The sequence below is a fragment of the Astatotilapia calliptera genome, chromosome 4, assembly GCF_964374335.1.
Source record: "Astatotilapia calliptera chromosome 4, fAstCal68.1, whole genome shotgun sequence".
Classification (NCBI taxonomy): Eukaryota; Metazoa; Chordata; class Actinopteri; order Cichliformes; family Cichlidae; genus Astatotilapia; species Astatotilapia calliptera.
In genome coordinates this window covers 24,970,962-25,029,734 of record NC_137425.1, presented here as the reverse complement: position 1 = coordinate 25,029,734, position 58,773 = coordinate 24,970,962, and the positions used below count along the sequence as shown (strand labels likewise).

At 40.4% G+C, this 58,773-nt stretch overlaps 4 protein-coding genes across 6 annotated transcripts; 2 read left to right on the top strand and 2 right to left on the bottom strand.

Moving 5' to 3' along the window:
* The first annotated feature begins 7,762 nt into the window (after positions 1 to 7,762).
* rpusd1 (RNA pseudouridine synthase domain containing 1) lies at positions 7,763 to 14,127 on the top strand. 2 transcript variants are annotated; one of them, XM_026165637.2, is made up of 6 exons: positions 7,763 to 7,891; positions 9,307 to 9,530; positions 9,615 to 9,738; positions 12,158 to 12,260; positions 12,414 to 12,515; positions 12,716 to 14,127. In XM_026165637.2, exons 2-6 carry the CDS (start codon positions 9,343 to 9,345, stop codon positions 13,132 to 13,134), a joined length of 936 nt encoding a protein of 311 aa, XP_026021422.1. In that variant the 5' UTR covers positions 7,763 to 7,891; positions 9,307 to 9,342; the 3' UTR covers positions 13,135 to 14,127. The 2 variants fall into 2 exon arrangements, with proteins under 2 accessions (XP_026021422.1, XP_080157107.1); XM_080300981.1 differs by having other exon boundaries at positions 7,820 to 7,891; positions 9,290 to 9,530.
* A 3,000-nt stretch (positions 14,128 to 17,127) lies between these two features.
* clcn7 (chloride channel 7) lies at positions 17,128 to 41,729 on the bottom strand. Of its 2 annotated transcripts, XM_026165609.2 has the most exons (25): positions 41,466 to 41,729; positions 33,118 to 33,195; positions 28,969 to 29,034; positions 28,497 to 28,562; positions 28,223 to 28,355; positions 27,967 to 28,076; positions 27,488 to 27,568; positions 27,339 to 27,401; positions 27,131 to 27,214; positions 26,865 to 26,958; positions 25,929 to 25,993; positions 25,594 to 25,710; positions 25,445 to 25,499; positions 24,887 to 24,947; positions 23,484 to 23,625; positions 22,646 to 22,739; positions 22,393 to 22,565; positions 21,991 to 22,042; positions 21,759 to 21,886; positions 21,024 to 21,109; positions 20,775 to 20,907; positions 20,422 to 20,481; positions 20,160 to 20,336; positions 18,787 to 18,867; positions 17,128 to 18,648 (listed from the first exon to the last, which is right to left on the bottom strand). In XM_026165609.2, the coding sequence occupies exons 1-25, from the start codon at positions 41,577 to 41,579 to the stop codon at positions 18,562 to 18,564; spliced, it is 2,400 nt and encodes a 799-aa protein (XP_026021394.2). In that variant the 5' UTR covers positions 41,580 to 41,729; the 3' UTR covers positions 17,128 to 18,561. The 2 variants fall into 2 exon arrangements, with proteins under 2 accessions (XP_026021394.2, XP_026021395.1); XM_026165610.2 differs by lacking the exon at positions 33,118 to 33,195 and having other exon boundaries at positions 41,466 to 41,710.
* Positions 41,730 to 43,836: 2,107 nt separating this feature from the next.
* Positions 43,837 to 47,585, bottom strand: ptx4 (pentraxin 4, long). The gene is made up of 4 exons (XM_026165653.2): positions 47,343 to 47,585; positions 46,174 to 46,343; positions 44,948 to 45,951; positions 43,837 to 44,655 (listed from the first exon to the last, which is right to left on the bottom strand). Exons 1-4 carry the CDS (start codon positions 47,466 to 47,468, stop codon positions 43,973 to 43,975), a joined length of 1,983 nt encoding a protein of 660 aa, XP_026021438.2. The 5' UTR covers positions 47,469 to 47,585; the 3' UTR covers positions 43,837 to 43,972.
* Positions 47,586 to 48,556: 971 nt separating this feature from the next.
* On the top strand, positions 48,557 to 55,796 carry slc2a6 (solute carrier family 2 member 6). Its single transcript, XM_026165622.2, has 8 exons — positions 48,557 to 48,750; positions 49,447 to 49,718; positions 51,950 to 52,046; positions 52,879 to 52,978; positions 53,175 to 53,368; positions 53,487 to 53,662; positions 53,839 to 54,134; positions 55,024 to 55,796. Exons 1-8 carry the CDS (start codon positions 48,706 to 48,708, stop codon positions 55,332 to 55,334), a joined length of 1,491 nt encoding a protein of 496 aa, XP_026021407.2. The 5' UTR covers positions 48,557 to 48,705; the 3' UTR covers positions 55,335 to 55,796.
* The last annotated feature ends 2,977 nt before the right edge of the window (positions 55,797 to 58,773 follow it).

Genomic DNA, 58,773 nt, shown 5'->3' with positions numbered 1-58,773 from the left:
GGATTCACACATCAGAGCATTTCAGGTTTAAAAAGCAGAGATACAGACAAAAGAAGATGAGAGGGGCAGGCACATGCCGGTGACAGGAAAGGTTGTTTGGTCCATTCACAGAGTGAACTCGGCAGCAGGGACAGCTCATCGAGGCAATTAAGCACCAGATTAGCTGAAAAAACCTCAAAGTCACAAAGTGCACCTGTGGTACACTTTCCTCCTTAAAATTAGGGAGACTTACACTTCAAGATTGTATCTCACATTTCTGCTGCAAATGGTTGAGAAGCAACTACAGAAATATAAACAACTCAGAACCAGTTTAGAGTTTTCATCTGTTTCTAAGTAATACAGCGGCTGATGTCTGGGTGTCACTGGGTGGGAGAGAATAGGTGTGCTTATAACATGCGGGTTATAACAGTGTTATATACCAGTGAGGGACAAGATCATTGTCCCTCACTGGTATATTCTATTCTATTAATCCCTGATTTAATAGAATAGAATAAACCTTTATTATCCCACGGATGAGAAATTTTGGTGTTCGGTGTTTAACATTGTAAGCTTTAAGGATAAGAGATTTTTAGGTAGTAACTTTCTTTCTTTCTTTCTTTCTTTCTTTCTTTCTTTCTTTCTTTCTTTCTTTCTTTCTTTCTTTCTTTCTTTCTTTCTTTCTTTCTTTCTTTCAAGTTTCAATTTTCAATTTTTTAATTTTTTGGGACCAACACAATTTTTAGTGCACATACAATTAGAGATAAAATTAGAGGTTTTAACAGATAAATACTATTTATAAGTCTAATGTTATTTGTAATTGCTACCAGGGATAGGGTGGGTTAGAAAATAGCATTGCCAATCTATTACATCTTTAAAAAAAAGAACACTGTTGGTTTTTAATCATTTTAAAGAAAAAGCCTGGGGAACTGAAAGAAGGATCGCCTGTGGTGTACCTGCAAATGTTTTTTAAATGCAGCCAACAAAGTTAAAAAAGGAACAATTCAGTTTCAAATCATTATTAAATTAATAATTAAATACCTTTAAAGGTTAGCTTATGGCAGATTAACCTGTAGAGACCGGAGCAGAATTAGCACGTGTGACAGACAATGTGCTCAGTTTTTTCTCATTTAGCTGAAAAATGTTCCCAATGATAGCTCAGTAAAATATAACATCAAACACTCACAAATATAGATCTTTGAACAGTTGGCTATGGTGGGGAGGAAGGAGGATGGCTGCATTCCTGTTAATGCAGCCATCCACCAGGACCAGTTGGGAGTAGGAGAAAAGAAAGTAAGAACAGCACATATTTAGCATCACCCTTAAACATCTGTAATAATCTTGCACAAATGTAAATTGGCGCTATTTGTCGTGAACAAATGTGGGTACTTTGTATCAAAGTTTAGGAACTGTAGGTCCAAAATTTCGTGATTTTAAAGATACTGAAACAACAGGTGTCACAGCCGTACCTGCTCCCAACATACAGCAAACGTAATTGTGCCTCTGAACTGGCATCATACACTTAGAAACCCACAGGGCATTACTTGGAGTGAGAGACTGTGGCAGCAAAATAGGATACATTTTAATTAGGTGCATTTAGATCATTTAGATTCACTGAGACTGTATTTGCTGTCTTTCTTAACATCTCCGTTTTCTGTTTTCTCATATGTTTTTTTTCTGTTTTCTGTTATTGATTATAATAACTTTTCACATATTCTCTCTTCCCCTCATAATGGTGCGTCATCTCTCCTAAACCCAGATTACACTCCAACTAAAAAGGCCCGACCTTTCTGCCTTCGTTTTTCATACACATGCTGTTTTAACTTTTGTGTTTGCTATCGAAGCGCCAGTTCTCGCGAGACTTTGTGGCATGTTTTATTTGAAGGAGCAGACCAATGAACGACTGGAACTGAACTGTGTATATTGTAGAAAGAGATGCATGTAAGTCCTTAAGGATTTGATACGCTTATGAACTAAATTAAACCTTTCTAAACCTCTCTCTTATACCAAGGACGTAAGATGTGAATAATATTCAGCTTTCGAGCTTGAATGTGAGAGCAGTAAATCAAGGGATAAACTGGTGTCCCTTAAAAAATATGTACTATCATTATTGTGTCAAGTCTTTGGATATGATATTTTCATTGTAGCTGAACATATTGAACTCTGAAGTACCATTTGAGTGAATCATCGTGGTCTAAGACTAACTGTAAATGTTGGCTTGTTGGGTGTTGCATGGTTTAGCAAGAATCTCTCTTTCTTTTTTTAAGGATTTAATGTGATTAAAAGAAAAAAAAATATTAGCGATGCGATATCCAGATGTCAGTAGTGGTCGTATACTGCGGATACAGTATTTACGGGAACCATTTGTAAGGCACAGATAGCAGAAAGGAAAAAAAAAGTTTTCTGGATCTGATGCCTCAGCCTGTAACAATCAAGTGCTGCATCTTTAAATATTGGTGTCAAATCTAGTATCCTGTATCTTTTAATAAAGGTAATTCAAACCGAGCTTTTTGTTTGTCTTAAACCCAAGTCTGCTTTGCAGAAATTGAATAGCAGGTAACTAAGTTGTTCTCGTGACACGCTCATGTATTTTCACGCGATCGTGTTGATTTTTTCCAAACATGGTGCTGTTCTTTATGGCCAAACATCTTCACTTTAGTGTCGTTTGCCTAAAGGACATTGTTCCAGAAGTATTGTGGTTTGTTCAGATGTAACTTTGCAAACATAAGTCAAGCTAAAATGTTGATTTTATTGGAGCTTTCTCCTGGCAACACTTCCAAACACGCCACATTTGTTCATTCTTTATCTAATTATACTGTCATGAACTTTTATATGCTAACTGTGGCCGGCAGAGATATAGCTGTTGGATTTTTTGCAGGTTCCTCGAACATTTCACAGTCTAACCTTGGGAGGAATTTGCTGGGACACTCTTTGGAAGATTGTGGAATTGTCAATGGTCCAGACCAGCAAACTGCCAAAGCTTCTCCGTTCAGAGTTTCTCACACTTCCTGATGATCTGTGAATCAAGTGCATGTTATTAGCAGCACCTGGCTCCTACTTACTCCTTAATTTCTACAAAAACATTAAGGGTGTGAAACTCATTTTCACAGGACTGTAACAGGTTTGGGAAATTAGAACAAAACAGCCTTTTTTGTTCAGATTTAGCGCATTGCATTGATTTGCATATCATTTTATTATCAATTGGTCTTGAAAACACATGGCAAAGTTTAAAGAGAAAAAAAAGAAGCACAGGAACACATGCCTGATACCATTTTTAATATACATAGAGGGAACAACATGGCCAGTAGGACCTCCAGAAAGTACAGTGCTTCAACACAGCTACATACTTTTTTTCTTCTCTGAAACACAGGCGCTAAATGGCTCATTACAAACCCCTCCAAGTCTAAACGCACTTTAAATCCATCTTCAAGTATCCATGTCTCTGTTTCCTTACTGACACTTTACAGCTTCTTGATTTTTGTTGGGCAAAATGACAAGCAGTACAGTCCACACTATTTACATATGTAAGATGGCCTCGCTTGTCTGCTTATCCATTCATGAAGCTTCTGTCACGGTTCATCCCTGAATCAGTCAGTCACGGCGGTGGTGGTGTTGTTGCTGCTGAGGGCCTGCTCTAGCAGGGCTCGCTGGGCGGAGGCAGGCAGGTAGAGGAAGGAGTAGACCAGCGCCAGCAGCAGCAGAGCCAGCAGCAAAAGGAGACCCCAGTCCGACGTAATTATAGGCTCATCACAGCGAGCCTGCAAAAATGACTTATTATGCATGGTGGAGAGGCGGCTTAAAATACTCACGGCAGTCTCAGAAAGTAATCCTACAGAAATAAATGCAAGGTCAGAAAAATTACACCTCTCAGAGTTGGAAAAAAATGAATACCGCTTATATAAGCTGTGTCCTTCACGCTTTATCCAAATGATATAAAATAAACGGTATCTAGACAGCCTGCCTTGTCACGTCTCTGGGCAAAAAAAAAAAAAAATCAGTTTGAGAAAAGACCTGTAAAAATGTTCGTATTATGGCCGGCAAAGACTTTTGCACCAAACTCAAAGTGGTGCAGAAAAGATCAAAACAGTTCTAAAAAGAAAAAATACATCCAAGATAGAGAAAGCTGGTTAGAAATTAAGCAAATCCAGAGCAACAAGGAATCTTTAGATATCTTTTTTCACACAATCCACAGTAAGGATGCTGAAAAACTTCCTCTTACAATATCAGTATTGATGCTTGCCTCCTGCACAGTATCTGCCAGCTCATCCTCTCTCTGACTGAAGCCTTTGTGTTAGTGCCACGTGCATCTGTGTGTAAGCATGTGTGCCTTCTTATCGGAGTGCATGATCTGCTATGACATGTTACGAAACAATAACCAGAAAAACAGCATCACAGCAGCACGACTGTATCCAATTCTCCAGCATTTGACTCAACGCACACACCAATTATATAATAAGTCTTCATCCTCTTAGCTCAACACACATTATTACCTGTCTGCGTTCAGGGATTACTCTCTGGAAGAGCCTGTGCTTTATTCAACCAATGTGTTTCAGCACGTAATGTTCCAAAGAGTCTTCACTTACTATATTAGCTTTGGACCCGTGAGGAGGTCAAAGCGTGACAAGATGGAGAAACGTTTTCTTCACCCCATCTCTGAATCTGAGCCCTTTGTCTTCGTCCTCTCGCACGTCCTTGCTCAGGTGCCCTCCAATGCCCCTGGATGTGCCAGGGCAGACTTGAACAAAGCGCATAAACAAAACGTGGCATTTCATTACCTCAGCTGCTCACAATACTGGATTGTCACATGGACCCATCAGATTAAAGTCCCGAGGTGAAGGTGAGGGATTATGAACATCACAGTAACTGTGGACTGACCTGAAACGGTACCACAGGGCAATAAATAAATAATAAAATGAGACAAATGCAATAAACATAATCCGCTCACTCCAGTCCAGATGACAAGCTGTTTGATAAGATAAGATAAGATAACCTTTATTAGTCCCACACGTGGGAAATTTGTTTTGTCACAGCAGGAAGTGGACAGTGCAAAAGTTATGAGGCAAAAATTAGAATACAATAAGAATAAATACAGTACACAACTGTACAGAATAGAATAAAATAAAATACTATATACAGTAGAATAAAATAAAATAAATATACAATAAGATAAAAATAGAATACAAATACTATATACAACTGAGTAAAAATACAACGATGACAGAAAGGATTATTGCACTTAGTATTATTGCATATGTATGGATGTGTGTGCTTGATCAGTTAAAGTCTTTATTATGGAGTCTGACAGCAGTGGGGAGGAAAGACCTGCGAAATCTGTCCGTCCCACACCGTGGGTGCCGCAGTCTCCCACTGAAGGAGCTGCTCAGTGCTGTCACAGTCTGCTGCATGGGGTGGGAGATGTTGTCCAACAGGGATGACAGCTTAGCCGCCGTTCTCCTGTCACTCACCACCTCCACTGGGTCCAGAGGGCATCCTAGAACAGAGCTGGCCCTTCGGATCACCCTGTTCAGTCTCTTCCTGTCCCCAGCAGAGATGCTGCCGCCCCAGCAGACCACACCATAAAAGATAGCAGAAGCCACAACAGAGTCATAGAAGGTCTTCAGGAGTGGGCCCTCCACTCCAAACGACCTGAGTCTCCGCAGCAGGTACAGCCTGCTCTGCCCTTTCCTGTAGAGGGCGTCTGAGTTATGAGTCCAGTCCAGTCTATTGTTCAGATGAACACCAAGGTACCTGTAGCTGTCCACAGCCTCAATGTCCATACCTTGGATGTTCAGTGGTTGCAGTGGAGAATGCTTGTGCCTGCGGAAGTCTACCACCAGTTCCTTGGTTTTACTGGCGTTGATCTGGAGGTAGTTCAGCTGGCACCAGTCCACAAAGTCTTGAGTCAGTCCTCTGTACTCCTTGTCGTCCCCATCAGTGATGAGGCCGACTATTGCAGAGTCATCAGAGAACTTCTGCAGAAAGCACTGGGTGGAATTGTGGGAGAAGTCTGCAGTGTAGATGGTGAAGAGGAACGGAGCCAGAACCGTTCCCTGTGGGGCCCCCGTACTGCAGACGACCCTGTCCGACACACAGCCCTGAGTCCTCACATACTGTGGTCGGTCGGTGAGGTAGTCCAGGATCCAGGTAGTGAGGTGATGGTCCACTCCAGAGTTCACCAGCTTGTCCTTTAGAACCGATTTGATTTGATTTGTAACTGTTCAAAGTTTTCAATACAGTTGTCATAGGGCTAAAAACCAAACATCAGGAAGCTTCTTCCTCACTCTCTTCGCTTGGCTTGGTAATAAAATCACAGGTGAACCAATAGCGTGCCTATAAATAATATAGATGCTTTATCTAAAATACCACATCTTTAAATCCTCTGATGAAGGACAAGTATTTCCCATTCATTCTCTCTACTCTTTGTGCAGACGTCTTGAGCTATTCCTGATTTCTTTATAATTTATTTTACTTCCAGACTTTCTTATCATTTATTAAGGCAGTGGTTCCAAAACTTTTTTTGCTAGGGCCCCCTTTGTTTTACAAGAAAAATGTTTGTGCGCAACACATAATTTGTTCCCACCTCTGTATTTGATTCTTGGAAAAATACCAACGATAACACAATTTGACAGGAATAAAATATTATTTTTGCCCCAAAAAGCTGATTCACAAAGAGCTGTTAGCTGAAAACTTGACATATCCTGGCCATATGTGCAGTGGATCCTTGATAAATTTGAGGAAAGTGGACAAGTGACGGATGAGAAAAGCAACAGCGGGCTTCTAAAAAATATCTGCGCCAGCTGAACTGTATTTGAAAGTCATGTTCTTAGGAAATAGAAAGACATTCAGACCTGATTCGTGACCTGAGAAATCTGTCTGTTCACTTGAGCCATCTACTGTTCACTGAAGCCTCACCATAAATGGTCTCTATTAGAAGGGTGGCTATAAAGAAGCCATTTTTAAAGAAGCGAAACAGGGGAAAAAGTCTGAAGTAAAAACCCAGCACACTGGACTGGACTGAAAGAAAGCAGGTCTGAAGGAGTGATGAATCCAAACTGGAAATCTTTGGTTCAATATGTAGGTCAGGAGAGAGTAACAACAGGCAGTATCTACAGGATCTTGTTGAAATTATGAACACAGAAACGTATGGTCAGATATTGATCCACCACGCATCCATCTGGAAAGCATCTGATTGGCAACAGCTTCATCTTTCAGCATGACAATGATCGCAAACACACATACTGTGCGGTAAAGGCATACCTGAATAGAAAAAACACACAGTCGAACACTATCAGTCATGGATTTTCCTCCCCAGAGCCCGGACTTCAACATTATTGAAGGATTGTGTGATCATCTTGATAGAGAACAGAACAAAAGGCAAAAACATCCAAAGAAGCGCTTTGAATGTCCTTCAAGAAGCCTGGAGAACTATTCCTGAAGACTGCTTAAAGAAATTACAAGAACCCTGCCTAAGACAGTTAAAACTGTGTTGAACAATAAAGGTGGTATTATCAAATATGGAGTTTCACGCTTGTTACAATTGTATAAACTGATACATATCTCGTATACTGTATTTCTCTGTATGTTTTAAAAGGTCTCCTATTTCAAATTTTCCAAGCAAAATATGAAGAAATAAGGGGCGGTTCAAGACTATTGCACAATACTGGAGACTTTTAATCCTTGAACAAAGTAAACCAGCAACGAGGTGAATCATAAAATGTTTGCAAACGTAAATCGTTCATGTATGGTGAAATAAACACCGTCATACACGGGTGGTGGCGCTGTGCACCTTTTAAGCTAGTCTGACGACCCAAAACACGCACGAAGAAGATGAAGCGCATGCGCAGTGCAGTGCGTCACAAGCGGCTATGTTTACATCTGTTGAAAACATTTATCACTTTTTGGGTCCTTATTAACGGTAAGTTTTCCGGTTATATTAACTATGATAAGAAAGCCCTATAACCGGGCTTTCTTATTCAGAAAACATATTTTATCATACAACACAGGTTAGTTGTCTTATGCTAATAGCAAACCACTAGTTAGCAAACTAGTGGGCGCATGATTTACTGCCACACGCGCAGGTGGATGGGATGCTCTCACGGCCAAGGAAACGTCCTCGAATATAAGACAGGCTACGGCCACCGGTCTGTTCTCCTCACAGCCGTAAAGGTGGTTTGGCGCACTGCGGTTGAGGCTCTGGAGGCTTTTTTGAAACTACATAAACGTTCAGGACCTTTCGACCTTTTAACTCCTCCATTCTGGGTCAAATCTGATCTTTTTTTTTTAAATTTGACAGCAGTAATAATAAATAATTAAACATGAATGTTATTGTTTTACCCTGAAATTCGACGCATTTTCCGAAAGTTACACAAAATACGCAAAATGAAAGTTAAATCCCAAAAATATTGTTGTACACCAAGTCTATTCAGGGTCAAAATTGAGCTGTTTCTTTTCAGATGAATTTCAGATCTAAACCTGGAAAACCGTACATGTCAGGTCTGTGTGTATTTCTTATGGGAGAGCGCTGACAGAGGTGAAGGCAGACGCTTGATTCAGTCATGAGAACTGTCACATCTGCCCAGTTTCCCAGAGAGACAGGCACCTGCTGGTTTTTAAAGGATCGTGGAGGACTCTTCAAACAGTGTAATAGTAAAACACCATAATTTTGCACATAAGGAGTTCAAACATAGGGTGCCTTGAGAGATTGTACCTTGACACAGACACGAGCATGGTAGTAGGTTGATGAGCACTGTTGCATCAGAGCAAGGTTTCTGGTTTAACTCCTGCAGGGCTGTTCTGCATGGAGTTTGTATGCTTGACCAGCTCTAGAGGTACCTGGACTGAGTTTCCATCAGGTCCTCAAGCTTCCTTCCACAGTCCAGAAACATGCATGTCAAGATAATGTGCTGTATGAATGTGTACTTAAGATGTTAGAAGACCTTTGAGTGATCAGTAAGCCTAGAAAAGTGCTGCACGAGCACAGCTATGTTGCATATCTATGCTGGTACTTATGCTTTGCACCTGCAAGCACAAGTATGCATAATGTAACAACAAAAAACTTAAAATCCATTTATTCCGAGTTAAATGAGATTAAAGCAGAAATCAAAGAAAGTTGTGAGAAACACTTGTGCAAGACCCAAACATGCAAGGTTTCATTCCACTGCCTGCTAGTTTATACTAATCAAGTTTTATGCTCTATAATTTATTGACTGTTGAATTAATATAAGTGGCAGCTATGAGGTTTTTTTATACTGGTGAGAGGAAAGTCTTTAGTACTGTACTTCAAATAAACCCTCAGTGACATGTGTCACGACAGCGACTTTGTCCCTGCAGGCCTGCAGCGCTTGTGCCAGTTAATCACTGCACACGATGAGCACGGAGCCCGCTAGCCTGGAGAGCCTGCGTGTACTGTATCACAGTGATGACTACATCGTGGTGGACAAACACTGGGACATCCGCATCGACAGCAAGATGTGGTACGAGACGAACACCGTACAGGCACAGCTTCGCCACCGCTTCCCTCAGCTGGCTGACCCACGCACCTACTATGGATTTCGGTCAGAATCCCTTTACTTCCTCTGCACTTGTCAGATGTTCTTGGTAGCAGGAGTAGTCTTATTGTTTTCCTCGTCTCTCACAAGGTTCTGTCATCAGTTGGATTTCTCCACAAGTGGAGCTCTTTGTGTTGCCCTGAATAAAGCTGCCGCTGGCCGGGCTTACCGCTGCTTCAAGGACCGCACCGTGACCAAATTCTACCTCGCTCTGGTATGGGCTGCAAATACAGTGAAACACATGCAATTGTGTTCTGACACTTTAATGAATTTAATGAGTTTTTAAGCGTTTTTTTGTTTGTTTGGCTGTTGTTGTTTTCTTGCTGTTAGAGTCCCTTAATCCATAGCATAATTACTGACAAAGATAAAATATTTTTTATCTTTCAGAATTTGATAAATAAAAATAGAGTAAAAAAAAAAATGATAACAGGAAATAATATAATAAGAGTAAAAGAGATAAGGATACAGTAAGTCAGATGGCGCATGGGACATAGAAATGTACAAGATCTGCTGGATAAATTATAACGAGCTCATGTAAGCACTTATATGTGAGGAAGAATATTTTAAAATTGATCCTGTACTTCACAGGAAGCCAGTGCAACGATTTAAGAAGATGATCACGCTTCTGTGTGCCTGTCAGGGGTCTAGCAGTTGCATTTTGAAAGAGCTGCAGTTGTGTTATAAGTGTTTTGCAGTAATCCAATCTGGATGTAATAAAAACATGAATGACTTTTTCTAGTTCAGAATTAGAAAGAAATGGCTTAACAGCTGCTCTGATCTGTGCGTCTAATTTAAGAGAGGAATCAAACAGAACAATTAAGTTTTTTTTTCTGAGGCTTAAGAAATGATGCCAGCGATCATTATCTGAAGTGATAGTGGAAACTAGGGCTGGGCCATATCATACCGTTCACTGTAACACCGGTATAATGTCGGGCAATGATAGGAAAATGAAATATCGCGATAGAATATGGGTAAAACGTGCATGCGCAGTGCCTTTGTTTTCATACGCACATGGCGGAAAAAGCATGGCGGCGACGGAGAATGAGAAGGGTGAAAGCCGATCGTTGAATTAAATGGATGAACCAGAACTGGTTTGTAAAATTGCTGCAACTTCAGTGGTGTGGAACTGGTTTACCTTTCGTCCGTCAGATACACAACAAAGCACTATTTTTGGTAGAGCGTGCTAGCGGGCCGTCGTTATTACCGTGTTTTTTTGGAAAATACGGCACACTTAAAATCAATCCTTTGATTTTTCTGAAAATCGACAGTGTACCTTATAATCCCGTGTGCCTTATGTATGAATTCTGGTTGTGTTTACTGACCTCGAAATGATTTTATGTACACGGCGCTCAAAAATCTGTCAAATGTTTTAGTATGACTTTGCTAAGCTACAAACCCGCACCGTCAGAGCATGACGGCTATCGTAGGCAGGAGCCTCGCGGAGTGATACGTACTGTGCTTCAACATAATAGTAGGGCTGTGCGATATGACCAAAATCTCATATCCCGATATAAGACATCTATCGTCCCATAACGATATAAATCACAAAAATTTAACATTTTCTGTAAATTCTGTGAATCTCGTGCAGCTCGACTTGCGTGAAGTGTTTCTAGCTGGGCGTCGTGTACCTGGAATTGAGTGTTTTAACCGATGCATGAAACGATACATTTAGACATAAGTTGTAACGGCAGCCGTTTTCTTTGAGTATTTATTAAACAGTGTACTGCAGGGAAAAGCCTGTTCTAACGTTTGAGTCTAAGGTCTATTTTTTAGCACCTGACGGCTCTTTTTTAATTCTCACCCGTAAATACTCGGCATACTGTTTCACTTGATTCAGTTTATTTTGAAAAGTCTCAACAGGATCTTGAGCTTTATTGTGAAAGGTTTATGTGGAAAATAACCTCTTTTTAAGTTTTGTGGATATTATACATGGTTATGCTGAGGATGTGTCGGCCAATTTCCACTGGAAATGCCTTTTGGTTAAACTGTCAGCAAGGAATTTGCATTTGCACGGTAAAATTTTTATATAACTTTAATGCACATAAAAACCAGCTGCTTGTTTAAGTGAAAATACGTTGATGGGTTTTTTTTTGCACTAATAAAGTTGTGGAGTTGTAAAGTAATTTGTCTAGTGTCAATTATATCGTCAGTTATATCGTTATCGCAAATTTTCAAAAGTATATCGTGATAAATATTTTTGGTCATATCGCCCTGCTCTAGTGGAAACTGTAACTGCCTGATGAATCACTAAAGTTTCAGTTTTATTTTAAGGTAGATGTCAGGCTTCGCAAAAGAAAACAAAAGAGGAAGAAGGCCTTGAACCGGCCACAGTGTGGGTCATCAGATTCAGGCTACTTCCCTAAACTATTATGAGTAAGCTAACTAATAGAACCAAAATTTCCAGCTCAATTAATGATTAATAGGACCTGACGAGTACTGCCGAGTTAAGGTAGAGCAGGCAGAGAGAGAGAAAGAGAGCTGACCTTCTGTTCTTTGACTAATCAGCACGAGGGATGAATGAGAGAGGAAGGAGAGCAGGTTAACAAGGATTGCAGAAAAGAACAATAACCAGATGATGGATGTGTGGGTGCTCTGAGACACGTGTCAGTGAAAATACACTTTTTACTTTCCAGATACGTGGGGCGGTCGAAGGAGAGACACACACTGTGGACTTCTCCATCGGCAAGAACTCCACGGAGGGAAAAACACATATGATGTGTGTTGAGGGAACAGAAGGTACTTAAACTTGGCTTGGTTTGAGTCTTGTGAGTGTGAACAACAATGAGTAGAGACTCTGACATTTATTCCATCTGGACATCGTGTTGAAAGTAAATCATTAATTTCCAGCAGTTGTTTGAATTATATTCTGTTCTTTCCTTCTGTGGTCAGGTTGTGAGAACCCCAAGCCTTGCCAGACTGAGCTCTTAGTGTTAGAATATGGGTTATATGACGGAGACCCTGTTACCAAGGTGCTGCTGCAGCCTCTCACTGGTAATTGCATTTGTTTCAAAGGAGAAATGAAGATTTTCTTCTTGCAGAGGAAAGCTTAGCTTCCATGTAAAGATGGCAGTGCCAGGCCTGGGTTTTTGTGTTTGTTTGTTTTTTTTAACTGTAACATTCATTTAGAAAGAGGCAAACACTTCCTAAAAAGTCACCCTCCCGCTGCCGCTCAATTTTCCTTTTCTTCTCAGGTCGAACCCACCAGTTAAGGGTCCACTGCAGCGCTTTAGGCCACCCTATTGTCGGGGACTTCACCTACAGCTCGGGAACAGACAACTCCCCGTACCGCATGATGCTGCACGCACACCTCCTCCACATTCCCCTCGAACCTCAGCCACTGCGCGTCACTGCCGGAGACCCTTTTGTCCCAGCGGTTGATCCCAAGTGGCTCCCGCAGTGCTCATTAAGGACACTAGATGCCACTGTGGAGGCCCTGATACACCGCAGGGAGGAGGAGGACAGGAAGATTAAAAAGGAAGAGCAAGAGAGAGCGAGAAAAGAAGAGGAGGATGAGAGGAGAAAACGAAGCAAGGAGCAGAGCACCGAGGAGGAGAGTGAGGAGCAGAGGAGACAGTGCCAGCAGTGGCTGAGTGAATGGGCTGGAGATTGATTTATTATTACTATTATTATCATTATTACTTTTCATGGGTTTCGCGTCTCCTCGTGCATGTTGAGCATGCATTTTATTTGAGTGTCCACATCTGTTTCATTTCAGCTGCATCTTGGTGGTTTAACTCCTTTACGTTCTCACAAACAAGTTAAGATCACAAAAAGGCATGTGTGAACATAGTTTATGCTGCACTACTGGAATGTCCACACTATACCCACTGCAAGCTGCGAAACAAGTGCCTTGCTCAAGGTCAAGTTAATAAGAGTTCCTTGTTGCTTTTTTAATTTTAATGTGCCAACATTATAAGAAATTGGCCTTTTTCTGAACTACAAAAGCAGATGTTAGTTTCTCCCAGAAAAAAATAACTGTTTTTAAACTCGTGTGATTGGTTATTTATGATACAAAGCACTCATGAAGTCCCACATGAAACATACTGTATCTGTAAACACTACTCAGCATCCTACCCGGGACTTTAATGTTTGTGGACAATTTTACAGCTTTATGTCTCTTTTAGTCCAGTACAAATACCCTCACTTGCCACTTTGTTAGGTACACCCATTCAGCTGCTCATTAATGCAAATATGGGATCAGCCAATCGCATGTCAGCAACCCAGTGCATTTAGGCACGTCAACATGGACAGAAAGACCTGCTGAAATGCAAACTGAGCATTTTAATGCTTTGGAAGCAAAAATGGGCCCAATCTGGTACTAGCAAGGTGTATCTAACAAAGTGGCCAGTGAGTGTACAGAGCACTGATGTGGTGTACAAAGTTCATCTGTCTACTATTTCTAATAATGGCATGAAAAATTTCTATTTTTCACACTATTATTCTACAATTTTGGGGGGATTTTCCCCCTTAAAATCCCATCAAGTACCACAAACAACATTTGAATTTCAAACTGGTATATATGATTAAAAACTTGGGATCAGCTATATTTATGACTTTGATTAAGAAGCAGGGTTTGAACATGCCAATAAAATGAATAAAAGTACCTGGCTGCCTGATGTGTTTTTTTCCCCCTCACTTCATGTTTGGATCCTGCTGATCAAATATAATGAAGAGTTGTGTAATAGATGAAATCTAGAAGTGTAAAAACAACAACACTGCGGACTGAATTGTTAGATTTGCAAACCAACACAATTTCAATCAGTGAAAAACCGTGTTGTGACACAAATGCCCTTACACCCCGAGCTGTGGCGTCCTCAGTGGATCAGGCTCGTTCTGGTGCATTCCACGGATCCTGGACTGGCTTTCAATCTTGGAAGTTTGGAGGCTGGATCAACATCTTGGTTTACAGTCATGTTGCTCGAGCAGCTCATGAGTATGTTTTGCATGTAGTTGGGGACTGTCAGTATTTGGGAGTTTGCTCGGTCTGCAGCAGTGTTTGGGTAGGTGGTCCATGTCAATATTAGAAGCACATAAGACCCAGGACCCAAGGTTTCCCAACAAATTGCTGCTGAGGTAATTAAAAACTTCTTTTTAGTCCAACACAATTGTCCATCAAGTTAAAAAAACAAATTCCAATCAATGTGTCTGAAATAACAGAAAATGATGGTTATTATCAGTTGCAACCAGTGTTGGGGAGTAACGGAATACATGTATCTTTCTTGTTACCTGATCTTTCTCACAGTTCTCAGCTTTATGAGATGTCATCAGTCCAGATTTTCTAAGGACACTTGTGATGTTTGGCTCTTGCAACGTACTTGGCACTATGTTTTTGTTATCAGTGTCTAGCAATGCTCACATGGAAATGAACTTTGATTGCATTACATTTAACTTTCACAAATATGCTCATTTGGGAAAAAAAGGTTTTAGTGAAAATAGTTGCAAAGCGTTTATGTGAGGGGCAGCTCCACCTAACAGTAACACCTCTGACTGCCTGAGACAATTTTCTCAAGCTAGTTTATATCTAGCTTTTCCCTTACACCTAGTGGACACAGACAGACGGGTGGTATATGTTTGAAAATGTAAAAAGAACTGTTTTGCGGGGCCACTTCAAAGGATCAGTAATGAACAAGTTCTTCTATACCCTCCCATCCTGCTGTACAAACTGAAAGAAGCCTCTTTTGTTGTTTTTTTATTTATTTACAGAAATGATAACACAGTTCAGTAACATAAGTTTATAAAGTGCAGTGCTAAAGAAAGGCCAGTTAAATCTAAATTTAACTGACTCCCCATAAGCGAGATCTGAATGACAAGAGAAGGGCTGCTGAGATTGTGGAGTAACCGGGAGGAGATCAAGACGTTCAAGCATTGATAGAGAATCTTCTCCAATGTTCCTGAAGAGGGTGGCCTCTGTCTGGAGTGCATTGGGTGCAGCAGAGGAGGCCAATAATGCAGATGAATTCATGAGAAGAAGGGTTGGTCTGATTTTCTTGAAGCAGAGGTTACCTGGTGAAAGGAATGACACTGAGGCTGAGTGGGCAAGGAGACGGCTTCACACTGATTCAGAAAAATCTATTTTCTGCTCCTCCTTTGAGAGCGACTTCCACTGTGAATAGAAGATCACAAGAACACACTGTCAGCTCGTATACACAGCCACACTGCTACTACACATGACTACAGGACAGCTGGTACACATGCACATTAACAGATGCATAAATATATTCAGAGTTACACACTTACTCTCTCTCCCACAGCTGCATTCACAGCTGCACTGTTACTGATATTTAGCTCTGCTTTGACCTTTGGCCTCTGCTCTTTAAGGTACAGCATGAAGGCATTTGGGGGCTTCTTAATGTAAGCCTGGTCTGTACCCTGTTTGGTTTGATGCTTGCTGCTTCAACAGGAATAAAACCCAGAGTGAGAGCATGTGTTACCACCGTGTACAACTGTGAGGAAAGTACTTTAAAAACACGAGTAACGCTGTGAAACTGAATGTAAGGCGACATCATTAAAGGAGGCTGATTTTAATAATTCACACACATCTGCAGATAAATGACAGATACCTGCAGATCAGTGAGAAAACGCAGCAGAGAAACTGACTTTGGAGCGCAGCTGTGGGGTGGAGGAGCTGGAAGAACAGCTGCTGTTGTTGCCGATGGGATGTTGTTTACAGGCAACTGATACAGTAGATTGTGTGGAGAGATGGAGAAGGACAAAAATCCATAATACTGACACTTAGTCCAGCATTTCAAAGACTAATAATGATAAACAGCACAGAAACATGCAAACTAAACAGTTTTTCTTTCATTAGCCTGAAGCATCCAACAGGTTCAAGCACCTTTATCAATAAAAATCTAACGACAACTGTCTGAGTGTCTCACCTGTCCTTGGCTAGCTGTGCCTGGCTGACTGTACATGTGAGATGGCTGCATGGTGATTGGAGCAACTATACATGAACGTTGGTGCTCAGACAGAAGAGGAGCGGATCTCAGGAGGGTGTAGGTAACAGATCCTCTACTCTGCCTGCTGCTGGGTGAGGCAGGGCAGCTGGTCCAGCAGGGAAAGCAGGAGGAGGAGGTGGGGAAAAGGGAGTGCGAGGGTTGGATGTTTCCCCCAAAATATTAACAAACACATCTTCAAGAGTGCAAGGCACCCTTTCTGACTTCATTCTTTCCCAAATACGACCCAGCTCTTCCCTGATGTCCATTTTTGGGACAGAGGGTTTATGTGCTGCTGTTCTGTGTCTGGGATCCTGTGACAAACATTCGTAGAAATTTGATCCTCTTAGACTGGGACGGACATCTTATATAATACAGAACTAAACTAAGGACTAGTATTTTGTGCAAACAGTTGACTAGTAATTACTCGTTCATGTCAGGTGGGTGGTAATTACTACAAGTCACTGCAGTGAAAGCACAGATGCCCAACAATGATTATTGGCAGTAATTATTAAATTGTATCTTTTGGGCCAATTAATTGAAGTGAAATAATTTGCGATGGCACACTGGTATACTACTATGGCACAGTAGTTGAAAACCACCGGTCTATGGAGCTTGAAAAGAAAAGTGCCTGGACTCATTCTTAAATGTACAAAAGAGTTGTATGATAATAGTTAAAACTTTATTCATTCACAAAAAGGTTTATCCATAAAATAGAGCAACATTTGCATGTTTACATCTGGAAGGGTAAAAACAATAAAAGCCCAAAGAAATCGACAACACTGCTGACTGAAGTGTTAGAAATACAAACAGACACGATTACAATCAATAAGAAAAATGTGTTGTCAAGGTAGCAAAGAAGATATGTGGCACACTATTGTTTACATTCATACAGAGCTCCAATAGGGACACTCGTGGGAAGTCTTCAGTAGCAGGTCAAAGTGCAAACCTTCAGAGGTGGAAAAAGTACCTTTGAGTACCAATCTAAGTAGTACAATAAATAACAGCAGTCTTTCAGTGCAAAACTACACAAACACAGATATCATTGCAAACCTTCAGTGGTCGGTAGCTGTGCTTTAAACCAGCTCTTGAACACGACAACTCACAATCAGATTTTCTAAGCAAAACACTTCAAAGTATCCTGTAGCGCAGCAGCAGGAATATAAAATCTGAAGCACACAATCTGAAGCAAGTTACCATCCTGTACACCTGCATTTCCACAGCATCCAGCTACACAACCTCATGAAGGAACTAACATTTAACAGTTTATGAAAGTAGGGAGGCAGAATGGGACTAACAACAGTAGAAATGCACTAAGAAAATCCTTTGGGAGCTGATGGTTGGGGAGTGGGTTCTCAGGGGTGATCCGATGGGTTCCACGGATCCTTGACTGGATTAAAAACTTGGAAGTTTGGAGGCTGGGTCAACACCTCGGGTTATTTATCATGCTGCTCATGAGTATTTTTTCCATGTAGTCTGTTACAATGAGGGAGCATGCTCAGTCTGCAACAGTGTTTCCCAGCACAACGCTGCTGAGATGAGTGATTCACTTCATCCGTCACTGGTTTAAATGCTGTGGCTAACAACGCAAAATATTTTCCAAGTTAACAAAAATTAAACAGATTTGTTTAGAATATAAGCAAATTGATTTTCATTCTAACTGATCCAGTCCAACTTTATTTGGGGCCATTGACGTGCGTGTGTGTGTGTGTGTGTGTGTGTGTGTGTGTGTGTGTGTGTGTGTGTGTGTGTGTGTGTGTGTGTGTAAAACTCTGTAAAAGTGTGTGAAAAACAACTAAACAACCAAAACGATTAAGAATAAAAGACAAGAAAGTCAAGCGTCATCTGTTGCCTCAGCGCAAAAATCTGGTGAATTATTAAATAAAATACAGTTCCTGGAATTATCCTGGAAAAACTATTAATTTGAATCCTTTAGAAGAAAATGCCGTCACTCAGCGTTAACAGAGGGGTGGATGTTTTTTAGAATTATTCAAAAAAGAGATCTTTGGCCCTTGAAGGCGTCCTTCTGGGCTGCCAAACGGATGGTCAACAGCTTCTGAGGCAACATGTGGTCAGTCTATGGGCGTGTGTATGTGGGCACACTATGTCTGGGCAAGCTGCAGCTCCTCCAGCCCATGTTTGCCCAGATGATATCTGGCCAAGTCCTTCCTTGTCACCAGTCCAATCACCTGCAGGAGGTGACAAACCAAAGAAAAAAAAAACCAAACTAATCAGGACAATCATCATAGCAAAATAAATGTGAAGTATGTGGGGAAATACAACCAAACAAAAATCCTTTACACTGAAACATAAACACACCGTCTTACCCTGTTCACATCATCTGCCACCACCAGGTGTCTCAGTCCCAGGGCTCTGAACAGCTTAAACACACGGGGGAGTGATGTATCCTGCAGACAGAACGATTTGTTAAAGTTTGACTCAGGGCTGCTCAATTAATCGAATTTTAATCGAAATTTTGATCTGGGCTTTCAACGATCATTAAAAATGACTGAGCCGATTATTAGCACCTCCCTCGTGCTTTACTCTCGCGCTGCTCCGTGTGGCAAATCGAGCGCACCTCTCGTTTCGAACACGCGTCGCAACAATTAAGAGGACCCGAGGGAAGCTCGGAAAGCTAAGCAGAAGTTATTTGGAGAGGAGAGGATATTTTTGCATCCCAGCCACAAGTGCCTCATCAGAAATAGTCTTCAGCACTGGTGGAAATGTTGTCAAGTGCCTGCGTGCATCCCTGAAGCCTGATCATGTCAATAAGCTGGCGTTTTTGGCTAAAAACCTTTGAGAGGTTGCAGGAACCATGTTTTGTTGAGCCGTTTTGAGATTGTATGGGACTTGGGCCTACTAGTTTTTATTTATTTCTTATAAAAGTTACTACTTTTAGTAAGTTAGTGGCCCTATTTTAAATTTGGTTCAATTTCTTATTTATGTACTTTATCTTTTAGCTATATCTGTTCTTAGTAACTTTGTTCTTATATTCCCTTTTATTGTTGTATAATTAGTGCCCTTAACCTAATGACATATGTGGTACTTTGTTAATAGTCTTTTATTTATTGTCTTAATTTTCCTGTTTTTATTGTAAAGCACTTTGGTGTACCACTGGTCTTTTAAATGTGCTATACAAATAAAGTTGTATTGTACTTTCAATGTTTTATTTTATTTGTGTTCAAGCAGCAACTTTAGTTGACATACCTCAGTGTCAGTTTGATACAATTGTGCATTGTGTGGCTACACAGCTTGCCTTGATGTTTGGTTATTTGTATGCATAAATATTATGCAGTATTTTGAAGTTCACTAAACATAGATGTTTACATTTTTCATTTATTTTTTATATTGCAAACATTTGCACCGTTATCAGTATTTGCACACTATTTTATATTATTTGTTTTGACAATCTTTAAAGCCATTATTCAATACATTGTTATTGTTAAATAAATATCGTCAAATAATCGAGATCTCAATTTCAGTGAAAATAATCGTGATGATCATTTTTGCCATAATCGAGCAGCCCTAGTTTGACTTCATTCAAACAAAACATCAAAAACCATCCTGAAAAGCATTTTAATGAAAGAATGAAAAGAAAACTGTAAACCCACAAATTTAACATTTTGCAGCAGCAGTCTCAACTTACAAGTCTAATCAAATTTGTTGGTGCTTGCACAACTGCAGTTACTGCATCTGTTACCTGTGGTACAGTGTAAGGTGTTGGATTCATAAACTCAGTGAGGTCCATCATGCATTCTCTCTCGTCCTGGGAGACATGGATGCTTTGGATTGGGGGAAAGCGGGGGTAGGCGTCCCTGAAGTCTTTCAGCTGGAGCTTCCTCTGAGACAGCCGGGACCGGGCCAACTCCACAAACACCTGGCAGGAAAGAAGATGGTGCAAACTGGCCTAACTGCAATCAGGTTTTACAGGCTCTCGTATCAGATCTCAGATCAGCTGTTACCTTGTGTTTGAGAAGAACAATCAGCTGAGAGCGCAGGATGAGACCGCAGAGTTTTGCTGGCTGAGTGAAGAGGAAGGTGTTAATAATCTCTTACACTGCAGGGCAACATGTCTCACATTTTTCTCCTGCGTCAACTCCAATCTGCTCTTAAAGTAGCTTATGTACTTTGCTAAAGTGGTGCCAAAAATTGACACAAAGAGACACAAAAACAACGCTTTCCACGGATTTGACTACAAACACCTTAACACGACCTTTTGTTAAGAAACAAAACCAACTACTTAGCAGCGAGCAACCCTTTAACACCTCAAACACAAACTTTCAACAGAAAAACAAACAAACATTCAAACAGTTACCTCATCACTATCCAAAACCTGCACGACAACAGGGAAGCCATTGTGATTTGTTGATGTGTTGCTAAGGACGTCCACGATTGTTCCCACCTTCTCTATCCTGTTGAAGCAGGTGACTGGAGAACTCATCACCTCTCTGGACAGCGAGGAGGACAATGGTGATAAGAAGGTAAACAACAAGAGTGCAAGTACTGATTATAAAATAAAAGAAACAGTGAGAAAAACAAACACAAGTTCATCCATCCATCCTACCTGGCAGTCAGCCAGTGGGAGGTGGCAGGAGCCTCCCAGTGCAGGAAGGGAACACTCTGCAACTTGATGTGAATGTCGTATAAACCCTAAAGCAGGAAAATAAGAGTGGTTGGAGATGCTGTCTGTGCCTTACTTTCCTATCATAAACTGTACACAGTAGATCCAACTGCAATTTCACCAGCAAGGACAACATCCTCAATTCAATCCGCAAGGTTTCTTGAAAGGTTACAGTGGTTGGATTCTACTCTCTAAGCCTGAGACTGAGGTTTTGTGGAAGGCCTCAGTGAGGACTTCCAGGCCGACCAAACCCCCGGGTACAAATGAGTCGTGTAAGAACTGAGAAAAGCGGGGGGAGGGTTGGGCACGAAAATGAGAACAAAAAGCCTACAGTGCAGGAAGCCAATGTATAGGTATGGAACCAGAAGGTAAGTGTCTGAGGCGTGGTCGTGACGTTCAGATAAATCTCCAATTATTCCAGCAGGTTAGGACAAAGTGTCTGCTGTCAGACAAACAAAAACTTTATTTTTTATCTCCTCTCAACAGAAAAGGAAAATATAGGTTTACAAAAGACTAATGTATTAAATGAAATTGAAATTTACGCTAAATGCATTTACTAAGCACTTGCATTCAGATAAAATACAGTAGCATTTATTATGCTGGGATCTGATCACCCTACACTGGACTAACTTCAGCAGTGTGGAGTGAGGAGTAGGTTGTGTCTGTGACTTCACTCACCTCCTGAAAGTAGTCTCCCACTATTTTGGCAATCATGAGAACGAGCATTATGGGAAGGCCGTATGTGACGTTTCCAGTTGCCTCCACCATGATGACAGTCAAACTGAGAGTCATTCTTACAATGCCACCTGCAGAGAGGAGGAAGTATGCAGCACATTGTAGAACAAATTTAAATATTTACAACAATATACATAAAATTACAAAATTTTTTTTTAAAGTGACAGTTACTCACCTAACTGTGCTGCAGCTCCAATCAAAGCATATTTACCAGGATCAGCCCAAATCTATGAAAATACATGGAGCAAAGTCTTTAACACATGTTAATTGGCATATTAGCTTAATGTAACAATAATCTAGACAAATTAATAAAAATATGCATTTAACATGTTTCAGATAACACCTATTTCCCTATCCCATATTTTTAATAACACAATAATGCTAGCAAGTTTAGTAGGAAGGTTTGTGAAGTAATTAAAAGTTCTCTTTTTTTTTTTAAATAAAGACTATTTTCTTCCACTGCTTTGCTAATACTGTCCATGATACCGGTCATGTTAACTTGTTGGGTCAGCTCCATTAAATTTAGCTAGTTTTCAAAATGGGAACTAAAACAAATGTCACTGTGAGGAGCACCAACCGGGCTAGTGGGAGTGAAAGAGGCAAGCAGTATCCCACACAGCCTCCCCCAAGCTGCTCCTATTAGAAGAGACGGGATGAAGACACCAGCAGACACTGCCAGGCCGTATGTCCAACACGCCAGGAAGAAATAGGTCAGAGTAAACAAACCCAGTGTCATAGGGTTGTAACTTCCTTTAAAACACAAACAAAGAAAGTAATTAGTGAGAGTATAATGGTTTAAACAAAGTCACTACAATAGTGCACCATCTTACCCGGCTGATAGTGGAAGAGACTACGAACGCTTCTCTCAGGAGTGTTAAAAAATGCTGTAGCCATGGAATTATACTCGCCATCTGCACAAAACAACTAAACAGAGACAGAAAAATGATGCATGGCACAAAATACTCAAGAGCCACAAAATGAAGGGCTTAAGACAGAAACAGAAAAACTGCTTATCACGTCTGATTTTATTAGGAATCGGATGCCCACAGTGCCTAAATACAAACATGATGTCACAATTTTGCTACCCAATCAGAAGTGAAAAAAAAAAAATCTATAAAAGCATAAACTATTATAACATTTAAATCTGGTATTGCTTCCATCATCTGAGCTTCTAATCTACAGCTAGTCTCAGTCACAGTGCACTGAACCAAAACTGTTCCCGGACATTCTGTTTTCTAATTAGCAGCAAACATGGGAATGATTGAATATAAAAGAGACATCTGAATGTCTCAACCAATTTTCATGGTAATACATAAATTCTTAAAATGTTGCACTCTATGAGAGAAACATCCTGCATCCCCTTAGATCCCTTTAAAGTACCGTTTTTACGCCATGCTGGTAAACTTTATTGAAATGAAACTTTACTGAGGTTAAAAAGTAGGAAGTGCCAAGGATCATTATGAGCAGGGTCCTCTACAAATCTGCACGTGCTGGTCTTAATTTGCTTTGTCACACATTTCACCATCTCCCCGTCCATCTTAAAACTAATCCTGCCCGGCTCTGCTGTAACACTGTGACCCATATTTAGCGTTATTATGCATCATCATCTAAATCGAAAAAAGCAGCGAGAGAGTGTTTTCAGTCAAGTGGAAACGAATGTGGGTGTACCTGCAGTGAGTACTCCTCATTGCGCTCGGGCCCCAGAGGCTGACAGTCGTTGGAAAAATAAATCATGGTGAATGACACTGCTGCGGTCACAGCAGCCACCAACAAGGCCTCCATCACTTGCAAACATGGGCGATGCACATACCTAACACACAGACACATTAAATTTAGACATTTTCATGTACAACGCCACGCCCTAATCTGCTCTGCGCTAAAATGCTGACACATTGCTGATCTCTCAGTTTGGACTTTCCCAAATAAAAAAAGCAGCTCTTAGTCCAATAAAAACAGATGAGAGGGAAACAAAGCTTCTTTGACTTTGTGTCTCTTCAGGCCATGTGACTGGAAATGTCGAGTGTAATTACTGCTCAGAAATGTGACAGAAATACAGACTTCCTTAGACTCAGACCAGAGGAGTTATTTTTAGAAACAAGACCGTCCAGCCAGGCAAATATTTTATTTTCAAGTTTATCTTTAAAGAAATATTAAAGATAAACTTTGTTTTGTTTTCAGACTGCTTCAATTAAGTCTTTCTTTTTTTGGTTGTTTTTTTAAAAGGATCCATTAGGCTTATTTGGAGGGTTAAGAGTTGCATATCAAAATTTTCCTCATTTATCTTATACTGGGCCTGTGCAGCACCTCAGTGCACTCACAGCCTCGAAACAAGCCATTAAGCAGTTTTAGCTCCTCACCACAAGTCATCTCTCATCTTACTGGTTACTCTCGCACACAGAAGGAACAGCAGGTAAGTCGGGTTTCTGCGCTTACAGACAGAGCCGTGTGACTGACGTGACCAAATCGGGCATGCCTCCTCTCTCCCTTTCTCTTAATACAGACTTTCCACCGTGGAAAGAGTATAAAAATTGCAGATATGAAATCAAATCCTCAGACCACCTGTTTCCCCATTTCCTGTCAATTAATATTGTAAATAAACTGACACTCATTTATTAAAAATCTGGTGTCATGACAGTTGGATTTAATGTTTTGATTATGATTGAGAATGAATAAGCATTAGCAAACTACACACAGTGTGTATTATATTAAGATCTGAGTACATTTATATCAGCCAGCTCCAGAGCAGGAAGCCAGGAACACTTCTCAGTACGAGTCGTCTCCCACATTAGTCAGCCTCCCGGTGATCGTACCTGTTCTTATACTGAGGCTATTTTTACACATGTCAATCACAAACTTCCGAGAATCCATTTTAAGTCTTCTCTTAAAAAACCTCATCTCGCACCCCACCCAGTCTGTGTCAACCAACAACATTTTCAAGCTCTCCATGTGATGTTTTTGTTGGCACAATGCACACACATGCTCTTCTTTATTCACAACCTTTGCTGAAATATTTCCTTTCTGAGTTAATGACAGTTTGGTTTGCATTTGCTTGAGTCCTATCTAAACTTTACCTGATCCTGAAGATAGTCAGCCAGTAGTTGAGTGAATTAAAGAGCGCTCCCAACAACCCACCTGCACAGGACAGGAACGGAAACAAATTAATGAAATGAATAAACAGGAGCGATAGTGTAAGTGAAATAGAACAGTGGTATTGTCATCAGTCTGAGAAACATTTAGAAGTGACACCCACTGGGTGCAGGACTGATGATCGATTTGCAATATGCAACTCTCAGGAAAATAAGAAGAAAAGAAAAATATTGATCAAAGAAACTGGAAAGGTTGGATGCAAATGAGTGTGACTGATGAGTTGATGCGGAACTGGCAAAGAATTAGACGATGATTCTCATTCCTATTCAGTGTTTGGGGTCTCTGATTATGCAGTGAACTATTCCCGAGCAGCTCATGTTATGTGTTGGGGGGCACTGTGCTTCTAGGGAAGATTAGTGGCAGGAAATGCCACCTCTAGGCATCATTGGTTTTAGGTTGTAGCTGATAGTGTATACCAAAATGGACCACATGAAGAATTGTGCATATTTGTAGAAATTAAAAACAAAACAAAAAAACTTTACCTAAAGCTCCCATACACATGAACAAAGGAATCTCGTAGTAGTAATAGGCCACACTCTGAAAAGAGACAAAAGTCGGTGCTTTTACATTGACCACAAAAATTAATTAACCTCAAAAAGCACACTGTTTATGTTTAATGCAAGTCTCTTACATCACTTTCAAAGCGTCCAAAGTTAATGAGACCTGGATTGGAAAGGTCTCCTGGTTTGCCATGATAGATACTGAGGAAGAAGTTCAGTGTGAAGGTGGAGATCATGGAGGCAAAGAACTGCAGAGGAGGAGGGCAAGCATTTAGGAGATGTAGGAAATACTAAAACTTATCCACTTGTGTTTTAATCAATCTTTTAGCCAACTTTTTAATTTTGTTGTTTAAGCGACAATGACAGTAAAGATATTCAGTTCAATTTATTAGACTTCTGGATGAAATGCTGTTGATTCAACATATTGTGCTCACTAATAGGGGTTAATGCTCATTTCATGACTTACTATCCTCCATGTGAGCATCTGGTTCCAGAAAGAAGCTCCCTCCTCTAGAGAGAACAAAACTCCGCCTGTCGACCACAGAAAGAGAGTTTAGAAACCAGAATAGCATTACATTTTTATATATTCATTTTGTTTGTTTTTTCCTTCAGACTGAAAAAGTGACTTGGAGAAGTGACAAAACACACTTGTGTGCAGACCAAAACAACCACACAGAGACCCTTCGGAGGAGGTAGTGTCAGTTTGTTTATGGTGTGAACATGATCCAAGCCAACTACCAGGTGTATGTTAAAGTTTGAGCTTAAAAATGTCCCGTTGCCCTGTGTGCTTTGTATTCTCAACACAAGAAGGTGCTATAGATGTGCAAACGTCTGTACGGGTTAACAGCTAGCTGTTAAGTAAACATAAATTACTGGTTTTCTCACACAGCACCTTCTTCTTGTATTTAATTTTTATTAACCCTATTATTATTTTATTAACACATCTGGCAAATGAGTGGACTGAACATTCTCATGTGGTTTCCAGTGACACATTTCAGTTCACTTGGATTTTTCTGTGTGAAAACAAACCAAACCACAGGGTTAATCTACAAATTTTTACTCAGCTGATTCGGACCAGAGTAAACAAACTACAGGTGTGATAACACCCTTAAACTAATCCAGAGTTAGCAAGCGTGATCACAGCAGCACTCTTCACACGATAACCTGATCAACATGCACAAGGCAGCTTTATAATCACAGCAGGCAGTTATCAACAGACTAATAAGAGTATGTCAGAGGGTTTCTGTAGATCCCAGTGCATCAAATTTAAGACTTCTAAAGATCTTATTATGCAAACTATTATTTTTTGTTTGCTTTTAGTGTGGGCATATATAATCATACTGTTGTAGAGCTTAAAGCAGCTAAACTTCACACACAGCAAAAGCAGATTATGTGTTTTTACCAACTGGTGCCCCAAAAGCAGCAGAAACTCCAGCAGCAGCTCCAGCAGAAACAAAGTCCCTCTTTTCTGTGTCTCTCCGGAAGTATTCAAACATCTACACAAACACACATATATTTCATATTATTAACCACTCCTATTGTCAAACACACACAAACTTAGTATATTATGATATATGGAGTTTGTCACAATGTCAATCGATGTGACACACTAAATATATACTGTGACCCACAAGCATGTTAGTGTTCAGGATCTCAACACACGCTTACCTTGAAGTCCCGTTTTAAGGAGGTGCTTCTGCCCTGTGAGACTCCCGCAGCTACAACACCACCAGAGTGAATCATGGGACCTTCCTGACGATCGTGGGCAAACAAGAGGACAGCTTTAAAAGCTTTTTTAAAAATGTGTTTCAAATGTGTTTAGAACACAGTTTGAGTGTATGTTTACAAAAAGATGAAGGATTTTAATATAGTTTACCTTTCCAACAGCAAGACCGCCAGCTACTGAACATATAACGCCAATCACTTTCACCACCAGCGTCTACAAAGAACAACGGGACATAAAGATGTAAAGGTGGATCTAGTGTAGCCATTATTCTAAGTTACTGGTATTTTACGTGGCCGTACCTTGAGCCGTACCACCCTGGGAATCTTGACTCCATTTAGGTAACATTTTATCTGAGGAATACCACTTCCAGCTGCTATTGGCTACAAGAGAAAGAACAGGAAAAGATACATGTGAAGACTCGTGGTACACACAGTGCCTCATCACATGCTAGTAAACCGCACTGTCACAAAAACAGAAACACATTTAGCTTAAATTATCAGTATTTCAAAGAAGGACTCAGACATTGACAGACGTGCTATTACTAACCAAAAATCTTCACTTCCACAACGATTTGAATAGTTTGTAGCTAAGGAATATGTAATAGAGCAACAAAAAAGGGGAAAAAAAGCAAAAGCTTTTATGTCACACTTCTCCAAAACCCATTCTTGCACTTGAGGAATGTTATTATTAAAACACACACAAATGGGGAAGAAGTGGTTCCAATTCAAAATTTAGGCTAATCATAAAAGGTCAAGAATATTTTTGCTTTCTGTCTTACCTCAAAAAACGCAACCATGATGCCCCCCACCAGGACGAAGGCACAGTTGAGAACGGCCCAGAGGATGAGAGAAATAGACAGCCCACCCACCTCTGTAAACTTTTCAATGTCTGTGAAGGCTCAGAGTCAAGGAAGTGTCCTTTTTTTCCTGAAATCACTTGAGTGATTTGGAGAAAAATTAAAGTTCCTTAAGCCTTGCATATTTACGTGGTACTAAAAAAATAGGACTAAAAAGCTGTACACGTCTAAAGGATACTCTCTTTAATAACTTGATATTTGTACCCAGCCAGTTTCTCCACCATAATGTCTATAAAACAGGCGATGAGACCCGTTAGAATGCCAATCAGACCGCAGATTACCCAACGACTGATCTCCAGACAGCGGAAACCCTAAAAACACAAGATGAGAAGACAAGAAGTGATGCAGGATAAAGCAGCCAGACACAAGACTCGAGACAGAAAGAAAATAATGGAGTTCATACAGAGCCCAGGCAAACTACCATTTCTGCAAAAGATTCCTGCACCACTCACCATGGGACTCATTCTTCTCTCCTCTTCAAGAAAGAGCTGGTTTTCAATGTTGTCATAATCCAGACTCTACAATGAAACAGACAGATGAATACATTTCATTTAATCAAATACATCTGTAAAAAAAAACAACACCCACACAAAAGCTCTTCCTGCTAGGTTCAATTGTATAATCTATTTAAAGAAAGTGACATCCAAAAATCTGACCAATTTTTGTGTGCATTTTTTAGATGTATATACAAAATTTCAAAGACAATACAAAGCATATCTCCTGAAGTACTGACAGTTCCACTTTGCTTAAGAACATTACAAACAGTTGCATCTTTATAGCTGGCTCAGTCTTTAGTTTCTTCCTTAAGATGGCAAAAAAGGACATTTTCACTTCTTGTGAAAACATCAAAGTAACCAAGTGTAATCCAGCTTATTCAAGACTTATCAGAAACACAGGATTCTGATTGGTTAACAGCAGTTTTACCTCATATTTAAGTGACAGCAGCTTCTCGTTGTGTGGGATCTCTTTCGGTCGGCCCCTAATAGGGTCCTGCAGGGGGCGAGGAAAAAAAAGCATTAACGCATCACCTCTGACCTCAGTTATGTGGCTGGAAACTATTTTACTGCCATTAAAACATTTTACATACAGCAGCAGGGAGTGGAACAATGAATCACAAGCATCAGATGCATTTTTTCTTACTCAGAAGAAAATTAGGGGACAGGTTTGACAATCAAAAGTTTTCTTAACAACTCAATCCCAGCCAGTTTCTCCAGAAAGTCTACATCATAGCTGTAACCACAAACCCCTCTGAAACACTACAGTGTAACCTACGCCATAACCACACATGTACTTCTCTAGAAATGAAGCTACAATAATAATTGTAGCATCAATCATAATCTTAGCATCAATACAAGGAATCACAGATGACAGTAAATTCCTGGTGGATGAATTGCTGATGAATTGTAAAACGCGCAATGGCAGTGCCTTTGTTTTCATATGCACATGGCGGAAAAAGCGTGCCGGCGACAGAGAGTGAGAAGGGCGAAAGCGGATTGTTGAATGAAACGGATGAACCAGAATTGCTTTATAAAAATGCTGCAATTTCAGTGGTGATGAACTGGTTTAGCTTTCGTCCATCAGATACACAACAAAGCACTAATTTTGGTAGAGCATGCTAGCGGACCTTCGTTATTACCGCGTTTTTTGGAAAATACGGCACACTTAAAATCAATTCTTCGATTTTTCTGAAAATCGACAGTGCCCCTTATAATCCCGTGTGCCTTATGTATGAATTCTGGTTGTGTTTACTGACCTCGAAATGATTTTATGTACACGGCGCTCAAAAATCTGTCAAATGTTTTAGTACGACTTTGCTAAGCTACAAACCCGCACCGCTTGATGGATTGTCGGAGCATTACGGCTATCGTAGGCAGGAGCCTCGCGGAGTGATACGTACTGTGCTTCAGCATAGTATTACAGTATTGTGTGTGTATAACCTCTTTTTAAGTTTTGTGGATATTATACACGGTTATGCTGAGGATATGTCGGCCAATTTCCACTGGAAATGCCTTTGGAAATGCCATCAGGCAGCCTTCACACCTCCAATGGCCCCAACAATAGAGGCACTTTGGACACTAATTCCCCCACCTCTCCCCCCTCCATAGAGCCATCACCACCTTCAAACTGTTCACCTACAACACCCCCCTCCTCACCCCACACAAAAGAGGATTTCACACCACCTCCTCCCACCACAACTCTTCATATTCATGAAGCAGATGTGAGGAAGCAGTTTAAGAGTCTGAATGCTCGAAAAGCTCCCGGCCCAGACGGTGTGTCTCCTGCCACCCTCAGACACTGCAAACGAGCTGGCCCCAGTGTTTTCTGGCATTTTCAACTCCTCACTGCAGGCATGTCATGTGCCTGCCTGCTTCAAGTCCTCTACCATAATCCCTGTCCCCAAGAAACCTAGGATCACTGGACTAAATGACTACAGACCCGTGGCTCTGACATCTGTGGTCATGAAGTCATTTGAGCGCCTAGTTCTCTCCCATCTCAAGACCCTCACGGCCCCCCTCCTGGACCCCCTGCAGTTTGCATATAGAGCCAACAGGTCTGTAGACGACGCCATCAACATGGCCCTACACTTCATCCTGCAGCATCTGGACGCCCCAGGAACCTACGCCAGGATCCTGTTTGTGGACTTCAGCTCTGCCTTCAACACCATCCTTCCAGACCATCTCCGAGGCAAGCTTTCCCAGATGAATGTGCCTGATCCCATCTGCCGGTGGATCACTGACTTCCTGACGGACAGGAAGCAGCATGTGAGGCTGGGAAAGAATGTCTCGGACTCCCGGACCATCAGCACCGGCTCCCCTCAGGGCTGTGTTCTTTCTCCTCTGCTCTTCTCCATGTACACCAACTGCTGCACCTCCACCCACCAGTCTGTCAAGCTAATCAAGTTTGCAGATGACACCACCGTTATTGGGCTCATCTCGGACGGGGATGAGTCCGCCTACAGGAGGGAGGTTGAACGTCTGGTGTCCTGGTGCAGCCACAACAACCTGGTGCTGAATGCCCAGAAGACAGTGGAGATTATTGTGGACTTCAGGAAGCACACAGCCCCACTCCCCCCCATCATCCTGACTGACACCCCCATCACCTCTGTGGACTCATTCCGCTTCCTGGGTACCACCATCACCCAGGACCTGAAGTGGGAGCCCACCATCACCTCCGTCATCAAGAAAGCCCAGCAGAGGATGTACTTCCTGAGGCAGCTGAAGAAATTCAACCTGCCAACACGGACGATGATGCAATTCTACACTGCAATCATCGAGTCCATCCTCACCTCCTCCATCACCGTGTGGTACGCTGGAGCCACTATCAGGGACAAACAGAGACTGCAGTGTGTTGTGCGCTCTGCTGAGAAGGTGATTGGCTGCAGACTCCCATCTCTGCAGGACCTGTACACCTCCAGGACACTGGGGCGTGCAGCTCGGATCTCAGCTGACCCTTCTCACCCTGGACACAGTCTGTTTGACCTGCTCCCCTCAGGCAGGAGGCTCCGGTCCATTCGCACCAGAACCTCTCGCCATAAGAACAGTTTCTTCCCCTCTGCTGTTGGACACATGAACAATAAACGTACGACTGTTCCCACCCCTAACACATGACCCTACGCTGTGTTCACTGCATCATTCCATGTTTGGCACTGATCACCACCTGCACTCATGTATATATCTTTCTACGTAGCACTTTTAATTCTTATTCTTACTTTTATTTTTTCATGTCTATTTAAGTGCAATTTATGACAGTATGTTTGCACTGAAGCACCGCAGCAATTTCCTAATGTTGTAAACCTGCTCAACATTTGGCAATAAAACCCTTTCTGATTCTGATTCTTTTGGTTAAACTTTCAGCAAGGAATTTGCATTTGCACTGTTAAATTTTTATATAACTTTAATGCACATAAAAAACAGCTGCTCATTTAATTTGAAAATACCTTGATTTTTTTTTTTTGCACAAATAAAGTTGTGGAGTTGTAAAGTATCTTGTCTAGTGTCAATTATATCGTCAGTTATATCGTTATCACAAATTTTCAAATCTATATCGAGATAAATATTTTTGGTCATATCGCCATGCTCTAACCTGGATGATTGAGAACCTACACAGATGGGGTTTTTTTGGATATTCAGTGACCTCCACTGTCACTCCCTTCCCTATTCCAGCCCACTTGTTAGCTAATCAAACTCAGCAAATGCATACATCATCCGCTTCCCGCAGCGAGACGACAGGATCTTGTGAGGCTACACAAGAGCACATCTGCGATGTGTGAAAACCCCTCTCCCTGTCCAAATATAAACACCTAGGCAGACGGACACATTTGCAGCACCATAAATTACGCTTTAGCTTGCCATCCATCTGTGCAGCATGCAACTAAGTAAAGAAATTACTTTCACAGAGCCACAAACAAGCTGGAAATAACATTTTGTTTATCATACTCAAGCAAATCACAAGCCTGAAATCATATTCCAGCCAGTCAGCCAATGAAAACATAACTGAATCAGATGGTTTGTGTGAAGAAGCAGAACAGATGGGACATCCTGTCGTGCTAACAGAGGCTCAAGTATCAGTATGTGGTCCTGTGTGTCAGAGTGTATGTATGAGGATTTCTTGTCCTGGTTTAAGTATCCTAAGCCTGCAAAGAAGTAGTTAAGTAAAATGTAATGAATGAATGTAATGAACATATATTCAAATGCATGGACTTGATCAATTTGCTATTTGCAGTGCCTCACAGTGGAAACCAGCAGACAGTTTCCAATCACGTGCCCCTAGTGAGTCAAGCATCACTGGACTATTCTGGCTGGTGAGCGACTAATTTCTGTGTAGGTTTTCCCAAATCATTCAGAGGGAAGCAGCTCCGTCTCAACCTTCAACTTTATCTCAGTCAAGGCATTGGCACAGTAAACAAATATGAGCATGTGGCTGAATTGCATTAGTCACAACTGCAGTGATTTGCTGGGGAATGCTGGGAAAGATTATCGTGGTCTAAGAGGCTAAAACAAGAACTGCTAATAAAGGGAAATAGAAGAGAAAAAGACAAGGAGAGGGAGGAGATGTTGGGAGCTCAAACTTTACCTCTTCTGATGTTATATCATCTTCCAAATCCACCGTGCTGAATCTGCCTATCCGAAATACACTGCCTGATCCGGACAGCTAAAGACATCACAGACAACAACATAAATATATGAGTATGGCCATGTGTAGGACTTTTCAGGATGATATGTTACATTGTTAACTGCTGGTATCCATTTAAGAAACTAACACAAGAGTCTTCTCCCCTCTCCTTGGAGACTAAAGTCTATTTTTGGACATCTTTTGATGTTGGACTCACATGAAATTATACATGTCGGGTAAGATTTTTAAGAGTAAGAAGCTCTCTATTGCTCCCTTTATTGAAGAAATATTCGACTTCAAAACAAACAAAAAATCTACAACAGAAAATGCACACAAAAAGCATGTTCTTTTCCATACCTGTACATTTTCTGATGCAAATGAGAAAACATCCATTTTTGGATGCGCATATTTGGAAGGGGATTAACGTGAGACTCTACTTTCATGTTGGCTAATGCCACACAGGCAGAAACGGTAACAGTAAAAAAGGAAGTTGGATTTTCCAGAATATTTCAGTATTACTCTGACAGGCAGACGTCTGCAGGTCTTGTAACTGGATCGTGCTGGGATAATCACACTTCCCAAAGCAGTCACATTACAGTTTACCTGTAGCCCAGGTAATCCAATTTGTCCCAGGATGTTTTCCAGCGTCAAACAGGTTAGGAAATAATGGAAGTAACAGCGAATGACTAGCAATAATCTGATTATTTTCCAGGAGGACTGAAACAAATTATGAGCATCATGTACTTAATTTGAATAGGCCTAATTCTATTACTTTCGCCCTCTAAACCCAGTCACAAACAAAACTTGTGGTTGCATTTACCATCCAGAATTGCAAACCAAAACACACTCTGCATGTTTGGTGGTTTTCTCTTGTTTTGATGTGTACTCGCCGTCTTCGTGAATTCTTGCACACTTCCATCCTCAATTCATTTGACTTTATGCTCAAATGCACTCTGGGTCAAGTCATGTTGCTGCTATATGAGTAACAGTCACCAGACATCAACAACACCTCAGTAAAAACACTGGTGTCAAGCCAACCTCCAATTCGAGACTTGCAGTCAAGCCAGCCTCCAGTTGATTTTACGTTCCCTGTGTATTCAAAGTATTACGGGAATGGATGTGGAAACCAGATTTCAAAATAAAAGCCAACTTCGAGTGAATTAACAGATATGTTAAGAACATAATAACATATAATTTAGGCTTTTTTTTTTTTTAGAAACTCTAATGTTACATCTACATGACACAGCCTTGTACCCTAATTGTGCCCTGTCAAGGCCATCTTATTTTGGATTTCAAAGTAAAAGCCCTGTGAATCTTCATTTTTGAACTACTCTTTCAATGAATTCATAATGCTCTTAAAAGCAAAAGTCGTATTTCCAAATACTATTTGAACTTTGTATCAACACTTTCCAACCGCAGTCTTTTTCACAGTAATACCATATCAAATAAATTCTTTCTGATTTTGCTTTTCATAGTAATGGCCCTTTGAAATTGCCGATATTTGACTTAATCTCCTAACGATTCAAAATGCTCTAAAATGAAAAATTCTTGTTTCCACAGGGTAATTCCACTTTAGATCAACAGTATACAACCCCGCAGTGATACCATATCAATATCAAGTCATTCTGATTTTGCTTTCAAAAATAAAAGCCTTTTCAAATTGTCCATAATTGACCTACCTTTCAGTGATTTCAAAATGCTCTAAAATGGAAAATTCCTGTTTCCACAGGGTAATTCCACTTTAGATCAACAGTATACAACCTCACGATGTTACCATATCAATATCAAGACATTCTGATTTTGCTTTCAAAAATAAAAGCCCTTTCAAATTGTCCATAATTGACCTAACTTTCAGTGATTTCAAAATGCTCTAAAATGAAAAATTCCTGTTTCCACAGGGTAATTCCACCTTAGATCAACAGTATACAACCCCACAGTGACACCATATCAATATCAAGTCATTCTGATTATGCCTTCCAAAATAAAAGACTTTTCAAATTGTCCATAGTTGACCTACCTTTCAGTGATTTCAAAATGCTCTAAAATGGAAAATTCCTGTTTCCACAGGATAATTCCACTCTGTATTTACAGTATACAGCCCCACAGTGATACCATATCAATATCAAGTCATTCTGATTTTGCTTTCAAAAATAAAAGCCTTTTCAAATTGTCCATAATTGACCTAACTTTCAGTGATTTCAAAATGCTCTAAAATGAAAAATTCTTGTTTCCACAGGGTAATTCCACCTTAGATCAACAGTATACAACCTCACAGTGACACCATATCAATATCAAGTCATTCTGATTATGCTTTCAAAAATAAAAGCCTTTTCAAATTGTCCATAATTGACCTAACTTTCAGTGATTTCAAAATGCTCTAAAATGGAAAATTCCTGTTTCCACAGGGTAATTCCACTTTAGATCAACAGTATACAACCCCACAGTGACACCATATCAATATCAAGTCATTCTGATTATGCTTTCAAAAATAAAAGCCTTTTCAAATTGTCCATAATTGACCTAACTTTCAGTGATTTCAAAATGCTCTTAAATAGAATTTTGCTGTTTCCACAGGGTAATTCCACTTTAGATCAACAGTATACAACCTCACAGTGATACCATATCAATATCAAGTCATTCTGATTTTGCTTTTCATAGTAATGGCCCTTTGAAATTGCCGATATTTGACTTAATCTTCTAACGATTCAAAATGCTCTAAAATGAAAAATTCTTGTTTCCACAGGGTAATTCCACCTTAGATCAACAGTATACAACCCCACAGTGATACCATATCAATATCAAGTCATTCTGATTTTGTTTTCAAAAATAAAAGCCCTTTCAAATTGTCCACAATTGACCTAACTTTCAGTGATTTCAAAATGCTCTAAAATGGAAAATTCCTGTTTCCACAGGATAATTCCACTCTGTATTTACAGTATACAGCCCCACAGTGATACCATATCAATATCAAGTCATTCTGATTTTGCTTTCAAAAATAAAAGCCTTTTCAAATTGTCCATAATTGACCTAACTTTCAGTGATTTCAAAATGCTCTAAAATGAAAAATTCTTGTTTCCACAGGGTAATTCCACCTTAGATCAACAGTATACAACCCCACAGTGACACCATATCAATATCAAGTCATTCTGATTATGCCTTCCAAAATAAAAGACTTTTCAAATTGTCCATAATTGACCTAACTTTCAGTGATTTCAAAATGCTCTAAAATGAAAAATTCTTGTTTCCACAGGGTAATTCCACTTTAGATCAATAGTATACAACCTCACAGTGATACCATATCAATATCAAGTCATTCTGATTTTGCTTTCAAAAATAAAAGCCCTTTCAAATTGTCCACAATTGACCTAACTTTCAGTGATTTCAAAATGCTCTAAAATAGAATTTTGCTGTTTCCACAGGGTAATTCCACTTTAGATCAACAGTATACAACCCCACAGTGATACCATATCAATATCAAGTCATTCTGATTATGCTTTCAAAAATAAAAGCCTTTTCAAATTGTCCATAATTGACCTAACTTTCAGTGATTTCAAAATGCTCTTAAATAGAATTTTGCTGTTTCCACAGGGTAATTCCACTTTAGATCAACAGTATACAACCCCACAGTGACACCATATCAATATCAAGTCATTCTGATTATGCCTTCCAAAATAAAAGCCTTTTCAAATTGTCCATAATTGACCTAACTTTCAGTGATTTCAAAATGCTCTTAAATAGAATTTTGCTGTTTCCACAGGGTAATTCCACTTAAGATCAACAGTATACAACCTCACAGTGATACCATATCAATATCAAGTCATTCTGATTTTGCTTTTCATAGTAATGGCCCTTTGAAATTGCCGATATTTGACTTAATCTTCTAACGATTCAAAATGCTGTAAAATGAAAATTTCTTGTTTCCACAGGGTAATTCCACTTTAGATCAACAGTATACAACCTCACAGTGATACCATATCAATATCAAGACATTCTGATTTTGCTTTCAAAAATAAAAGCCCTTTCAAATTGTCCATAATTGACCTAACTTTCAGTGATTTCAAAATGCTCTAAAATGGAAAATTCCTGTTTCCACAGGGTAATTCCACCTTAGATCAACAGTATACAACCCCACAGTGACACCATATCAATATCAAGTCATTCTGATTATGCCTTCCAAAATAAAAGACTTTTCAAATTGTCCATAATTGACCTAACTTTCAGTGATTTCAAAATGCTCTTAAATAGAATTTTGCTGTTTCCACAGGGTAATTCCACTTTAGATCAACAGTATACAACCTCACAGTGATACCATATCAATATCAAGTCATTCTGATTTTGCTTTTCATAGTAATGGCCCTTTGAAATTGCCGATATTTGACTTAATCTTCTAATGATTTAAAATGCTCTAAAATGAAAAATTCTTGTTTCCACAGGGTAATTCCACTTTAGATCAACAGTATACAACCTCACAGTGATACCATATCAATATCAAGTCATTCTGATTTTGCTTTCAAAAATTAAAGCCTTTTCAAATTGTCCATAATTGACCTACCTTTCAGTGATTTCAAAATGCTCTAAAATGGAAAATTCCTGTTTCCACAGGATAATTTCACTTTAGGTCAACAGTATACAACCCCACAGAGATACGATGTTAAGATCAAGTCACTCTGATTTTGCCTTCCAAAATAAAAGTATTTTCAAATTGCCCATAGACGACCTACTCGTTTAACGATTTCAAAATGCTCTTAAATTGAAAGATGCTGTTTCCACAGGATAATTCCACTTTAGATCAACAGTATCCAACCCGACAGTAAAACCATGTAAATTTTATGTTGGTCTGATTTCGCCTTTCAAATTAATGGCCCGTCGAATTTGTCCATATGTGATATACTCTTTCAATTATTTCAGAATGTTTTAAAAATGAAAATTGCTGTTTCAACACATATTGTGTTTTCATTTTGAAAAGCAAAATCAGACTCAATTGATTATGACAGAATTGAATCATAAAGATGATGTAAAAGGAAGCTGAAATTGCCACTAGGTTGTAATTGATAGTACGTTTATATTTTAAGTCTGTGGAAAGATGTCATGGTTGGTTTGCAAGCTGTTTTGTAATTTCTTTATTTAGAATGACATCTTTCCACAGACTTAAAATATAAACGTACTATCAATTACAACCTAGTGGCAATTTCAGCTTCCTTTTACATCATCTTTATGATTCAATTCTGTCATAATCAATTGAGTCTGATTTTGCTTTTCAAAATGAAAACACAATATGTGTTGAAACAGCAATTTTCATTTTTAAAACATTCTGAAATAATTGAAAGAGTATATCACATATGGACAAATTCGACGGGCCATTAATTTGAAAGGCGAAATCAGACCAACATAAAATTTACATGGTTTTACTGTCGGGTTGGATACTGTTGATCTAAAGTGGAATTATCCTGTGGAAACAGCATCTTTCAATTTAAGAGCATTTTGAAATCGTTAAACGAGTAGGTCGTCTATGGGCAATTTGAAAATACTTTTATTTTGGAAGGCAAAATCAGAGTGACTTGATCTTAACATCGTATCTCTGTGGGGTTGTATACTGTTGACCTAAAGTGAAATTATCCTGTGGAAACAGAAAATTTCCTTTTTAGAGCATTCCGAAATCACTGAAAGTTAGGTAAGTTATTGGCATTTTCAACAGGCCATTATTTTGGAAGGCAAAATCAGAATGACTTGAAATTGAAGTAGTACCATGGTGTGGATGTACACTTTTGATCTAACATGGATTCATCCTGTGGAAAGAGCAAGTTTCATTTTTAGAGCGTTCTGAATTCTTTAAAAGAGTAGGTCGTATATCGGCAATTTGAAAAGTCTTTTATTTTGGAAGGCAACATCAGAATGACTTGATATTGATATGGTATCACCGTGGGGTTGTATACTGTTGATCTAAAGTGGAATTACCCTGTGGAAACAGCAAAATTCTATTTTAGAGCATTTTGAAATCACTGAAAGTTAGGTCAATTGTGGACAATTTGAAAAGTCTTTTATTTTGGAAGGCATAATCAGAATGACTTGATATTGATATGGTGTCACTGTGGGGTTGTATACTGTTGATCTAAGGTGGAATTACCCTGTGGAAACAAGAATTTTTCATTTTAGAGCATTTTGAAATCACTGAAAGTTAGGTCAATTATGGACAATTTGAAAAGGCTTTTATTTTTGAAAGCAAAATCAGAATGACTTGATATTGATATGGTATCACTGTGGGGCTGTATACTGTAAATACAGAGTGGAATTATCCTGTGGAAACAGGAATTTTCCATTTTAGAGCATTTTGAAATCACTGAAAGTTAGGTCAATTGTGGACAATTTGAAAGGGCTTTTATTTTTGAAAACAAAATCAGAATGACTTGATATTGATATGGTATCACTGTGGGGTTGTATACTGTTGATCTAAGGTGGAATTACCCTGTGGAAACAAGAATTTTTCATTTTAGAGCATTTTGAATCGTTAGAAGATTAAGTCAAATATCGGCAATTTCAAAGGGCCATTACTATGAAAAGCAAAATCAGAATGACTTGATATTGATATGGTATCACTGTGAGGTTGTATACTGTTGATCTAAAGTGGAATTACCCTGTGGAAACAGCAAAATTCTATTTAAGAGCATTTTGAAATCACTGAAAGTTAGGTCAATTATGGACAATTTGAAAAGGCTTTTATTTTTGAAAGCATAATCAGAATGACTTGATATTGATATGGTGTCACTGTGGGGTTGTATACTGTTGATCTAAAGTGGAATTACCCTGTGGAAACAGGAATTTTCCATTTTAGAGCATTTTGAAATCACTGAAAGTTAGGTCAATTATGGACAATTTGAAAAGGCTTTTATTTTTGAAAGCATAATCAGAATGACTTGATATTGATATGGTGTCACTGTGAGGTTGTATACTGTTGATCTAAGGTGGAATTACCCTGTGGAAACAAGAATTTTTCATTTTAGAGCATTTTGAAATCACTGAAAGTTAGGTCAATTATGGACAATTTGAAAAGGCTTTTATTTTTGAAAGCAAAATCAGAATGACTTGATATTGATATGGTATCACTGTGGGGCTGTATACTGTAAATACAGAGTGGAATTATCCTGTGGAAACAGGAATTTTCCATTTTAGAGCATTTTGAAATCACTGAAAGGTAGGTCAACTATGGACAATTTGAAAAGTCTTTTATTTTGGAAGGCATAATCAGAATGACTTGATATTGATATGGTGTCACTGTGGGGTTGTATACTGTTGATCTAAGGTGGAATTACCCTGTGGAAACAGGAATTTTTCATTTTAGAGCATTTTGAAATCACTGAAAGTTAGGTCAATTATGGACAATTTGAAAGGGCTTTTATTTTTGAAAGCAAAATCAGAATGTCTTGATATTGATATGGTAACATCGTGAGGTTGTATACTGTTGATCTAAAGTGGAATTACCCTGTGGAAACAGGAATTTTCCATTTTAGAGCATTTTGAAATCACTGAAAGGTAGGTCAATTATGGACAATTTGAAAAGGCTTTTATTTTTGAAAGCAAAATCAGAATGACTTGATATTGATATGGTATCACTGCGGGGTTGTATACTGTTGATCTAAAGTGGAATTACCCTGTGGAAACAAGAATTTTTCATTTTAGAGCATTTTGAATCGTTAGGAGATTAAGTCAAATATCGGCAATTTCAAAGGGCCATTACTATGAAAAGCAAAATCAGAAAGAATTTATTTGATATGGTATTACTGTGAAAAAGACTGCGGTTGGAAAGTGTTGATACAAAGTTCAAATAGTATTTGGAAATACGACTTTTGCTTTTAAGAGCATTATGAATTCATTGAAAGAGTAGTTCAAAAATGAAGATTCACAGGGCTTTTACTTTGAAATCCAAAATAAGATGGCCTTGACAGGGCACAATTAGGGTACAAGGCTGTGTCATGTAGATGTAACATTAGAGTTTCTAAAAAAAAAAAGCCTAAATTATATGTTATTATGTTCTTAACATATCTGTTAATTCACTCGAAGTTGGCTTTTATTTTGAAATCTGGTTTCCACATCCATTCCCGTAATACTTTGAATACACAGGGAACGTAAAATCAACTGGAGGCTGGCTTGACTGCGGCCGTGCATTAAAATGATTAAAAGCATTCATAGCCCATGCAGTATTTATAAACATGAGTCAACATAAGCCTAGGATAGCTAATAAAACATGACACAGCATCTTCTTTGGGAAGCAGCGGAGGTAATAGCTGTTAAGGTAAATTAGCCACCATGCTAACCTGTCTGGAAGGTTTCGGTATCTCAGAGCCGTTGAGTAACGGTGTCCCCTCCCCGGTCAAACCGGAGTCGTCGCCCCGGCTGGACCACGACACTTTCTTGGTGATGTTAGCCATGGTGGCTCCCCGCTAATACGCCGAGCTGTCAATAGTTCGCTTCATTAACTTCAGCCGTCGTTGCCTAACAACTATTATTCTCTCTCAACTCCCCATGATTATTTCTGCAACTCGTGACGCTTTGTAAGGTTCGCGTGCAGGGTCAAAAACAATCCTGGGGCGCGTTGGCTGCTGGGATTTGACGTTTTTCAGTATTTCAGACTCCAGAAAGTTATGGCAAAAAATTATATTATATTATATTATATTATATTATATTATAAACAATAATTAGGTGACTAAAGACTGTATACCTGGCTGAGGATCTGGCTGAGGATCTTACGTGGTCAGTACACACAAACAAAACAGTGAAGAAGGCGCAGCAGCGCCTCTTCTTTCTCAGGAGACTGAAAAGATTCGGCATGAGCCCCCGCATCCTCAGGACCTTCTATCACTGTGCCATTGAGAGCATCCTCACTGGATGCATCACCACCTGGTATGGCAACAGCACCGCCTACAACTGCAAAGCTCTCCAGCGAGTAGTGCGGTGCTCTGAACGGATAATTGGAGGTGAGCTTCCCTCCCTCCAAGACATCTACAGGAAGCGGTGCCTGAGGAAAGCGGGGAGGATCATCAAGGACTCCAGTCACCCCAGCCATAAACTGTTCAGACTGCTTCCATCAGGAAGGAGGTTCTGCAGCATCTGGTCCCGTACCAGCAGACTGAGAGACAGCTTTTTCCATCAGGCCATCAGACTGCTGAACACGTCATAGACACCTCAGCTTCACTACTGGAACTTCAACATTATGCACTCCACACTGTATATAAATGCCACTTGTTTTGCACATATTCAACTCTGTATATTTTATATATTTTATTATTATTATTATTATTATTTTATTTTATTTTTTTTACTATTTAATTTGTAAAAATGTGTATACATACACACACACACACACACACACACACACACACACACACACACACACACACACACACACACACACACACGTAGGAAAATATTTAGTATACACATCCAGAAATGCATACACTATTATATATTGTACATATATTTATTAGTTTCAGGTTGGCCATTCTTGTATTTTGCTCGTTTGTGTTGTTGTGTTTGCACATCTCTGTTGCTTGTGGGGCTCGCACACAAGAATTTCACTCGCATGTGCTGTGCCAGTGTGCCTGCACATGTGATGTGACAATAAAAAGTGATTTGATTTGATTTGATTTGATATATGCAAGTAAACTGTATTATTTTCATCTGAACTCTAACGCAGCCAGACTTTACCATTTCAGAGGAAATGGGAGTGCCTTTAACTTGTTGCAGCTCCAAAGTTTGTTCCCTTCATTTTAAATATATATAATAATAATACTTGTTAGTTAACATGTCTACAAAGAACGTAGAGGTTATGCCTGTTATTAACATCTGTGCAGTGGTAAAGGGGTAAGATGTAAAAAATTGTTCTGAATCAAGAACCAGTTTGAGATTTTTAAATCCTGCATACCTCCAAGCATATCAGTTCCTTTTTATCAATTTTTTCTGCACTACAATTATTTCAAACTTACATGTAATGTAAATAGTTTTGATGAACCTGAAAAACTGTCACTCAAATTTTTCCACATGGAAAACAAAGGAAAAATAAATAAGAAGATTTTAAAAATACATAAAGCTAAAAAGTAATTAATAAGGAATAGGGGCATAAAAGAATTGCTAATGAAACGGGTATCAGTTTGTGAAATACCATAAGCTTCATTGTTTCATTTGATTTAGCTATAAAAATGTGACTTGTACTTGCAGAGGGAAAGCATTGGATTCATGGAGAGTCATGGAGAGCGGAGAGTTTTTCTTCATAAGAACATTATTGATATTCACATAAGCTGCTAAAGTTCAGTTTGCTTGATACATTGGCTATTAGAAAAACAGGCAAGAAACAAGGTAAATAGTAATAAGTAATAATTATATGTGTAGCATGTATCATACTGTGTATAGATTTTAATTTTAGAGTAACACAGCAAAGGCAGGAGGCGTGAGTAGGCATATAAACTTAGTTACAGTCTCTTAGTTAGTTTGCGACACTCGCTATTACAACGCTAGTTTTGAAAGTAGTTTTAACATTATAATTATATTATAGTTTGTTTCAGTAAGAATACTTTGAAATCTTTATCAAAGCATCCTTTATATTTGTGTAGCTATGATTATTAGAGTGGATTCTGGCGTTCTCCAGCTGTCCTGGTCTCAGGCTTGACCCTGCTACAGAGTCCACGAATAATAATACTTTTATAAGTGCTGTAGTTAAAGTAGAAACTGATAGCACGGTAGTGTTTACATTCACAAACATAACCTTTGCACAAAAAAAGAAAAGGAATTGCTTAAATGATCACTGCTTTTTTCCTTGATTAGATTATCAGCCACAGTACTCTAAACAATCACAGGCCACATGATGCACCGCCCCATGCACCTCCTTTATATCCTCCATGCCAAGCACCACTCCTCTGGGCACACCTCTTCCTGCCACTACTCCTTCTACCTCTGATGGGCTAAGCACCCGGTTCCATAACCTGAACCCAGCCATTTGCCCAGCAAAACCCTCTGTAGGATCAAACCCTCCACCAACAGAGTCCTGCTCCTGTCCCAGCACCACAGATCCACCTCCGGGAACCTCCCAGCCCTTCCTGAAGTCAGAGCCTGAGGAGGCGAGGAGGTGGTCATTGTAGTGCCAGAATCGACCGTGGATAGAGGACCAAAGGACACAGACATGATGCCAGTGAGTGTCCAGAAGCGGTGACACCTGGAGACGACGATACACGGGGTCTCTAATGACAAAGTCCAGAGAGGGTGAGGAAGAAGGTGAGGATGGAGAAGAAACAGAAAAGGGTGTAGACGAAGACGAGGACCTATGTCCGTAAAGAACTAACTGATTGTCACTGTCATCGGTGGCATAGGAGAGCAGCGTGCCAATATGTGGTGTCTCCACACGAAGCCACAGGCACAGAGAGAGTTCAAGAAGAGCTGGTAGACTCAGGGAGAAGGTGACATAGTTTTCTGCTGAGGCCGAGGGGAACAGCACCATGGAGTCCATGTTACAAACTGCAGACAGAGAAAGAAGACGCATTCGAATTCATCTAAACATGGTGCCAACACATACACATGAACAAACTGAACAGTGCATGGAAAAGCTAAAATGTTGTATGAATGCAACATCAAACTGAGCTAAACAGCAAAAACAGTTGCATGAGAGGCAGTACATGAAAGATAAAAGAGGGTTTACGCAAATCTATAAACAGTAAATGTGATGCTTTTCACTTGATGATAACATGATACAATTTTGAAATGTTTCTTTCGTTGACTTTTTCAGTATCTGAGTAGATACTTTACTTACTGGTTGCATCCCTCTTAGGAATTGGCTGTGCTGGGATCTTGTGCTTGAGAGGAATTTGCAGAAAGTTATGAATCATCGTGTGCCTTTTGTCCTCCTCTCCTTCATCCCATCCACTAACACTTGGCTTATAAGGCCGAAGAGCCTCCGGACTGGTCCTGTTCTGTATGTCTTCTGGTGTATAATGGTTTGGAACACGGGGCAGCATCCTAGAATGCTGTTCGGGGTCTTGTAAATGTGGGGTTTCCTCAGGATGTGAATGGGAATGGGATGGTTGCTGTACTTGGGGATCAGTCTGGCCCTGCAATTGAGACAGAGCCTGGTGGGTGGTGTTGATGCTGGGGAGAGTTAGCTGATGCTGATGCTGGGAAGGATAGGGCTGTGTCTGTGCCCAAGTTTGGATCTGGACCTGGGGCTGCGAAGGGTCTGGATGTGTTTTAGGATTTTCCTTTTGGACTTGTATTTGTAGATAAGACTCTGGCATCTGAGCTTTTGAATGTTTAGGCTGCCTTGCTGCATGGAGTTGGTCTGGCTTAGTTTCATGATCAGTGTCCGTCTGGATTTGGCTGCTTTCTTGCACTCTGGGTTGGATATGTCCTTCCAGAATCCTTCTACGCTTTCCTCCTCTATTTGTCTGACCTCTTCTGCATGGTTCATTGTATTCCTGAGGTGTGATGTTGGAGCTAACAGGCTCTCCCATCTTCTGCCTTCCATTCCCGTCTAGGACTTCACTGAGCCGGCCCTCGAGTTGGACCAAACGTGTTGCCTGGTTTTTCAGGGATTCCAGCAACCCTTTTAGTCCAAGCAGCAACTCATCACGCTGGATTTGAAGAGCAGCCAGTCTCTCCTCTTGACTTCGGAGCTCTAGAGTGAGGTCGAAGAAGTCCTGATCAGGATCGGCTGTCATTTTTTCAGTCTGGTGGCAGTTCTCCCTTAACTTTCTTTCCATTGAAGTCAGGCGACCCATCAGCCGCTTATTCTTCTTCTCAAGCTTCCTGTTTGTCTCCCTGTGGTGACAGTGTGAGAAAATATTTGATTAGGTATTCTTGTGTTCTTGCTTCTCAAATCCAGCTTTTAGCATCAGACTAAGGATGAACTGCTACATTTTATCATGTATGGCATGTAAATAGCTGAATGACCTGAGAAATTACAGTTCAAAACTAATATTACTTCTCAGTGCAGCCCTTCCAGTCTCCGAGAACAGAACATTTACCCCTGGTTGCTCTGACCTGAGATCCTCTATCTCCTGTGTTGTGCTTTGCTTTAGGTGTTCCAGGTCCTGTGATACATGGTCGTTCAGGCCTTGAACACGCCGCTTTAGCGCCTGCAAGGAACTCCTGTTCTGGTTCAGGGCCAGCATGTTCAAACGGGCTCGAGTCAAAGCCTGGAACTGTTGGAACTATCAGGGAAAAAAACGTTTTCATGAGTCTTCCTGCAGATGTTTGCTCTCTGACCTCAAGGTCAGGAAAATACTGAAAATCTCCAGTAAATACTGAAAAACACGTGTCACATGGTCGTGACAACTGATCATCGGGTGCTGCAAGAGATTTTCCATGATTTCAGTGCTTTTACAGCATGACTAATAACATGTATGACAGCAGAAGAGAAACAGTATTGCGAAACAGATATTCAACTTTAATCTGATAGTGTCACATAAAAAGTAAACAAACTAATAAAAAGCAAATGTTTGTGTTTCTTTTTTAACCCTCTCGTGCATTTATTCAACAACATTCACCCCCAACTACTCGCAGCAGATTGCTGCTCGGTCCTGAGCCTGGTTCTGTTTCTTTCTTAAAGGTGAGTTTTTCCTTCCCGCTGTTGCCAAGTTCTTGCACATAAGTGGTCATCTGAGTTATTTTAGGGTCTTTACCTTGCACTATACAGTAAAGCACCTTGAGGTGACTGTTGCTGTGATGCTGAGTCATTCCTGTACAAAAATGTCAAATTCCGCGATGATGCTTTTTGATGCTGCAATGAAAGAAATGCCAAAACTAACATGGAAGAACATTTCACAAGTGAGGTGTTATTTTGATTTTGATTTATTTTTGGTCATATGGCTATAGTCCTATATTTCAAACCAAACTTTTTTGGATCAGCTGAAAATTATGATGATTTTCAGATTGTGTGGAGACCTCCCTATGGGCCCAGCTCCTTTACCTTCAGAACAGCCCTGATTCTTTGAAAACAAGAACATTTGTGGCCATATTGAAATGGTAGTACCACAGCTTTTGTGACTAGTGAACAGGGATGGATTTGAGTTAGCATAGGATATAACTAGCACATAAAAAGTCATTTAAAATAAGCCGCATGCATGCAAAGGCAAGTAAAAATGTGAGTTTATGATACTACAATAAGTACTACTGTATATTATTTGCAATATAGGTAATAAGGGACTGACCTGCTCATTAAGTCGTTGGAGTTTCTGGGAAACTGGATCAAATCCCTGCACCTTTACAGTCTGAAGCTGCAGCAGAAGCGTGTAAACCAGGACCTGCATCCAGATGCCCACCACGAAGCTGCGCATGGTGCTGGGCAGTGGAGCAAGGATAGATGCAAGCTGTCGGTCTTTGTCTGGGAATGTGTAGTTGAAGGAGAAGAGAACGACATAGCTGAAAAGGGTTGGTCTTGAAACACACTATGTGAAAACAACACTTTCCACAAAATCACTGGGGAGCTGGGAGGAAATGCAGATGGCTTCAGCGGGTGCTCTGCTTCTGTCTTTCTCCCTCTTTCACTGTCAAATACAAATTAATAAACACAAAAGAGAAATGAAGTGCCCGCAATAATCGGATACACAATATTTATTAAGTGTGTTATTATAAAAGCACATTTATTTTTATTTAAAGTGCTGTAAATGGCCATTCAGCTTTGGATATGAAGTTTAGATTTATTAAAAGCTTTCATGAACTTCCTCAAAACACAGCAATCTCAAAATATATTCTCATAAAAACATATTTTGGTTAACTGAAGTAAGTTCGCAGGCTTTTATGTGTGAACTTGTCTGTGTATGTGGCTGTAAAACTCATGATGTGTGGGCTGAGGGAGAAGCAGCTTGTACTTTCTTCTTCCCCTTGATTCTGCCTGGGGGGATCTGGCTCTCTTCATCTTCTGCTTTTTGTGCAAATGACCCAATCCAGGAATCCTTTTGCAGAGCCCTCCCTTCTGCTTTAATTCTTATGACTCAGTTGCAACACTGCAGCTTTAATCCGCAGTGCTAAACATGGAGAATCTCATTGCATTGATGCCAATATGCTACTTTAAATACACGCTCATGTTAAAGTGAAGTGTTCCATCAAAAGTTACACTGTTTTCCACATGTGAAAGTCTAGTGCAAACAGAGGTTTTACTTTCGCTTTCATTCTGACCTCCCACAAGTCCCACATGCAGCGTCAGTGCCTTTGTCATTTCATTGTCTCACCCTGGAAAGCCCTACACGGGCTCATTGGCCACCAGAAGATCGAGATAATGCTTTGATCAGACTAGATGCTGTGCCGTACTCTTTTTTAAACAGACTTGGCTGTACTTTTATTCAGCCCTTTTCGTCTCCTTTTAGGTTTGTTTTGTTGTTTTTTTAAGTCCTTTGTTGAAAGCTGGGCAGTGTATTTAGGCACACTGTGATAACGTTTTATCACACGGTGCTTTTGCGGATTTTTGTATCTGTTTTTTTTTCTTTTAAACAACAACTTCAGTTTCTTTCATGTGGAGGATCATCAACGGTCAGAATCTTGAGTCCAGTTATAAAAACCTCCCATAAAGCAAACATGGATGAAGTGACTCCACTGCTGCCAAGACAATCAACATCCCAGGTCTGAGCTCACTGATTGTCATTTGAAATCCTATAAGCTTAAAAGATTTAATGCAGAAATAAGATCATGTCTACATCACTTTGTTTATGGTCTAACTCATTTCTCATTTCAGACAGACAGTATTTTTAAGCTGTGTTTATAGTGTGGGTGTCGAGCTGTTTTAAACTCTGAGTTTATGCAAATTATGTGAATAAACTAACCGTTCAGTGCAGCAGCTGAATGGAGATGTCTATCTGCAGCCTGACGGTTAACAGTCCAAATCTTTCTTTGTTTGACGGTAAAGTTGACATGTGTGAAAAATAAAAAGCATGATTTATTTTACAGTGTGATTCAAAACTCTGATGATAAATGAAAACTTGGCCTGAGTGAAAGAAATCACACCTGTTACTATACTGATTTAACTTTCAATGCAACACAAACATCCCATCCTCTGACTTTGATTTGCTCATTGCCGAAATGTTGATTTCTCCATTCCAAGCAAACCGCTCATAGCTTTGTTTGTCTGACTGCAGTGTTGCATTTTAGGATGCAACACTGGACTCTCTGGACAACATGCTGATTTTTAATTTATTTGGGATGACAAACCTCTCAGACACTTCCACACCTATCATTGATTCACTGAACATCCAGATCAGTTTCAACTATATATGTGCAGTTGATCTTGTGTTTGAACGTGTCCACACCTCTTTGTCTTAGATTAAAAACTCTGGACTGTACCTGGCCGCATTTGCAGCGGTCCTGGGGAACTTCAACTCTGGTTACTCCCTTGTCTACCCATCTCCCGTGCTGCCATATTTCCAGAGTCCCGACGCCGACCCTCGGCTCAGGATGAACACCGAGCAGGCCGCCTGGTTCGGATCTATCTACTCCCTAGGTGCTGCAGCCGGGGGGCTAGGGGCCATACTGCTCAATGACATGATTGGACGAAAGCTGAGTATTATGATGTCGGCGTTGCCCACAACTCTCGGGTTGGTCTCAGTCACAGCATACACAACATGAAGCCCTCTTTAACACTTTTAACAGACAGATTTGCATAGAACAGAATAGAAAAAATAGAAATGCTCTGTTATCATAGTACACATACAACAAAATTGTGAGTGCTCCACACAAACTGTGCAGGAATAAAATATAAATAGTATGACAGCAGAACAAGAGGAAGATTATAGCATATATTATAACATTGGTAATATTGTGTAAGTAGATCATTTATTTCTAAATTCTGTACTTTGATGCTATGACATCCAAACTTTAATAAACATTTAAAAACCTAAAATACCACTGAAAGCACATAATGCACTAAACTGGGATGAACTGGGAGCCAATGGAGCTGTTTAAGAACAGGTGTTATATGTTCAGTGGATCTAGTTCTGAAAATAATACGAGCAGCTGTATTTTGAACTAACTGCAATTTATGGAGGGATTTATGAGGTAGACCATAGAGAAGAGAATTACAGTAACCCAGACGAGATGTGACAAGAGCATTGACAAGTACGGTGGTACTGTGTGGTGTGAGTGAGGGACGAAGATGGTTAATATTACGGAGATGAAAGATTGGAACACCTCTATGAAAGCAGAAGAAGAAGAACACAATGCCACAACCATCCCAGGAGTGAATGTCTCAGCAGATTAACTCCACTGCTCAGAGAAACTGCAAAAAACCCAAGAGCTAAACCTCAGACAGGCCTCAGTCAGCATGTTAAATGAGCAGGGCTGAAAAATGATGGCTTATTTGGAAGGATTGCCAGGAGTAATCTTCTTGTCTTGGCAGCACTGCTTAGGTCTGCAAAATTGCACCTGGTGATGTGTTTCATGAATATTACACTGTAGACTATTTATTTATTTATTTATTTATTTATTTATTTGTGTCCTGTTTGGATCTTTAGCCATCAGAATTGTTGTCTTAAGGCCAAGAAAGATGCCAAGCGGATTTATTTTACCAAGTGGATCATCATGGCCTTGCCATATTGGTCCATTTGATTGACTTTTATTATAAGTATGAATTTATTTTTTTTTTCAGTTGCTACAAACGGGACAGACATGACTGGGGGATAGGACAGGGAGAAAGAATGAAAGAAAGAGAGGGAGAGAAAGAAAACCAAAGGGGAGAAGAGACGGTGAGAAAGGGGGGAAGAAAGAAAAAAAAACAAAACAAAACAAAACAAAACAAAACAAAACACCTGGGTCACCTGTATGGAGAAAAAAAACAGAAGAGAAAGCAAACAACAAAGAGCAACATAATAAAAAAAACAGCACCAGCACAATAAACTAGCTAGCAGTAGATAACAGTAGATACTAAATAATAAATGATATTGTGCAGCACGCAAGATAGACAGCGCACAATGTGCTTTGAGGCAGCAGCCCAGAAAGGTGTAGTCCGAGTCTGTGAACACCCGTGTGTACACCTGTGTGCACACCTGTGTGGATCAGCATGCTTGTATTCCAAAGGTTTCTCCATGTAACGGTCTGCTAGGGAGTGTGGGGAGCCACAGCCCCGTCCACCAGAGTATGAAGCAGGTATGGAGGAGATTCAGGCCCCAGATATCCAGAGGCCCCAGAGTACAAGGACCCGAGGAGGACCACCAAAGGGGGGGGGGGAACCGCGCCACCCTCCTGGGAAGAGCTGAGTAGAGCCCCAAAGGAGAGGTCACCCCGCAGCTACGGAGCAGAGGCCAGAGGGGGTTGCAGTGGCGTGCCTGCGGGCTCTGCCGGCAGCCAGCTGTGCCAGAGAGGACCGAGCTTCAGGCCCAGAGGCCAGAGGCCTGAGGGCATCCCACCCCCCGGAAGGAGCCCAGCCGGGCCACAGGCGCCCGGCCCCGCCAATCGGCCACCAGGAGTGAGCCGGTACATACATGAGCGCCCAGCCCCAGACGACAAGGACCACCAACACACCAACGTCTGAGGGCATCAGCCACCGGCAGGGAGTGTGGTGAGGGGAGATAGGCCTCCGTACTTTAGAGGGCCTGAGATGTACCCAGAGAGGTTGAGTCTAAGACCCAACCTGACATATAGACACAGCCGAACAGGCACACGCGGACACAGACGTGCATTCCCACCCCATATGCACAACCAAATACTCGGCACTCACCCAACGTGTAGACAGACACAAATAGACACTGCACAGACAGTCGCACTCCCCAAACATACTCTATATCCCTAGATTATTTATTTTGAATGAATAAACTGTGTATGTGTGTCTCAGGTACATGCTGATGGGAGGAGCTATAAACTTGTCCATGCTCCAGGTCGGCCGTTTCCTAACTGGCGTTGCCGCAGGGATGACTGCAGCATCCATTCCTGTAGGTAACCATGGTTGTTATAATTTTTTGTATTCTCTGAGTCCCTAATACGTATATGGATACCTGACTACAGCATCCTATAAAAATGTTGACAAAAGTGTTCAGTGTTCCCAGAAAAGTATTAAGAGATTGCAGTTAATTCATCCAGTTTTAAAAACACTGCATTAAAACTAGATAGACAGTCACTAAAATGAATAAATCATGTGTGAGAAAGCATGAACATAGTTTGTCTAACATGTCCCTCATTAATGGGATAAGCTACACCATTGGTTACTTTTATGACAAGTGCAGAACTGAAAAGACAAGTGAGCTTAAAGTAAATTTGCATCATCAGAGCAAACAGGTTTGTCAGGAAGGAAAAATCTAGTGTCCTGTAAAGCTGGAAATATTGTTAAGTTAAAAAAATGGAGTACTGAATCTCACCTAGACCCACAGAGCATGGATGCATGAGCTAAAACAACTTTGAGAATTTCCACATGCTAAAGAAACTAGATGTAACTATTATAATGGTAAGCGCCTCTTCTCTTCTCTTACATATTTAATTAAACACTTAAACTTTATGCACTTGATATAAACTGAATGTATATCAGTCAAGTAAATTTCACTGAATATTTTACATTTTACGTAACACAAATTACATGTGAACTTTACATGAATTCCAGAATTCCTTTTATGTTGAATAACTTATTTAGCAGGTGTGCTTGTACCGTCTTTGTGAGTCATCTCAGTGTAGTTGAGTTGCTTTTTGGAGACACTACTGGCATCTTTTGACTTACTCTCTGAATTTGTACTAGTTGACTTTATGCAACTGTGATATTATGTGTGTTTGCAGGTTTACATCTCAGAGATCTCCCACCAAAAAGTGAGAGGAGCTCTTGGCTCCTGCCCTCAGATCACAGCTGTAATTGGGGCCCTGGCGCTCTACGCTCTTGGTAGGAACAAACCAGTGCTGGTGCATACCTAGTTATGCCAGCTTTATACATAGTTAGCTGTCTTTGCTAAAATTGGTTGTGCATCTTACTTTTCTTGCTTTTAATGGTATTCTCATATAAAACCGTGTTGTGATGTTTTAAGTGGTGTATCTTAAAAAAGAAACTGCCTCTCTTTTTTTTTGTATACAATGGACAGGTCTGGTGGTGCCATGGAGGTGGCTGGCTGTGGCAGGCGAGGTGCCAGCTGTGTTGATGGTTGTGCTGCTGGCGTTCATGCCCTCCTCCCCCAGAAGGCTCCTCTCAATGGGCCGGCAGCAGCATGCTGAGAGGGTGCTCCGCTGGCTCAGGGGAAATCAGTATGACGTCCAGACTGAGCTCCTTGCCATACAGGTAAATAGGCAAGCAGTTGATTTACTGGGTTTCATTGGAGATGAATATGAGACACCTCAGTATACATCCTACAGGGTTCATAGACATTAACACATTTGTTGTAACTCCATTAATGCAGCACAGCATCGACACACAGCCCAAAATCACATGGTCTCAGCTGGGAACACCAACCTACTACAAGCCAATCCTGATCTCAGTGGGGATGCGTTTCCTGCAGCAGATGACAGGCATCACACCAATCCTGGTTTACCTGGAGCCCATCTTTAAAAAGAGCAATGTCCCCCTGCCACCCAGGTTGGTGGTTTATTTCCCATGTGGATTTTATTGTTTTTAGCCTTTTGTGCTTTAATGATAATAACACAAATGATACATCTAATTAATCATTTAAATTGACTTTGAAACTCAAGAATAATCACGAAACACATCAAGTTCGTCTTTAAACTCCATATCTGTGTTTCTGTATCTGCCAGGTATGATGCTGCCATCGTGGGTTTGGTGCGCCTCGGCTCTATTGCCGTGGCAGCTTTTCTGATGGACAAAGCAGGACGCAAGGCTCTGCTGTACACATCGAGCATGCTGATGTTTTTGTCCTCTCTGACTCTCACCATGGTTTCTCACACCACACCTTGCCCTCCTGGCCCTGCTCCTCCAAACCACACCGCTCCGGACTACACCTCCCACAATGACTTTGGAAGCACTTTTATGAGCAATGCCCAAACTGCAGGGAGCGTCTTGCCGATCATTTGTACCGTGGTGTTTATATTTGGTGAGTTCTGAAAGCAACAGATATTTAATTATTTGTTTCTGGCAGTCAGTGACGTGGTAGTGAGAGGTGCCAAGGGGGAAGCTGCATCCATAAAGTATTTGAGTGCGTCACACAGACGTAGACTGCTTATCAGTGTTAAAAACTCGACCATGCAGAAAGTCATATTATCTGTAAGATTATACAGTGAAAGTACCTGAAAATCTGTTCTGCCAATATGGTTGAATTTGCTATGGCGGCGCCAATGACTGTATATCAAAGATGGACTTGAGCAGTTTGGGGTTTTTAGGTCGTTGTTTTTCTAGTGTCAGCCTCAAGTGGTCATTTAAGGAACTGCAGGTTTTGACACTTAAGCATCAGCTTTATTTTTCAGCAGCAGAGATTACTGTTTGGTAACAAACGCCATAAACAATTAAGTTAGCATTTAAACAAATACATGTATACTTTTATGGGTTGTAGAGGAGAAACTTAGTAACCTGTCAGGCATGTGCTTTGTGTAAATTACATCAGAGGTGTTAAATCATCAGCTCTGTTATATTTCGCTGTTGGAGCCTCATTAACAGACTATGACGTGTCAACATTATATCCTCATAAAAATATGATGGACAAATATGTTGTCACACCTGCTCAGCTGAGAAAACCCCCAATGATTTACATGTTGTAGCATTAGCATGCTGCAACATTAGCGTGCTTCTTCCCTTCAGGGGTTTTGTTTTCAGACGTCGTTAATCACACCTTAAAGAAATGTCCCAGTCTGAACATCCTAAAATATGCTGTCTCTGTGCTGTGACTGTGCCTGACAAAGGGCGTCTGCTGCTTTCATTGTCTCATGATGTCATCTTCTTTAATGTGGGCTGTTAGCTTTATTATCACATTGTTGGTTGTCTCCTAGGATACGCCATGGGATGGGGCCCAATCACATGGCTGCTAATGTCAGAGGTGCTTCCACTGGCTGCCAGGGGTAAAGCTTCTGGTGTGTGTGTCACCATCAGCTGGCTGACGGCCTTCGGGCTCACGCACGGCTTCACACACTTAGTGGACACGTATGGCCTGTATGCGCCCTACCTGCTTTTCACGGTGGTGTGCGTCGTCTCTCTGCTCTTCAATGCTGTGTGCATCCCAGAGACTCGCAAGCGCTCGCTGGAGGAAATAGAGAACTACTTCAGGACGGGACGCACGTTCACCATCAACCAGTCCAGTTGAGGCCTGCATCAGTCTCATTCACATGATGTACTTATATATGGGGTGCCGTTTGTAAAGTGAAACATGCTGAAATTAACGGCAACATTTTTCCACATTTAGCTCAAAACAAGTCATTTTTTACAACATTTAGTAAAATATTAGTAACTTTTCATATTTAAAACAGAATTTGAAATGTTAAATCTAAATGTTAAATATTCAATCTAAATGTTAAATGTTAAATCTAAATATTATATTTAAATCTAAATGTTAAATGTTAAATCTAAATATTATATTTAAATCTAAATGTTAAATGTTAAATCTAAATATTATATTTAAATCTAAATGTTAAATGTTAAATCTAAATCTAAATCTAAATGTTAAATCTAAATGCTAAATGTTAAATGTTAAACCTAAATGTTTAGGCTAATATGCAAATTTATTGTACGGATCAACGGAAATACCGAAATAAAAGCTTCCCGAAAACCTCCGGTGCAAAATTGTGTCTGCTCCCCCCCTCACTTCTCCCCGCCATGAGCTGCTTCACTTCTTGCCTACGAACATGTCCAGCGATTTTGCTGGACATGCGCTGCAGCGATTGTGAAGTGGAGACTGCAGCTGCTAAGAGTGCACTACTGCTGAACCTTTGGATGGCCGACAAAACGGATCTTCCGATGTTTTCAGCTAAATCGCCGGACGTGCTTTCTCATGGTCTGGTTATGGCTGAATTCCAGTGGAATGACGGTCCCGCCATAATAGACGTTCCAGTCATGTGTTCCAGCCCTAAACCAAACTTATCCCTAACTATAACTTTACTAGCAGTTAAATGACGTAAAATAGTGTTTTCCAAAGCGATTTTTAGAAAATGAACGAACATGTGTAGATTGAGTCCAAACGGTTCTCATGTGCTCTCCTTTTTCTGATGCCGTAATTTAGGAACGTGTTGGGTACCCGAAAGCATAAAATGTTGACAATTTGTCACCTAGCGAAAATTATTACGCTTTGGGAGTGAGAACGTGTCTGACCACTACCGGCACACTTTTGCACCGGAGGTTTTCGGAAAGCTTTTATTTTGGTATTTCCGCTGATCAGTGCAATAAATTTGCATGTTAGCCTAAACATTTACATTTAACATTTAACATTTAGCATTTAGATTTAACATTTAGATATAGATTTAAATATAATATTTAGATTTACCATTTACCATTTAGATGTTAATATAATATTTAGATTTAACATTTAACATTTAGATTTAACATTTAAAGTCTGTTTTAAATATGAAAAGTTACTAATATTTTACTAAATGTTGTAAAAAATGACTTGTTTTGAGCTAAATGTGGAAAAATGTTGCCGTTAATTTCAGCATGTTTCACTTTACAAACGGCGCCCCATACTTATAAAGCAGGCATGGGGGGTCTTAGAAAAATGATCTGAGAGCTTGAGAGATTCCAATCAATCAAACTTAACCATCATTAAAGACTGATTTCAACTAGCTAAAAATAGTTATCACCAGCTCAAGTAGGTTCCCATTTAGCACCTTCATTAAAGGTCAGAGCAAATACACATAACTGACAATTTTAACAGCTACATTTTATCATATGATTACTTTATCATCTAATCATCTATTTTTCATCTAATTGTGGTAATAATTTTTATACACTAGTCTAGAATAATTACAAATTACAAATAATATACCTCTGATTGTTATTTTGTAGATTTATATATGTCAGACTTCCAGCACAGCTTGGAAGCACTACTGTATGATACACAGAGACGAAACTACTAACAAACAAAGCTCTAAACTAAACTTCCCAGAGGAAGTGGCCAGAGGGAGAGCACAGCAGTAGGTCCACAGAAACATTTAGTAGAAAAAAAGACAATTTTCTACAAATGAAAAAAAAAAACCCTTCTGTTTTTAATTGCAGGACAGTCTGATGTGCTTTTTCTGTCATTTTACAAATGTATTTCTTACAATTTCAGCCCAAAGAGTAATGTTGACGGCAATGTTTGTCTTATCACTGGAATAATTTAGACATACTGTTGAAGATGCCCTTCTGTTTTCTTATTAAAAATATCTGAGGGATTAAATGTGCATTTAAACTTCTTTACATTGGCATGAACAGCGAGTTTAAGAGGTGCAGCCCACTTGAGATCAAAGCTGGCCTGCGATGTAAAATGAATTTGACATTCCTGATGTAAACCATGCATTTTATTTATTTGAACACATTTTGCCCCTCCCTTCTGTCAAGGGAAAATTGTATTTAGTAGTCAGTATAATCTTTTAGTGATATAAGTTTGCATATGGTAGAATACTGCATGTAGTTATTTGTATTAGAAAATATTCAACCATGTATACTTAGAGGCATATAATCAATTGTGTAGTGACAGGATGTGTGATTTTTAGCAGGCTTGGTTCACCCCCACATCCTGGGAGCATGGGAGAGTTCGTACCTTGTCTTATTGTTTTACGGTAGGATTAACGTAGCTATGTTTGTTTTAGTCCAAGTGCCTTTTGGCTGGACTTTGAGACCAGCAGGTTTAGGGAAGATTTTATGGGGCCACACTCTGACGCCCCCCCCCCCCCCCCCCCCCCCCCACACACACACACACACACACACCCAATGAAGACCGGGGCAGTTTCTCAGGTGCGAGTCTCAGAGACGTTCTGTGTGTTTCTTTTCTCTGAGTCTTTACTGAAGAAGTGTTTTAGAATATATTCCTTAACACCTTCCTTCCCTCCCCATCTCCGGCTGCCTCCCTCTTCCTGCTCCACCACAATCACCCACACATGCAGGGCCTTGGGGTAAAGGTGTATCACCTTGGTGCAGGGGAGGCATCCCCCCCTCTGTCCCCTTCTGGCTTCTTGTGCCACAATTTTATCTAACAACTTAGACATTCACATTACTCACACTCTCATAACACATACATATAGGATCTTGGGGGTGGGCACGCTAGACGGACTCCAAAAGACCATCAGGGTGTGCACCTCACCCCTGGCGTCGTTGCCCACCTCTCAATTTTAAATACACGTAGAGAATTTAGGGCTATCAGGAGGGACTATGCGCTTACCTGCTGCTCTCTGGCAGGTAGCTCCATGCCCTCCTGGGTTTTAAATGCACCTTAGAACACACATGCATCAACACTACATATGAGCGGGCAGAGGGAGGTTTTGGAGTCTTCTCTCACCCCCATTCTCTGCGACCTGCTGGAGCGGGGGGGCAGGAGGAGGAGTTGGCCATCCGACTGGGGTCCGGAATGTGGGGCCTCCCTGCTGCTGCGGAGTCGGGGCGGTCTGCCTCTCCCCACCGCAGGGAAAAAGGGTAACACCACCTGGGTCTGGGTGCATTTTCCCCCTCCAGGGGCAAGGGTACCTAGACCCAGTTCTTAGAGTACGCTTGGGGAGTGTGATTGTGTATACAGCGTCTCTTTATGTCTGTCTCCACGTTGGTTGAGTGTGGAGTAA

Excerpts from the sequence above, each read along its gene's own strand:
- rpusd1 (XM_026165637.2), top strand. The coding sequence starts at position 9,343 with ATGAGCACGGAGCCCGCTAGCCTGGAGAGCCTGCGTGTACTGTATCAC. Across the intron at positions 9,531-9,614 it reads CGCACCTACTATGGATTTCG|GTTCTGTCATCAGTTGGATT; the intron begins GTCAGAATCCCT and ends GTCTCTCACAAG. Across the intron at positions 12,516-12,715 it reads GCTGCTGCAGCCTCTCACTG|GTCGAACCCACCAGTTAAGG; the intron begins GTAATTGCATTT and ends TTTTCTTCTCAG.
- clcn7 (XM_026165609.2), bottom strand. The coding sequence starts at position 41,579 with ATGGCTAACATCACCAAGAAAGTGTCGTGGTCCAGCCGGGGCGACGAC. Across the intron at positions 22,566-22,645 it reads TCTCTTCCACTATCAGCCGG|GAAGTTACAACCCTATGACA; the intron begins GTAAGATGGTGC and ends TGTGTTTTAAAG. Across the intron at positions 21,887-21,990 it reads TGGAGCTGCAGCACAGTTAG|GTGGCATTGTAAGAATGACT; the intron begins GTGAGTAACTGT and ends TCCTCTCTGCAG.
- ptx4 (XM_026165653.2), bottom strand. The coding sequence starts at position 47,468 with ATGCGCAGCTTCGTGGTGGGCATCTGGATGCAGGTCCTGGTTTACACG. Across the intron at positions 46,344-47,342 it reads TCCAACGACTTAATGAGCAG|TTCCAACAGTTCCAGGCTTT; the intron begins GTCAGTCCCTTA and ends TTTCCCTGATAG. Across the intron at positions 45,952-46,173 it reads CAGGAGATAGAGGATCTCAG|GGAGACAAACAGGAAGCTTG; the intron begins GTCAGAGCAACC and ends CTGTCACCACAG.
- slc2a6 (XM_026165622.2), top strand. The coding sequence starts at position 48,706 with ATGGATGAAGTGACTCCACTGCTGCCAAGACAATCAACATCCCAG. Across the intron at positions 48,751-49,446 it reads CAAGACAATCAACATCCCAG|ATTAAAAACTCTGGACTGTA; the intron begins GTCTGAGCTCAC and ends TCTTTGTCTTAG. Across the intron at positions 49,719-51,949 it reads GCGTTGCCCACAACTCTCGG|GTACATGCTGATGGGAGGAG; the intron begins GTTGGTCTCAGT and ends TGTGTGTCTCAG.